The sequence below is a fragment of the Myxocyprinus asiaticus genome, chromosome 29 (genome assembly GCF_019703515.2).
Source record: "Myxocyprinus asiaticus isolate MX2 ecotype Aquarium Trade chromosome 29, UBuf_Myxa_2, whole genome shotgun sequence".
Taxonomy (NCBI): Eukaryota; Metazoa; Chordata; class Actinopteri; order Cypriniformes; family Catostomidae; genus Myxocyprinus; species Myxocyprinus asiaticus.
In genome coordinates this window covers 40,673,500-40,742,319 of record NC_059372.1, presented here as the reverse complement: position 1 = coordinate 40,742,319, position 68,820 = coordinate 40,673,500, and the positions used below count along the sequence as shown (strand labels likewise).

General features: G+C 38.3%; 1 protein-coding gene across 5 annotated transcripts; it reads left to right on the top strand.

Moving 5' to 3' along the window:
• The first annotated feature begins 21,075 nt into the window (after nt 1-21,075).
• LOC127420036 (protein NDNF-like) lies at nt 21,076-49,549 on the top strand. 5 transcript variants are annotated; one of them, XM_051661973.1, is made up of 5 exons: nt 32,175-32,242; nt 38,114-38,188; nt 38,585-38,773; nt 42,740-42,864; nt 46,782-49,549. In XM_051661973.1, exons 3-5 carry the CDS (start codon nt 38,586-38,588, stop codon nt 48,191-48,193), a joined length of 1,725 nt encoding a protein of 574 aa, XP_051517933.1. In that variant the 5' UTR covers nt 32,175-32,242; nt 38,114-38,188; nt 38,585; the 3' UTR covers nt 48,194-49,549. The 5 variants fall into 5 exon arrangements, with proteins under 5 accessions (XP_051517932.1, XP_051517930.1, XP_051517933.1 ...); XM_051661974.1 differs by having other exon boundaries at nt 32,183-32,242; nt 38,114-38,191; XM_051661972.1 differs by lacking the exons at nt 32,175-32,242; nt 38,114-38,188 and adding an exon at nt 21,076-21,373.
• Nucleotides 49,550-68,820: the final 19,271 nt, after the last annotated feature.

Sequence of the window (68,820 nt, the reverse complement as noted above, 5' to 3'; positions counted from 1 at the left end):
AACTTAGGGCAGTTGGTGGGACATTGTGTTGAGACAGTTTGCCACGGCAAGCACCACTCACATTTTCTTCAGGAAATGTACCTATCTAGTTATTATTACTATTATTATAATACTACTAATAATAGTAATAATAATAATGTAAATAATAATTAATTCATACTTATTTATTCAGTGGCTTATTAATAAAATTATTAACTACAGTTATACAATTGTTACTATAATAATATTCATAAATAATCATAATATAGTATGATATGGTAATACAATTATTAAGTAAAAGCAATCAGTTATTATTATTATTTGTAGTAGTAGTATTTTATTATTTTAACACTTATATAATCAGAGGCAATCCTGAGAAGGTAGAATAAGTCCATTTGGTGACAGGATTGTTATAATTAACTGGAGTGTGATGTCCTGCTCTGTGGAACAATGTCATCTGAGCAGTAACATTTAAACCCAACAGCCAGATGACATTATACTTCCACTTTAGTTCATGCTGTAGTTTTGGATAAAGTACTTTCATTGCACTGGGTCTGGAATGAGTGACAATAGCTATTGATTACTTGTGTGGGTGATTGGTGGTCTACAATTTATACATCAGTTTATATACTGTTATTATCCAACACAACAGAATAAATTGAATTTATCATGTTCTTCTAAATGAGATTAAAATACTAGTCATCTGTAATCTGACAATACAGTGGAATCTCTTGAAGATTACATTTATGGAAATAGTTACCATAACCATGATAGTAGAGTCACCATTGGAGGATAAATAGTGAGCTGGATGGAACTATGGCTGTTTAGAATAGCATTTAACTATACTATATAACTATACTTACTACTTCTGCAGTATATGGTATATATATATATATATATATATATATATATATATATATATATGTGTGTGTGTGTGTGTGTGTGTGTGTGTGTGTGTGTGTGTGTGTGTGTGTATACTAAGCATAGTATGTGATTTTCTGTATACATGGAATACCAGAATGAGCTTTTGCCAAACAGAGCACACTGAGCTGAATATCTATCCCATGGTGTAATGCTCTATCTATTGGGACATGTTGTCACAAAAAGTCAATGTGTGTTCATTGAACTCATTTTTTTTTCCTGGCCTATAATGGTGGCAACATTCAATAACTTTTTTTTTGTAACCAATACTTCATGTGTCTCTCAGAAACTGACTTTCAAAAGTAAACCTTTCAGCTCTGCCAATATCTCCGAGACATTCAAACAGGCTACTCATTTAGAGGCAAAGCTGCCCCATATCTTTATCCGAGGCATGTCCTTTCTCAATGTATAGCCAATGCTTCAGATGGAAAAATTTCACCTTTGTATTATTGGACTTTTGTCTCAAAAATGTATATTTTATTCAGATAAAGAGCCCTTGTAGCAACTTATCTGTGTGGCAAATAGCCCCGGCCCTCGGTATATGGAAAATAGTTCATTTTTTGTGGGTTTTTTTTTTAGTTTTTATAAAAAACAACAGTGGCATTATATAAACAAACTGGCATTTAAAGGGTTAAAATCCTGAAAATTAATGAATATTTGGTAGTTATGATCAGGACTGATGTTGGTTAAAAAAATTAACTCATTGAAAGTGGAAAATAATATTAATTTATAATATTATTATGGCAGTTTTTTGTCGCTGACATTTTTGTCCTCTAAGGACCTCTGAGTAACTTTTTTAAATTGAGTTTTTTCAGAATAATTGAATTTCTGCTCCGTTTAGCTTTTTAGATGCGTTTTTAGAGGTCAAATTGTGTGGCTGAAAAAGCTGTTACAGCCGTCAAAAAAAAAAAAAAAACAAAAAAAAAAACATAAGTGTTAATTAGAATAAAAATCACCTTCTGGGACATAAAAGAATCACTCAATGTCATTAGCCAACGTGCTTTTAAAGTAACGGTTACAATAAGGTTGTATTTGTTAGCACTGCATTTGTTTACATTTTTTTATACCATTCATTAATCTTGGTTATACCACGGGTCTGTTGAATGCTTGATTCTGATTGGTTGACGGACATTCTAAGGTGTGCAATTATTTTTCAAGTAAATGTACAGCTATGAAGAAATTCCAGGTCTTGACTGCATAACGGTTCCATATCACTTCGCCAAATTATTTCAGTTATTTCAAAAAGCCCTACAGGATAGCGCAACAAAATAACCAGTTAAAACAAAGATATTGGTTAAAGTAAATCGGTTAAGAATGTCAAAACAATGTCTAATATATCCTACATTTATTTCAATTTCGGTTAAAAAGCGCCCTCGCGCTTCATCATCTTCCCCGCACTTACACATGCTCACACACACACATACCCTCACACATACGCTCACACTCACATACGCTTGCACACACACACACACACACACACACACACACACACACATACACACTCGCACACACACACACACACACACACACACACACACACACACACACGCTCACACTCACATACGCTTGCACACACACACACACACACACACACACATACACACTCGCACACACACACACACACACACACACCCACATACGCTCGCACACATACGCTCGAACACACATACGCACACTCGCTCGCACTCACACACAGGCCCAGGAGGCCGCTACACACCTGGTAGAATGGGCTCGTAGCCCTACCGGGGGCAGCATGTTCTGGGCGTGATATGCCATAGTTATGGCGTCAATGAGCCAGTGGGCGATCCTCTGCTTGGAGACAGCGCTTCCTTTCCGCTGTGCACCAAAGCAGACAAAGAGCTGCTCAGAGATCCTAAAGCTCTGCTTGTGATCTAAATAGATGCATAAAGTGTGCACCGGACACAGCAATGACAGGGCTGGGTCTGCTTCCTCCTGGGGCAGCACTTGCAGGTTAACCACCTGGTCCCTAAAAGGGGTGGTGGGAACCTTGGGCACATAGCCCGGTCGGGGTCTCAGGATCACGTGAGAGTACTCCACCGAACTCCAGGCATGTTTCGCTGACAGAGAACGCTTGCAGGTCTCCTACCCTCTTGATGGAATTGAGCGCAGTCAGGAGGGCAGTCTTCAAGGAGAGTGCCTTTAGCTTGGCTGACTGCAAAGGCTCAAAGTGGGCTCTCTGTAGACCCTGAAGAACTACAGCATCTCAGAATGCACAACACGTCGAACCTTGAGGTGGATGGGCTACAACAGCAGAAGACCACGTTGGGTTCCACTTCTGTCAGCCAAGAACAGGAATCTGAGGCTGCCGTGGGCCTACCATTTATGTACCTCAGCAGAAATCCAGATTTGTCAGACCAGGCTATGTTTTTCCAATCATCTACTGTCTAGTTTTGGTGAACCTGTGCCCACTGCAGCCTAAGTTTCCTGTTCTAAGCTGAGAGTAGTGGTACCCGGAGGGGTCTTCTGCTGCTGTAGCCCATCCGACTCAATGTTCGATGTGTTGTATGTTCAGAAATGCTTTTCTGCATAGTACTGTTGTAACATGTGGTTATTTGGGTTACTGTCACCCTCCTGTCAGCTCAGACCAGTCTGGCCATTCTACTCTGACCTCTGTCATTAACAAGCCATTTTTGCCCACAGAACTGCTGCTCACTGGATGTTTTTTGTTTTTAGCACCATTCTTTTTACACTCTAGAGAGTTGCGCATGAAAATTCCATGAAATCAGCAGTTACAGAATACCAAACCTGCCCGTCTGGCACGGTTTATCATGCCACGGTTAATCATGCCACGGTCTAAATCACTGAGATCACATTTTTACCCATTCTGATGGTTGATGTGAACATTAACTGAAGCTCCTGACCCATATCTGCATGATTTTATACATTACACTGCTGCCACATGATTGGCTGATTGCAGTTGAAGTCATAAGTTTACATACACTTAGGTTTAAGTCATTAAGTCATTTTTTAACCACTCCACAGATTTCATATTAGCAAACTATAGTTTTGGCAAGTCATTTAGGACATCTACTTGTGCATGACATGAGTAATTTTTCCAAAAATTGTTTACAGACAGATTGTTTCACTTTTAATTGACTATATCACAATTCCAGTGGGTCAGAAGTTTACTCACACTAAGTTAACTCTGCCTTTAAGCAGCTTGAAAATTCCAGAAAATTATGTCAAGCCTTTAGACAATTAGCCAATTAGCTTCTGATAGGAGGTGTATTGAATTGGAGGTGTACCTGTGGATGTATTTTAAGACCTACCTTCAAACTCAGTGCCTCTTTGCTTGACATCATGGGAAAATCAAAAGAAATTAGCCAAGAACTCAGAATACAATTGTGGACCTCCACATATCTGGTTCATCCTTGGGAGCAATTTCCAAAAGCCTGAAGGTACCATGTTCATCTGTACAAACAATAGTATGCAAGTATAAACACCATGGGACCACGCAGCCATCATACTGCTGTGGAAGGGGATGCAATCTGTCTCCTAGAGATGAATGTAGTTTGGTGCGAAAAGTGCGAATCAATCCCAGAACAACAGCAAAGGACCTTGTGAAGATGCTGGAGAAACAGGTAGACAAGTATCTATATCCACAGTAAAACGAGTCCTATATCGACATAACCTGAAAGGCTGCTCAGCAAGGAAGAAACCACTGCTCCAAAACCGCCATAAAAAAGTCAGACTACAGTTTGTAATTGCACACGGGGACAAAGATCTTACTTTTTGGAAAAATATCCTCTGGTCTGATGAAACAAAAATTGAACTGTTTGGCTATAATGACCATCGTTATGTTTGGAGGAGAAAGGGTGAGGCTTGCAAGCCAAAGAACACCACCCCAACCGTGAAGCATGGGTTGGCAGCATCATATTGTGGGGGTGCTTTGCTGCAGGAGGGACTGGTGCACTTCACAAAATAGATGGCTTCGTGAGGAAGGAAAATTATGTGGATATATTGAAGCAACATTTCAAGACATCAGCCGGGAAGTTAAAGCTCGGACGCAAATGGGTCTTCCAAATGGACAATGACTCCAAGCATACCTCCAAAGTTGTGGCAAAATGGCTTAAGGACAGCAAAGTCAAGGCACTGGAGTGGCCATCACAAAGCCCTGACCTCAATCCGAAAGAAAATTTGTGGGCAGAACTGAAAAAGCATGTGCGAGAAAGGAGGCCTACAATCCTGACTCAGTTACACCAGTTCTGTCTAGAGGAATGTGCCAAAATTCCAGCAACTTATTGTGAGAAGCTTGTGGAAGGCTACCCAAAACATTTGACCCAAGTTAAACAATTCAAAGGCAATGCTACCAAATGCTAACAAATTGTATGTAAACGTCTGACCCACTGGGAATGTGATGAAAGAAATAAAAGCTGAAATAAATAATAATCTCTACTATTATTTTGACATTTCACATTCTTAAAATAGTGATCCTAACTGACCTAAGACAGGGAATGTTTTCTACGATTAAATGTCAGGAATTGTGAAAAACTGAGTTGAAATGTATTTGGCTAAGGTGTATGTAAACTTCTGACTTCAACTGTAGATAATCGCATGAATAAGTAGATGTACAGTGAGTGAGTGAGTGTATATATATGCGATAAAGTATATACAAAAATAACACTATAAAAAAATTAAAGCAATTAATCATGTCCCAGGACTGTAATAAGTAGTGGTCGACCGATATGGGTTTTTTAATGGCCGATGCCGATATCTACAGAGCATATATATCACACTATTTAATATAATAAATAACAAACACAAAATGTATAAAACATTTATAAACTCTTATTTAGCACTCTATTTACTCAATTTCACACAAAACTTTAACTAAAAAAGAATCTTTAAAAAATTAAATTGTATTTTAAATGGTAGATAGCAGTTTCTTCTGATTTCTGTTTAGTCATAACATTTTAGTAATTTATTTGCACATGAAGAAATTGTTAATATATTAGGTAGAAGGAAATAACAGTACACACAGTTGTCCAGCAACTATGGATGACATGTCCAAGTTAGCAATCGCATATTCTCAAAAAATACAGAATCAAACCAACTGCACATACAGTGCACAGTGAATATGACATTTACTCAAAGTGCACGTGAAGCACTTTTAATTTGAAATTGCACTCACACGCTCGTGTGGATCCAGCGACCAGCAATCTCCTGAAAGTTTAAACGGCCTGGATCGCCTGCTTGGATTGTTAAGGGTTGACCATCATGATTTGTGAATCAAAGGATCTTTTGATTCTGATCCTGATGTTTTGATTTTGGCTGATAGAATACGTGCTTCAGAGGAAGATATTATTAGATGAGCGTTCAAGGGTAAGAAAAGGCTTTTCGCAAGGTTCGTCAATTACATCTGTTTAAACGAGACATCTGCATACAGGATAATGTGATATTTGCCTTTTCATCATTAGACAAGAAAGTTAAAAGTCACTGGGAACTGTTGAAAAGAGGCTGATAGAATATGTGCTTTAGAGGAAGAAATATGAGAACTCCACAGGACGCTGGAGTTTCTCAAGTTTTTTGAGGTTTGTTTATTACATCGGTTTAAACAAGGTATTTGCATATTTGCAGATGGTATATGATATTAGTTTTATTGATATTTGCCTTTTTATCATTAGACAAGACAGTTAAAAGTTATAGGGAACTGTTGAGGAGGGAGAGGGAGAATGAAACAGGTGAGCACTTTAATATTATGAGCTCAAACGTCGCGGCTCTCATATGCGAACTGTTTAAATGAGGAGTTGTTGCACGCCGGTCTATTATTGTAGTAACACGATGGCACATAATAAAAGAACGCACTGTGATTGGTCGTTTACATGTCTCAAACGCTTCACATGCAAGTAGGTGATTATTGGCACCCTTGCATCCTGAAGAAACAAATCGGCAAACGGAAAAATGGAAATATTTTACGGCCAATGCCGATAATTAAAGAAATTCAGAATATTGGCTGATTTATCGGCCTCTGCGATATATCGGTCGACCACTTGTAATCAGTAATATTCCTTCATTTTTGTTTGTATAGTGCTTTTCACAACACACCGCTTCAAAGCAGCTTTACAGAAAATTATGCTGTAACAGAAAATGAAGCTGTAATGTCTCAAAGTTCTCATAGAGCAGTTTAAATTAAAAAATGTAATTAAAAATCATGCTTTAAAAATTATTTGTTTTCAGGCCCCCAGTGAGCAAGCCAAAGGCGAATGTGGCAAGGAACCCAAAACTTCATAAGGTGTTGGTAAATAGAGAAAAAAAAAACCTTGGGAGAAACCAGGCTCACTGTGGGGCGGGTTCCCCTCTGGCTTAACAGCATGAACAATACAGACAATGCATCTGTGTGCACTTGCACAGCTAATTCAGGATGGACATTAATCTTACAGTTCAGCCCCGTTCACACCGCAAACGACATTGTCATTTGGTTTCCCTAGACTCTGCGATCTGTGTCACTGGTGGACGTTCCTGCTGCTGTCACTTTAATGTTACTGGTGGACTGCACGTCTGGCCATAGTAGCTTTAGAAATTCTAATTACAGATTATACTGCCGGTAAAACTAACATTTCATTCTAGATTGACAAAGAAATCAGTTCTATTGCTTCTAAAAATGAAAATTTTGCAGGGGATAGAGTGTTTTTATATAACCTGCAGCAATGCTCATTGCATCATATCATGAACAAGATGAACAATCTATCAATGTATGAATCAAACTCACTCAGAATGCCGACATTCATCATATATCCATGCATGTGGTTACAGACAAATTATACAGAACAGTGAAGTCGCTCACAGAAACTTTTAACTTGCCTGCACTCGACTCCAGTCTCCCGCACACTCACTGCGATGGATGTCGTGAGCTCTGTTTTCACTGTCATTGGTAGTAGCTCCCGAATGTCACTTGTCATTTGCATGAAGTTAAACTTTTCTCATTTTTCTCATTGTCACTCGCCACAGCGACCTCTTTCGCCAAAGGTCAGTGTCGCTCCTGTCGCCGGAAGTCACACTGCTCTCATTGAAAATGAATGGGTTCGTGTTGCATTGTCGCTCGATGTCGCCAGCAGTGTGAACGGGGATTTAGTCATTAATCTTACAGTTCATACCCATACATATACATACATATATATATATATATATATATATATATATATATATATATATATATATATATATATATATATATATATATATATATATATATATATATATGGAGTGGTGGTGGCATAGTGGACTAAAGCACTGAACTGGTATAGTGGAAGGTTGTTGGTTCAATCCCCATAGCCACCACCATTGTGTCCTTAAGCAAAGCACTTAACTCCAGGTTGCTCCAGGGGGATTGTCCCTGTAGTCAGGGCACTGTAATTCGCTTTGGATAAAAGCATCTGCCAAATGCATAAATATATATATTTAATATTTTTAAGGCATAATCTACAATCAGGTTTTTATCAAAGTGTACAATGATGACTCTAAGACGTTACAGACATTACAGCTTCATTTTCTGTTACAGCATCATTTTCTGTAAAGCTGCTTTGAAACGATGTGTTGTGAAAAGCGTTATACAAATATTAATGACTTGACTGAACTGTAAGATTAATTATTAAGTGTCTTTGAAGTCCATCCCAAATTTGACTGTGGAAGTGCATATGGATGCAGTATCTTTTTTTATTTGGTTGATGAAGGCTATACACTGAGCAAAAATAAATAATTGGTTTAACTTAATGTAATTGTGGACATTAGTTCCACACAATGAAAATGAGTTTCTTTGATTTGAAATAAAAATGTTAGCTCTACTCAAATATTTTGTGTAATGAAAACATAAATGAATTGAGTTAAGCTAACTTAAAAAAATTCTGTTCAAATAACTCTATTGAATCTTGAAGCTTGTTGCTTGCTAGCACTAAAACATTAGCATATTTGTATTGTATAACAAGTATAGTGCTGGTGAGAGTTAAAAGATCCCCACTTAGTCATTATATTGATGATCCCTCAGTATTTGCTTTAAGAGAGAAGCAATACACACTGAATTTACAGTAAAACTGTACCCAACCTCGACCTAACCATTAGCTCCAATCTTCTCCACTGTGGTAACCTCCAAAAAATTAAACATAACAGAAACTCCTCTGAATCGCAATCATAACAGAACATTAAACATTGACACATCTCTTGCTTGTTTTATTTTGCATATAAATACATTAAAATAACACTTAATTAAAAAATGTACTCTCCCAATCCAGTCCCATGCAAAGCATTCTGGGAACTGGAAATACCCTGCCCGGTTTCAGCAATACAAATATTATTCACATAGTCCCAACACAATTGGATTAAGTGAACATAGATTAATTGTACACAATGAAATTAAATTGAGACCAAATGCTAAATAATTGTGTTGCATTTACTCATTTTAAATAAGTTAATTGAGCAAGCAGTAAAAATTGCATTGAGTGAATGCCATCTGTTAGAAGTCTGAATCCATTTGAACATTTCATAGCAATGAACTTGGACTTTATGCAATATAATTATGTTCTCATCTCAAACATTGAAACATAAATGTATTAAGTTGATTTCAAGTGTACTGTACTTTTTTTTTTTCAGTGTAGCTGGCATGAATTATTGTCAAAAGCTGTGTCTTGTTTCGAAGGCTGTGTGATCCAGAGCTCGCATTTGTTGGCAGCATACGTCACAGAGGCTCTCTCATTTCAGAAAAGCACATAGGACACTCCAAACGCAGTCTTCGAACATGACCTTCTTTCACAGGAATTCGGACAATGCAGGAGGTGTATCCTTAGTTTGCACTCACAACCCACAATTCTTACGTCAACGTAAACTAACATAATTTCTTTGAAAAAAGGATGTAGATTTACCCGAAAATATGTTCAAATGCAAGTAATGTTAATTCCCAAGTTAAAGTACCTCAGTAGACGTGTGTAAAATATGTAATATGTAAAGTACAGTCAAAAATATAAATGTTCTTTTATCTCTAGATCGTTATAACTCTCCTTCAAACACAGGAGCAAAATTCCGAATGCATGGATCTCAAGACGTTTTTTTTTCTACGTTTTAAACAATGTTTAATTTGACACAGCGACCCAAAATGCTGTGTTTATGAAGCAACACAATCAAAGTAAGACTAAAGGCATCCGTCAGATGCATGTGTACAGTTTTTGTCGTTTTTCACTATAAATCTCCACTTTCACTTCACATTCTTCTTTTATTTTTGGCCGTTTGCATAGTTTGTGCTTACCGCCACCTCCTGAGCAGGGAGGAGAATTTAGCAGGGAGGAGATCTGTTTCTCACCCACAACTATCATATCGCCACTGGAGTCATATGGATAAAGTTTTTGCTGCCTTTATGTGATTTGTGGAGCTTCAAATTTCTCGCCACCATTCACTTGCATTGTATGGACCTACAGAGCTGAAATATTCTTTTAAAAATCTTCATTTGTGTTAAGCAAAAGAAAGAAAGTCATACACATCTGGAATGGCATGAGGGTGAGTTAATGAGGAGAGAATTTTCATTTTTGGGTGAACTATCCCTTTAAGTATTCCACAGAGGCATGTAATAAGGCACATATACTGTAGGTCCTACTGTACAGATAATGTGTCTCATAAATTTCTACATTCCTAGTGAGTTCAGTAAAAAAAAAAAAAAAAAAAATAGACACAGCAATAAAACATTTTGAGAAAACTTGTGCGGTTTTTTTGATGGTCGGTGAGTCCATATGTTTGTTTGTCTCTATGTACAATCCATCCATTCATGCACATGTACCTACAGGCCTACCAAGCTCAGGCTGATTGAATCATTTTTATTATGTGCTGTTTCCTGAAGTGTCTATTTTAGGGGTGGATAAAAACACTTGCACCTAAAAAAACAGACATGATCCATGTTTGCATTAAGAATCCCTGACAACCACAAAACTAAAGCCTGAACATTTCTCTGGTCTTGTTGTCGGAGAGATCCATTGTCTGTGTGTATTTGTGGGTATAAGTTGTGGATTGTTGAGATTACGAGAGGAAAAGAATGATTAATACTTATTTACTCTTTGATTGTTTGTTTAAATTTAAATAGATCCTTATATTCTCAAAGGAATATTCAGGTTCAGTATGCACTTTCAGTAGTTACTGTAGCTCAGAAAATTAAATTGACTCATCGCATTTACAGTAATGCATTTACAGTGGAAGTCTATGGGGCAAGACATTGCACGGGACAAATGTTAAAATACACACTTTTTCTAAAGTATCGCCACAAGAAAAAAATATATATATATATGTTAACTATTGGGACCATAGACCTTATTCACACAGCACCTTCTTTGAATTTTTATTTTTTTATTTTCTCCCCTATTCTCCCCAAGTTGGAATGCCCAATTCCCAATGCGCTCTAAGTCCTCGTGGTGGCGTAGTGACTCGCCTCAATCCGGGTGGCGGAGGACGAATCTCAGTTGCCTTCGCGTCTGAGACCGTCAATCCATGCATCTTATCACGTAGCACGTGTGGAGGCTTCACACTATTCTCCACGGCATCCACGCACAACTCACCATGCGCCCCACCGAGAGTGAGAACCACATTATAGCGACCACGAGGAGGTTACCCCATTTGATTCTATCCTCCCTAGCAACGGGGCCAATTTGGTTGCTTAGGAGACCTGCCTGGAGTCACTCAGCATACCCTGGATTCGAACTCGCAGCTCGGGTGTTAGTCAGCGTCTTTACTCGCTGAGCTACACAGGCCGCCCCTTCTTTGATTTTTGACTGGAATGACAACGAGGCTGTGAGGGATAGACTTCCATCTCTTCAGTGGGTTGTACAGTTGTTTCAAGTGTTCCTCTGACGAAACTTCAAAGAAATTTCAGTAGACAAAAAACTCCAGAAAACATGAGTTGTGGAAAATAAGATGTGATTTAGGAGCTTAGTACAGCTTTATACAGTGCATTTCATTGAAGACTGTAAGACACCTCACAGCCTCGTTTTCATTCCTGTCAAAAATCAAAGATGGTGCTACTGTGAATAAATCGCTTACTAACCTTGTCTGTGCAATGTTATATCAAGTTTTTTTCAGCTCATGACAATGCAAAGTCAGTAAACGGGTAACTTTTGCAATGATAGCAGAAAGTTTGGTGCCTTGATCCTGCCACAGAGAAAAAAAAAAGGTAATTCTGAATTTATTTCTCACATCTTTCTGCACGCACATACACAGATTTTATCAATAACTTCCTGTGTGTGTGTGTGTGTGTATGTGTGTTTTCTGTTAATGTGTTACAGAGTCTGTGATCTTCATTCATGTATGAGTAGTCTCTGGAGAGATTAGAGACACAGAACTGTCTGGTTGGATAATGAGATGAAACTCCGCTCTGATTGGATAATGAGATAAAGACGCTGTTGTGGCATCTGGATCCAATCGAGGCTTCTTCCACTTTTATTCGGCTCTTCATGTTCTTGTTTTGTTTTTTCTTTTGTTGTTGGCTTTTGGCTTTTGAGAGAGAAGCTAATTTTAGAAATGCTCCATTTATATCAACAAAGAACAGAGTGTGTTTATCTATTTGTGTTTGTCCACATAATGTCTCTCTGCTTGTGAGTTGTACATGACACACACACACACACACACACAAACACACACATACACACGGTGAAAGACAAACAAATATCTTTCTACATTGTCTAGAGAAAATCTCGCTGCTACTTTGCTAGGGTGTTGTGGGTGGTTGCTAGGGGGTTTCTAGTGGGTTGCTATGGTATTCTGGATGGTTGTTAGTACATTGCTATGTGGTTTCTGAAATCAGTTTAAGTGGTGCTTGCCGGTGAAAAACTCGCTGACAAAATGCTAGGATGTTGCTTTTCAATTTTAGGGTGTTCTAGGTGGTTGCTACCCTGCTGTGCATTTGCTAAGGTGTTCTGTGTTCTTTTGGGCCATTAAGATTTTTTCAACTGTAACATTATTTTCATGAAAGTAATACACATTTTACCCCCCAAACTGTCATTACCGCAATGATATTCTATGATATTCTTATTACCACAACGTGAATTGTTTTTAATATTATTTAAATTATAAAGTATTAATACAACATAGCATTTCTCCCTTGGTACTGCCTTTCTTTTTTGCAGATTTTGAATTTAAAAAATCCTCATTCAAACAATAAAAAAATGTCTGTGTTACGGTAATGAGAATTATCATAGAAAACAATGGGAGTAGTAAAAATAAAACGTGTTTACGTGCTAAATGGTTCCTCATTTAATACAAATTGGTTTCCTTTATCTGAGCAGTAGAGGACTTGGTGACTTGTCCTCCATTTGTCATCTTAACATAATTTTTTTTTGTTTTTTTAAATTGGGCTTGATTCGTTGTCTAAGTGGTCGTAAAAAAAAAATAAAAAAAAAAGTGACACCTATATAATTCGCTGTCAGTATTACCGATCATTGAAAATGAATGGGAAAGACCAAGAAAAACAGCAATTTATTTTATTTTATTTTTTATCTGTCAAATACAATCAATAAATCAGCCACAATGCAGAAAAAAAAACAGACAGAGATTACCAGGGGTGTAAAGTAATTGAGTAAAAATACTAACTATTATACTTAAGTATTACTTTTTGGGATTTGTAATTTACTCTAGTGCATTTTAAACGAAATACTTGTTTTTTTACTTAGTTACATTTCCAAAGAAAATTTTTTACATTTTACTCCTTACAATTTTATTTAAACTTGAAAAGTACTCATTACATTTTTGCAGATAATTTTCTTTCATCTTACTGGTCTAAGGCCGCCCTATTACAGCATCCAAAAAATGACAGATGACAGACCAGAGTCACCGAACGGCGGATGTGTGGAGTTCCAACCATCTGCAGAAGCGGAATTTCAGATCTGATTTGAGCTTCGGATATGTTGAAATATTTGTGCTAGACCGTATGTGACCACCCGACTTGAATGTGATCTAAATAATTACATTTTTTTAATATTTTGTAATTTTTTTTATCTCCTTTTCTCCTAATTTGGAATGCCCAATTCCCACTACTTAGTAGGTCCTTGTGGTGGCGCGGTTACTCACTTCAATCCAGGTGGCGGAGGACAAGTCTCAGTTGCCTCCACTTCTGAGACAGTCAATCCGTGCATTTTATCACGTGGCTTGTTTTGCATGACATTGTGGAGACTCACAGCATGTGGAGACTCATTCTACTTTCCGCTATCCACACACAACTTACCACGCGCCCCATTGAGAGCGAGAACCACTAATCGCGACCACGAGGAGGTTACCCCATGTGATTCTATCCTCCCTAGCAACCGGGCCAATTTGGTTGCTTAGGAGACCTGGCTGGATTCACTCAGCACACCCTGGATTCAAACTCGCGACTCCAGGGGTGGTAGTCAAAGAAATCCATAATTAAAACTTTATTAACTTTAAAATAATTGCTTTATGCCAGCAGTCGACGCATTAGTGACATAAGCGCAATGGCGCGTACACGCAAGAAGTCAGAAGCACGTGCTTTGTATACAACAGAGGAACGAACGTCACGCGAGAGTTAGGTAATTTCAAACAGATAACGGAAACAACAATTTAAAGTTAAAAACTTTTTAATTAGCGATTTGTTTCTTACACAAACCTATTGATTTGCTTCAGAATCATTAATTGATCGACTGGAGTTGTGTGGATTACTTTAATGCTGCCTTAATATGACTTTTGGACTGTCAAACAGCCAGCAGACTGATGGCACCCATTTATTTGCATTGTACAGACTAAAAGAGCTGAAATTTGCTTATAAAAATGTTCAATTCTGCTGAAGAAGGGAAGTCATACACATCTGGGATGGCTTAAAGGTGAGTAAATCATGAGAGGATTTTCATTTTTGGATGAACTAACCATTTAAAGTTAATGCTTTATTGAGGTTTAAATCAACAAAACCGACCTCCTTACCTTAAACCTTAAACCTAAACCTAACCAATAGTGTCAGAAAAAGCAAACGTGAGATGAAAAACACAACCACGTCTTTTTTTGGTGCTTCTATGACACTTCTGGCTCACGTGATGACTCAAGTGTTCTTCAATACTCATACCCCAGACCTTTACATCAAAAGTGCAATGCTCTATCAGCTGAGCTACCACACAATTTGATCACACTCGAACAAGCTTGTAAAAGTAGTTGGTTATGTAATGCAAATGTTAAAATGAGTCATGCGCTATAGTAAAAGTGTCATAAGATCGCATTGTGTGAATTACAGAGTGAAAAGTAAGTGTTTATGAACTGATAATCTGCCATTTTACTCATGATTTGAGTGAAAGAGGATAAAAGTCATCGTTGTTTTAGCACCTCTAGTGTTCATTCCACCAGGAAAATGTAAATGTTACGTATAACAGGCCACATAAAAAACATTTTGTAAAAATTTAGTTATTGTAACATGATTCTAGGATCAGGTTGCGAATGCCACGGGGGGAGAAATATGACAGTCGTCAGAGACAGTAAAAAGGCGATTTAACAAACCAATCTAATTTAACAACATCCTCTCTCACATAATCTTCTCTACTGATTTCATTCTAGTCAGGAGAAAAGTTACTTTTTACTTTTTTAATACTTAAGTACAATTTTAATGTGAATAATTTTACTTTCACTCAAGTATAATTTTGGCTAGATACTTGGACTTTTAAATGAGATTTTAATTGAGTTTAATTGAGACTAAAACAGCAGGAGGCAGAACACAACAAAACACACATACACATTTGCAAAATAAATGTTTACTATAGAAAGTTTGAAATTGAAAAATATTTACTCTGATTCTACTGTTTTATACTCTAATTGAATTTTCTGAATTTTGCAGTTCATTTCTGTTTCTTGATGTTCATTTCTTGACATTATTATGCATTTACTTTGAGTTATTAAATTTGTATGTTTTAAATAAATTATTGGTAGAAAAATGCTTATTTTGTGTCTTCTCTTTGTAACACCATGGTCGGTTTTGTTTGCAATCATATTGACAATAACTGCAAAAACTGACACTTCAAATCAATTTTAAAATGCTAAACTTTGACAAATAATAGTTTGATAATGTCTAAATATATATCCAAATGTTTATCTTGTGATAAAATATAAAATTAGGTTACAAAAAGAGATCGGACTACACAATAGGTTGCTACATTCTACTGGCTGTTACTGGTATGACATGGTTTTCAAGTCATATTATTTATATTTTGTTCACCAGATGGCAGCAGTCTGCCTACAATTTATGTTTCAACTTACAGAAGCATAGGTTCAAACATTTTTTTTTTTTTTTTTAAATGTGCTTATTTGTATATGCAAATTAATGGTAAAATTGTGAAATTTACATGTAAATAAGATCAAAATGGCATAAAATCCCAAAAGAAATGCATAATTGTATTGTTCTTACTTCAGGGAAGAAGAAATGGTATCATTCTTCATCATCATCATCAAAAAAAAAAAAAAAAAAAAGAGAGGGGGTTACACATCTGGTCCTTCTGGTCAAAAATTAAGAAGGGTTAAGTGTTCTGATGTCACAATGCAAAAAAATATGAATGGTTTTACATTTTTGTTTTCATTATGCAAAATATGATTTCATGTTTTTTAATTGATTTGGGGTTAAATGTGCCCAGAACATTTTTTCAGAAGGTTTCATGAGAATCACCTGTATAGTTTCTGTAGAAACTGGATGTTATGTTCCGAATTTGAGATATTTGGATTTAGAGTTTGTTCACATCCTATGAGCCATAGTAATAGTGACTGTTTTGTGATTGCGAATTGCATTGGCATTTGCTTGTTTTCAAATTAAAATGTTGATTTAATAATAATAAGAAAAGTTGTAGTGTCAACATGATATTTCAAGTTACATATTTTGAGCTATTAAAAGAACTTGGGTCTCTCAGAAACCAGACACAACATGAGGGTTAACCTGTATCCCATTCATCTCCATGTAAAGGCATGTGTACATGTTAACTGGTGACAACCATTTAAACAAATCATTTTGTGTAGTTGGACTCTCAACCTTTCATGCCACAGTGGTTCTTCATGTGGGCTGTGATATCTCCTTGCTTTGGCTCATTGGGGATTTTTCTAATGTAGATATGAGGACATGTTGTTTCTCAACAGAATATGGAAGAAGCTTCTGACAGTGCAAAATCAATAACAGAGATGGCAGAGACGTAAGGCTGAGACATGTTGAAGAGAGTGTTATATCACACACACACACACACACACACACACACACACACACACACACACACACACACACACACACACACACACACACACACACAGTCTAATCATTAACCTCATAAACACTTTCACCATGACAACCAGCCCTTCTATAAACAGTTCAGGATGTTTACTGTTTCCTCTTCCTGTTCTTACTGACACACAGACACAATGCATGACCTTTGACCTCGGCCTCTCAAAGCTTTTACTTACCACCCGCATTGAGGTTTGAGCTATGAACATGAATGATACCTCAAATAATTCAGCTTGTTGAGAGGTGTGCTATTACTTTTGTAAGCGATCTGATTTATGATTTTCACCTGGTGGATGATAAAATGGGGGACTCATAGACTCACATTGAAGGAGGAGCCCGAGCCATGTCGAGAGGTTGACTTAAGTAACTATATTACAATATTAGAGCTTCTTTTTCTGTTAAAGCATAATTTTCTGTAAAGCTTCTTTGAGATGTGTGTGTTGTGAAAAGCTCTATACAAATAAAAATGACTTGACTAACTAAGTCAAACATAAAACGTGTTACTACAACAATCATCTTTCTTAAAAGTGAATGAACACTTTATGGTCAAACATCAAAAATGCAATTCACACAAAACACCTCTTCTATGATGAACATGTTTTTAATTATGGAGATTAAAGTAATTTTGATATTTTGTTGGGGGCTTAAAGTCACAAATGATCATATGGGGGAAACCGTCCAGAAACAGTAAACATAAATCAATACAAATAAAACAGAGAGGAGAGGACCTCTTTAGACCCCAATAAATGTGCGTTTAGTTTAAAATTAAATTATTTTGAGAATTTGTTTTTAAATGCACATTTTATTCAGGTCAGATGGAGTACCTCTCAGAAAACTTCTTAAAATTCTTGCCTCAAATATATATAAATATTTTTTTTACCTAGAAAAAATATGTTTTAAAACTTTTTGGAAATTAATGATTAAGCTTGTGTACACTTGATGGTTACACCACATGACATTTTTAAAGTCATTAAATCAATTTCTTTGGTTCAAAATGCAATAAATATTTTTCAAAAATCTATGAAACCAAATTGGACATAAGGATTCAATTTCTACAAACTTGGTTTGTGTGTTTTAAACTACATTTTAAAAAGTTTTCTCATTTTTGTCACCTCGGACAACCTTATTTGTCAATGACCCATCAGCCTACTGTGTTTTGATTAGGTCAGAGGAACATATGAATAAAATCTGAGAGGGAAACAGTAGGTTCATTTTGAATTGACTAGTATTGTTTTTATATGAATCACAGGGGTCTCTGAATACCCAAACATAAAGTCAAAAAACAAGAAGAGCCACCAAACCACTAGATGGCGATATTGTACTTGTGCTCACTTAACACTCGCCTGTGAGTAATCGTGAAACTGAGCTCCCACACTCATTTAAAGACATATATTGCATATAATCAATGCTAGCATTTGATTAAGTCACACTACTCGAGAATACAATAAGAATTACCGATAGAACTGAATGACTTGCCATACAGATGTGTGCGGGCCACTCAAACACAGTTTCAATGTTCTCAATCTGTCTGAATGAAGCCCTCAGACCCTCATTCAGTCATAAATGACCATTCATCAGTGACAGCATTTGTTCAAACTGCTGTTATCTTTCATAAATATTTACTTCCCCTGGTGAAAACCTCCTCTTCACACCTCCAGTAGATGTGGGTCATAGAAGAAGCAGAAGAGAAAATGGCCCGCTGTAAACAGCCCAACAAAAGGAAACAAACCATGCCTGTGCTCTTCAAACAAACCCCAGAATTGCGTGTGTGTTGGTAATCACAAGCTATTCAAGTATGCAAATACTGCAAGTACAAAAAGAGGGCTAGGAAGACAAGACGAGAGCATTGCGGGACCAGCTTTGCGGGACCTTATTTCTTTTTTTTTTCTTTTTTTTTGGTGTGACCTAGCTCTTTTGTTGAAGTCTTCAGGAGTTGTGTGACTACCTGCGGGATGAGAGACAAATTGTCATCTGGGTGGAGATCCACTTTACAGAAATAACAACATCAATACTGACTTAATCAGGCCTTTGTAGTCTATGGCTGGGTTTCAAAATCTAGTGAGTGGCCTACCTAGACAGCATCTGGCAACACAAGTGTGTTCAAATGTTTGGACACACACACACACACACACACACACACACACACACACACACAAAAGGAACGCTGATGAATTGGAACAATCCTAAAGAGCATAAGAATCCTTTAAGAATTAAATAAGATCCTACTGCATAAACTGATTTTAGATCGATCCAGAATAGGATCTTCTTTGATTCTAAGAGAGGATTCTTAAGTGTGTACTTTAGGATTGATTTCGCACTAAAATAGTAATTATATTAACGTTGATTTAGTATTTTGACCAGAAATATGATTCCCAAAACTGCTGTCTAGGAAGGCAGCTCACTAGGAGACATGAGACATGCTGTTTTTTGCATGGTTTTACTAGTGTTGCACAACAATTTCTACTGAAACTCTATAGGCCTATAGCTCATATCTGAATTTATGGTCAATAAACTATTCATTATAAAGTGAAAGTGTTTGTACTTATTGCCTTGTTAATCTTGTCTGTTATATATTCTGCACTTTGGTTCCCTCTGATAGTGTATTTTGTTTCTTTTACCACACAGGAGGGATATGACAATAAGTCACTTCGACTTGAACTCATGATCAACAAGCGGTAGACTAAAAGTAGTGAGCAAACCAAATCATAGCTTTTAAAATGGCAATATATATACACTTTATTACGCTTTTTTAACATTAGAACACTTCCCATTAATGTTCCCATTGTTAAAGCTTTATAAAGGGGTTTATTGATGCTTAAAATTTAATTTACAAATGCATTATAAATCATTTATATCCTATTATAACAACATGAATAAAAATGCAACTTTCTTGCTTGCCAAATAGTGAGTGTTTTAACTTACATGTTATACATGCTTAATAAATACACTTATTCATACTTTATTAAACATAAAGTGCCCTAATTCATGATTTATGACACAATGCAGCAAAAAATAGACTATTACAGTGAAATTTAAAGGAGGGATTATGTCATTTTGTGTTAATATTCATTACTGTTATGTCTCGACTCACTTGTGCTGTCACTTTCCTTGTCACGTTGATGTTAAAAGAATGGTGCTATTACGAATGGTGTCCTCTGTAAAAAAAATAAAAAATAAAAAAAATAAAATAAAATGTCATGTCTCATGCTCATCATACAACATATGTACAGGTTTCTAATGTTGGCAACCCCTTCATATGTGACCACTTTGCACAAAGGTACAATTTCATAGGTTACTAATGGTGAATAATGGTTATTAAGCATTAATAACATTTGAGGTACTGTAAAATGTCTCACTATTTGACAGGAATTACATGAAAGTCATGCATGTTGTTATAATTGTTTATTAATGATTTATATTGCATTTGTAAACGACTTATTAATCATTAACAAACCCTATAACCAAAGGAATATTAATATAAAGTGTTACCATTTTTTTTTTCATTCATCAAGCTCAGTCAGTTCACACACATGACTTAAAACAGTTAGCTTATTTTTATTGTGAGTTTGAGCATGAATATCTCTGTGTCTATAGATTTGCAACTGAGTATATTTGAATTTATAAGTGTATATTTAGAGAGAGAGAGAGAGAGAGAGAGAGAGAGAGAGAGATTTATAACTATAGCTTAGCCTAATTAGAATTATTCATATATAGGCCTATATACTCAATATTTATAACAATAGGCTATATATTCAGATTTTATGTATTGTTTTCTGCTTTGCCTGCCGTATGCATGTTATATATGTTTATTGGTGTTGTGGCATTGTAAAGCCTCTTGAATGTTGACATGAGTAGGACAGTGTTTTTTTCTGTGCTGTCTCAGATGAGTGGGCTGGTCTTCAGAGAGAGTGTTTCAGAGACACTCCACGCGCACACAGAGTTCACAGCAGTCTGACTCGCGACTCGGTCTCTATTGAGGAGAACAGCAGGAGAACAGCTCAGGATACCCGCTAAAGACAAGCAACTAACTTTGGTACCAGAGAAACTCCCTTAGAACTGAGAGTGCACAGACAGATTCATAGAAGACCTGACTCAAGGAATTTTATAAAGGAACAACTTTATCACACTTTTATTATACAGACAAGAACATTTTGCACTACTGGAAGACAACAAAATAACCATAACACTATTTCTATCAAGGCTGACTTTTTTCTGGAGGGATTTACCCAATAGAATAAGGTAAGGAACATTCACATCAAATGTTGTTGTTTTGTTGATTATTTGATTTCCACATACGAGCTTCAGGAGGAGATGCATTTAAAACCCTTCTTCTAAATGTCCCAAGGAGCATTTGCACTATTTCCAGACATTGCTCAGATGTACCTGCCTTTGCATTTCCGAAATGCATGCTTTCATGCCTCATAAAAGAGTTTGAAAACTTCTGCAGTCATGGGGAAAAAACTGAGGGACTCTCCAGAGAGACACAGGCACTCTTTGAACATCTTGCCAGAACATGAGGGACGGGTGTTTTGCGGTTGAAAAACTCCTGGAAGTTAAAGATTTCAAACAGCTTTCCATCAAGCCTGAGCTCGCAGGCGCTTTTAATGTTCTTCTGCAGATCATCTCGATCTCAGAGGAGGTACGTGGTGCTCTTAGGAGGTGTTTGGATGGGAGTTTGGGGCTTGAACATTGTGTTGGAGACGCAGTTCCCATGCGCTCCGATCCGCCAGACACAATTCATCAATATGCGTGCCCCCTCTCAATCATGCGTCTTTTTAGTTAGTCTAAATTGTGTTAAATGTTACTGCGTCCGCTCATCTGTCAAGAGAAAGACGTGGGGAGTTTTACTTTTAATTTCTGCTTTGCCACAAATTTCTCCAAACATTCTCTTTTAAATGCACCTGCAAGATGTGCAGTTTTGGCTCACATCTACACTGCTGTTATACTTTAAATTATCTTTTTTCTAGGGCTTGTCAAATGCAGTTTATTACATAATGTAAGTCTAGGTTTCTTGTTTTAGTTCCACTTAAAAGAGCAGTTTATATCTTGGTAGTAAACAAATAACATGAACTCTTTTTCAATATCAAGATGTTAGGTTACAAATTGATGTAAGGGAAAGTATATTTTAGATCAAAGTATTCAATTAAAGTTCAAAGAGGTCCAGTTTCTAAATTTCCTTCCCAGCAAAGGTACGAAAAAACAACTTACATTGTTTTGGGAATCAGTATGTCATATGGATATGAAATGTTATAAGCAATGTGCGTTTCAGAAATATTTCAGGTTGGCAGACATAATAAAAAAGACCTTGTAAAAGTAAGAAAATAGTCTTAATAGTATTCAATAGTCTCAAATATTCACATATAATCTGTGCCATGTTAAGAACTCGCTGTAAATATACTTAGCCAATGTTGCTTCATATGTGTATTTTGCTGTAAACAGGGTTTAGCTGTTTCGTTCGAAATGCATCAATTTATGAGACATATATCAAGATCCGGATGAACCTAATCGTGAGTTCGCATCTGTACTGTGGTTTTGCTAATTAGTGACCTCTCTTTTAGATGTTGAAGCTGATCACCATATCTTTTAATTATATATTTTTTTTACATAAATTGCCATGTGATGTGGTGTGAATCTCTTAGAGTAAAAATATTCTTTATAGTCTCTGTTTAGTATTGATATGAGGTCATAAAAACTGCATGTGTAAAATGTATACAACACACTCAGAAAAAAATAAAATACTGTTTAAGGTACAGCAGACATCACTGGGGTGGTGTCCTTGTTTTGGGGACATATTTGTACCCATAAGGAGACAAAAAGGCAAGTTTTGTTGTTCCCAGAGGAACCTTTAAAGGTACACAATATGTTCTCAGGGTACAATTATTTACCCAAAACGAGTTTTAAAATTTTAATTAGAGATACAGAAAAGGTGAGACTTCTAAGAGTTAAGAATTGTGAAGAAAATGTTGTTTAAAATAGTTTAAGAGAGCTGTACTGCTGTCACTGCTTGAAATTTCATGTAAGCTACCCATCTGCATGAGAGTTTAGTCCCATTTGCATCCTTTCCTTTGGAATATGTATAGAAATGTATAGAAATCTACTGTAGTAGTATAGTATGGTGAGGATTAGTCTACTATCAGACACACAACATACTAAAAAGTGGATTGTTGGCTACCTGATGTGGTTCCTGGAGAGAGTGATATTTTTCTCTGGGCTTGGGAGATGTAATGAAAAGCAGTCTCAGAATAAGGAAATTTGAATAACTGTATTTAGTGGCAAGGCCAAGCTGCACTGCCTCCCATCCTCTTTTGGAAAGAATGAAACAGGAACAAAAGTCTAAGAACGGGAAGGTCTGTGTTGCATAGCGTATCTAAACCCTTATTTGCATATGAAAACTCTGGCTGCGAAAGAATTCCGCCACTTTTTGCAACAGCCATTTGTGTGTACGCTGGAGTGACAGTTCGATGAGGCAATACAGTCATCCTCATGCTGGTCTTTGTGGGGTCTGACGTGACTGTGTGTCATGTCCTGTTAAGGAGAACCAGGGATTTAATTGCAGCTTTTCGAACTTTTTGTGACCCCCCATCCTTTAATTTCCATATGTGTTTATTCCCAAAGCAGCTGAGCTGAGATTCACTTTGAAACGGTTCATCCAGTGTTCCTATTGGAGATGCACACAATGATCTCAAAATACATTTTTGGGTGAACTTATTTTATGGTAATTTCTGTGCGTGGTGGGAATATGATACATTAACATTCCTAGAATGACTGTTTGTGCTCTTGCTCTCGATATGGAGATATGGGTGGTGCAAGAGGGACAAACTGTCCCATGAGTCCATGATTATCTGTGAGATCTCCCCTTCTTACAAAGACAGCAATGAAGTGAATATCAGTCAAAGCTGACCCCCACCCCCATTTCATTCAATTGTCTGTTTGTGTGGCACTTGGAGAAAGTGGCCCCTACACCCTCAGCTTAGCAACCAATGAACATTCCTGGATGTGGTACCAATTGGAAGTCTTGAGATAAGACCTTTTGAGAAGATACTTTGACGAGAGTGGGACATCTCAACCTGAACCCTCTAGAAGGAGCAGATAGGGTTTTATATGTTCTCCTGATTATGTAGAAGAGTGTTTTTTGCAACCCTTTTCCAGAAGGCCTTCCAACACAATACACTTCAGATGTCTTTCTAATCAAACACCCGATTTAACTTATCAGCTAATTAGTAGAGTGCTCCAAGACTTGAAATAGGTGTGCCCAGTAAGGGACACATCCAAAATGTGCATTTTTGGGGGGCCTTTAGGAATAGGGTTAGGAAACACTAGGTGCTTTTCCACCATTGGGCCGAATGCTTCTCATTGCGGAACCATGCCATTCAGTACTGATCCAGGCTTGTTGACATGGTACCAGTTCTTTTTTCATCATGGTGCTGCTAATATAGGTTTGGAGTGGACAGATTGAGCAAGGGACCAATCGTGAGTCATCATACACCTAAGGTGTTCCACCAGCACATTGAGTTCGATTAACTAACCCTTCCGAGAAATCCATGCCAGGAATGGTTTGTAATCGTATAGTGCCAAACTGTGCTCAAGTAGATATGCTAATGTAACTGTTACTCACCATTCTCAGAACCATTCAGCCTGATGGTGGAGAAGAGGTGTATTATGTGGAAGATCTAGATGTCATATTGAAATTGCATGGAGATGATACACACCAAAGGTATGCTGCTTATGAATAGTGTGCACATTCTCACACACTTCAAATGTACCCCAATCTCACAAATATCTTCAAAGATTTTACTCAATAAATGCTGTCCGGCATTCTTGCCAAAGTAAACAAGAAGCATGCAGCCAAGTGTCCACTTTGGAGTTCTGGACCTCAGCTCTCAAAACCGGTCGCTGCCAATTAGTCATTGTGCCATTTGGCTGTTCAGGAGCACCAGTGTAACTCAGATTTGGCACAAGCATGATGCCAAAGTACATGTCAAGCACCTCAACTTTAAAGTCCTACATCTATTACAACATAATGTAATGGTGAGATGGACACATTGGGGTATGAGGTCAAATCAGGGCAGACAAGTAAGGCTTTGTTCACAGTGCATCCAATTTTGATTTGCACTGTTTCTTTTATTTTGTATTTATTATTATTATTATTATTATTATTATTATTATTATTATTATTTATGCAATCTAATTAGTTTGTGCAGACAGTGTAGTCAATATCCGGTATATCTAAACCAGTTTCCATGGTAATGACTTGACTTGAAGAGACTAGAATAGCTGTCAGTGTGTAGAGAGTGAATGCACATGTCCATAATGACATCTTGCCACAGTGATGAACTCTCGAAGTGCATCAGACAATGTAAGTGTAAGCATATATTGTGTCAGAAACCGTTCATTGCTCAATCACCATTCAATACATGGTGATTGCTGCAAGTGAACATAATGAGCCAGCAGCTATATCAAGCAGAGCTAAGCCTAGTCAGTACCTGGATGGGAGACCTCCTGGGGAAAACTGTGGTTACTGCTGGAAGAGGATTAGGTAGGCCAGCAGGGGGTGCTCACCTTTTGGTCTGTGTGGGTCCTAATGCCCAAGTATAGTGATGGGGACAATATAATGTAAAAAAGCACCATATTTCGGATTAAGACGTTAAATAGAGGTCTTGACTCTCTGTGGTCATTAAAAATCCCTGGGCACTTCTTGTAATGAGTAGGGGTGTAACCCCAGTGTCCTGGCCAAATTCCCCCAATTGGCCCTTATCTATCATGGCCTCCTAATAATCCCCATCCCTGAAATGGCTTCATCACTCTCCTCTCCTCTCCACTAATAGCTGGTGTGTGGTGGGAGTTCTGGTGCACTATGGCTGCCGTCCCATCATCCAGGTGGATGCTGCACACTTGTGGTGGTTGAGGAGATTCCCCCTATACTATGCAGAGCGCTTTGAGTGTCTAGAAAAGTGCTATATAAATGTAAGGAATTATTATTATAATGAGTGAATTCAGACAAAGCTGTAAGCACTTCTGCACTTTGTGTATGATGTTGCTTATACATTGTGTCCCAATCTAACCATTCAGACTGAAATGCTTTTTCATAAATTCAATTTTAACAGAATTTTAAATATAATGTGGTTTGGGTTTGATTTGATGCATTCTTTTTTTGTTCAGACAACAAGCAACTAAACAGATTTGAGAAGGATTTGCTAAAAATCAGATTTTTGCTTCCTGTATGAAAGCGTCGAAGCAGCATGTTGAATGGTTTGAACGATGCCACATCAGCTTGGCTTATTAGTGCACAAGAACCACTGTTAGGATAGATGGGCTGACTGCTGACTTTAGGGCTGTGTTGAATAAAACATATTAGAAAAAACTTTTACCAAATCCAACATCATCCCTATCATATTCTGCTGTTGAAATTTGTTCCTCTTCTTCAGCTTTCCAAACTCTGGCTGTCTCCGTGTGTATGTGTGTGCAGAATAGTGCTATTAGGAGCCCAGGGGACTAAACCCACAGTACATTTCTGTTCAGAGGTTTCAGGAAACACTGACAGGAGCTGAGGCAAACTCAGCCATTCTCCAATTTCAGGTCATCCTGCCTCTGGTTAAGCAGAATCTGAAAAATCTTGCTTATCTCTGTGGAAATGAAACGTTTTTTAATGCTTTGCACCTCTGCTTTGATACAGGAAAGGGCAGAGGTGGGTAGAGTAGCCAAAAACTTTACTCAAGTAAAAGTACAATTACTTTAAAATAATTACTCAACTAAAATAATGTTAAAAATTACTTGAGTAAGAGTAAGAAAGTATTTAATAAAATAATACTTAAGTAGTGAGCAACTAGTTACTTTCACATATAACGTAATGGATGTTTGCTTTCCTATATTCCAGTACATTATACACATTTAACATGCATTACAGAATGATGATGATGATGATTATTATTATTATTAATAATAAAACTATTATTAATATTATTGTTAATAATGGAAATCATCATCATTCACCACCATGTTTTTCCAAACACATATGACTTCCTTCTTCCATGCATCAAAATAAAGGGAAAGTTCACCAAAACATAAAAAAAAAATAATAAAAAAAATAATAAAAAAATGCTCTCATTTTCTCACCCTCATGCCATCCCAGATGTGTTTCTTCTGCAGAACAGAAATGAAGATTTTAAGAAGAATATCTCAGCTCTGTTGGTCCATACAATGCAAATGAATGGTGACCAGAACTTTGAAGCTCCAAAAAGCACATAAAGGCAGCATAAAAGTAATTCATACGACTCCAGTGATTTTCAGAAGCAATATGATAGGTGTGGGTGAGAAACAGATAAATATGTATAACTTTTATAATATATAAAGTCCTTTTTTTTACAATGAATTTTCCTCCCTGCCCAGTAGGTGGCAATATGCACAAAGAATTGAATCACCAGAAACACAAGAAGAAGAATGTGAAAGTGGAGATTTATTAGTAAAAAAGGATTTAAATATTGTTCTGTTTCTCACCCACACTTATCAGATCCTTTCTAAATGCATAGATTGAACCAGTGTCATTTGAATTCCTTTAATGCTGCCTTTATGTCCTTTCTGAGCTTCAAAGTTTTGGTACCCATTCACTTGCATTGTATAAATCAACAGAGCTGAGATATTCTTCTACAAATCTTAATTTGTGTTCTGCAGAAGAAAAAAAAAATACACATCTGGGATGGAATTAGGGTAAATGTTGCGAGATTTTCAATTTTGGGAAAATTATTCCTTTAAGGATATGCATTCTGCTAGCCTTAATCATCATTTACTTTCACTGCATGTTTTTTCCCCCTCCATATTTTGAAAGGGAATGGTGACTGAGACTGTCAGTCCCTAACATTCTGTCTAACATCTTTTGGGTTCCACAGAATACAGAACATTTCACAGGGTTGGAGGACGGGGAAATGATGACAGAATATTAATTAAAGGCTGAACTATCACTTTAAGGATGCTTCTCAGATTTGGACGAATCTGTCAATTAGAAGAGAAGTTTGGAAACCTTTTTATAGTAAATATTATGGTGAAAAATGTGAACAATGTCACACAGTCCCAAATTATATATTATGTTTAATTATACACTAAAGCAAGATCATGCTTTATTCATGCCTTCTGATGTTATTTCACAGCTTTTTATGTCCTGCATCCTCATAATAGCCACAGTTACAGATTCACGCTGAAAATGAATGAGTATCACCATGACACAGACAAGCCCACATTGTCACAATCTTTAAAACTTACCTCACCGGATTTTCTTAAGTTGGAGCTGCGGTTTTAATCTTGAAAAATACCTTGTCTTGGTGTAAAATGAAGGCATTGTGTGGAGTGAAGAAATGTTTGTTTTGTGTGCTTGCTGCTGTAGTGTTGAACGCGACTCGAGTGACAGCGTGCAGCAGCTGTGAAGTTCCGCTGTAATAAGAGTCCCATTCAAAAATCTCAATAAATTATGCATTTACTAACAATTATTTAATTAAAATCAGTAGTGTATCAACAGGAATGCTACCCATTGTAACTTAAACATTTTTTATTGGAAATTTATTTAAGTAAGAGTGAAAAGTACCCCCACCATAAAACATACTCATAAAAGTACATTTTTTTCAAAAAGTTACTCAAGTAAATGTAATGGAGTAAATGTAGGGAGTTACAACCCACCTCTGGGAAAGGGTTCAAATGTCATACTGAGCTGTATAGAGAGGAGATGGTGTATGGAGGCAGTATGCGTGTGTGTGTGTGTAAGGAAACCTTCAGCCATACATGTTTAAAAAGCAAGTGAGAAAGACGTGACACCCCCACACACAAATTAGAGCAATAATGATGGCTCTCCGCTGTTTGTGGCAGGACTGCTGTAGTTTGATTGACAGGCAGTGGCTGCTCTGTTGTGATGGTCATGAAATTGGATGTATATTATGCTTGTGTAATCTAATGCTGTTTTGTAGAATTATTTAATGTAGTGACAGCCAACACAATGAGCTCTGCTCATTTTTATGCATTATTTAGTGGTAGGGGGAGGACGATGAGCCTGAATGATGTTTTGCACAAGAGAAGACGTTTTGATCACTCGGTTTGGCTTGGTTACACTTAATAATACTGTATAGCCCTGAGTGACTCCAGCCAGGTCTCCTAAGCAACCAAATTGGCCCGGATGCTAGGGAGGGTAGAGTCACATGGGGTAACCTCCTCGTGGTCGCTATAATGTGGTTCGCTCTTGGTGGGGCATGTGGTGAGATGTGCGTGGATGCCGTGGAGAATAATGTGAAGTCTCCACAGGCCACGTGATAAGATGCACGGATTGACGGTCTCAGATGCAGAGGCAACTGAGATTCGTCCTTCGCCACCTGGATTGAGGCGAGTCATTACACCACCACAAGGACCTAGAGCACATTGGGAATTGGGCATTCCAAATTCGGGAGAAAAAAAAAATTATAATAATGATACTGTATAGCCAGAAATATTTAATTATGCACAACCATTGAATAGCGATACCTCTTTGTTCAGACACCAGCCAAAACGTTTAAGTGTTGAGTACTTTCCTCATAAAAAAGGACGCAGTATGTTTACTCACCATCTTCATTTAATAGTATATAATAGGGTAGTTTTATTTTGTTTAAGGTTACAACTTGTAGTATACTGTAGTTTTAAATGATAAAACCCTATGTCTGCTTAATCTAAATAATTAAAATAATACATTTTGTTTTTGTATAATTTTAAATATTTTTATTATTTTATTATAAATAAATAATCGTTTTCCTACGAGCTGTCAAAAACACACTAGACTACAAATACATGCTAATTCTGTGCAATATCTGTTTTTTCAAGCCAGCTTATCTTCATGATGTCCATCAACAGTGCACTGGTGCCTTAACTGAGCATGAGCAACGCAGCAAAAAAGAGACTCGACGTCGACGCCATAACTCCCGCTGCACTGAGGTTTATACAGCACTCATGCATGGCTCCAACGTACAGCTGACACTTCCTATGTGAATGCACTAACCTGTTAACATGTGCACCAAAAAAATATGCGCTACTTACTCTCTGATTCCGAGTCCAGTGTGAAAGAGGCGTTAGTTTCGGTGCCGAGCCTATTTTTTGCCACGTGGCTCACGCTGAACTCAGCAGCTCTGGGTGCTATAGAAAACTAAAATAATCAGGAGATTTTTGAAAAGATGCAAAAACAAATAAACAATATTTAAACTGAACCAACTATACACTACAATTTATAGGTCTGCATCTTGACCAACCTTTTTGGAAATTTCAGTCTTTCCCCATTCAAGTAGATAGGAGCTGTACTTTTATGTTGCTTTTTTACAAAGAAAAAGCTGCCCAGCCTGCCCGAGGGCATTCCAAAGATGACCGCAGAGTGAACTGACTTGCCTTGAAAGGGCCTTTAAAATATTAACCAATCATGACCAAGTACGCTGATAAACAAGTGCACGTGACTGCCTGCCGTAGCCGTAAGAACCTAGAAAAAAGACACGGCCAATGTGAAAGCCCAAATGCAACGCGTTGCTCATGCCTCGCTCACGCCCCGCTTATGGAGTATGTGTGAATCTGGTGTTATTCTTGCTGAGCCTGTTTCTTACAGTCTCACCTTGGTAGTAGAGGCTGGTGAAAAAAATACCTTTAAAAGTATCACAGTATTTTACCTCACAATACAATATCAACATTCTAAAGCCAAAAATCAATGTTTTTTTGTTACATATTTTGTATTATATAGGTATTGTATTTTGTAGGGCTGTTGATTTAACACCTTAATTCAGTGCGATTAATTATATAAAATAAAGTGTTAAAAAAATTTACTGCAATAAATCATCTGAGCAATTCAAGCTTGAAGCCTGTTTTCAGCAGGGGGCAGAAAGCAAAACTCCATCTGTATAGGCAAAGCCCAGCTGTACACACAACAAATAACACTCAGGCATGTGTACATCGACATGTCATTAGAAAAACCTTCCCGAGTTCATGGCAAACTTGCCGCAAATTCGGCACTGATAATTTTCACATGCAAATGATATTTGCAGCAAACTTGTCGCAAAATTTTCATTGTTGCCAAAGGTAGTGGAGGTTCACTACTACCAGCGAAGAGCTGCAAACTTCTGGCAAACATTTGCGGCTAATTAAAAGCTCATTTGCATGTGAAAGTAACGAGCGGCAAATCTTTGGCTAGTTTAGATTTTTTGTAAGGGTTATAAAAAATCTATCTTGCACAGATTGATGAATTCAATTGCAAAATGGATTGCTGTGGAATGTAGGCCAGTTATAGGCTTATGTTCAGTTAAATTAACTTATTATAAATATATGGAATGTGGAATTAAACAATATATTGCTTTTGCACTTTTTGTAATGTCTTATCAATGCTTTACTTATCTGCCACAATAATTTAATGCATTTTAATTATCTGAAAAATAAAATATTATATATACAGTATACAGTATATATATATATATATATATATATATATATATATATATATATATGTATATATATATATATATGTATATATATAATTTTATTATATAATATTTGTGTTTATTTATATTTAACTTATTACATTTTTTTGTAATATTTTGGCAAAAAATTAGTCTATAGCTTTTTTCATTTGTTTCTGTTGCTCTATGATGAAGTAAAGGGGCGGTCACACTTTGCGTTCTATTCACTCCCATTCAGACGCATCCGAACGAGATATACCAGAAATACAAGCTCATGGGAAGAAATTTCGTACGACACCGCGTACCAAAGTTCACTGAACCATGAATCCATATGACGAGAGGACCCGTGACCAATAGAAGATTGAAACGTCACACCCTGACCTCTTGGCTCAATTTAAAGGATACATACAGTATATCAAAGCTGCCAGATTTATTGTTGCAGATAAGTGTCTTATATAGGCAATATATTTGAACATTTTAATCTAAAATAATTTTTTATTTGTGATGTATTTTGTACTTAAACCAAAAGCCCTCCCACGTGACATCATATCCTGGTTCGTTGCATTGCCTGAAAAAAAAATTGTGTGCTCAAAGCACAGTGTGACCAACACTTAAAGCAGGAAGTTCTGCATTTGTTGCACAAAACTCCAATGACGATGAATGGGGGAAAAAAGCAAGTAAAAGTTCTCAATATATCACTGTTTTGAATATACTTAACATAAAGAATTGCAATATTATTGTATCGCAACTCAGATATTGATATTATACACAGTAGTATCACCAAGACTATGCTAATTCCAACCCGTTCTTTGTGAATTGCGGAAGTTAACACTTCCTGTAGTGATTAGTCACTTCCTGTAATTTAATGACAGGGTGATGGAATTATGTGCTCCTAAATGTTTATTAATCAGTCAGACTTTGATGTTTCCTAAAACCTTTAAACTCCCAGTGGAGATGAATATTTATTTCATCTGATATGGATAAACACATTATAGAAGAGAATTACATTTCTCTCTCTAGGGAGAAAATTAGATGAATTGTAACAAAGAAATTGTGCTATCCAGAGTGGAATGCAGCAAAACATGTTTGTTTTGCACCTGTCACAATATTCTTATAATCCAATTGTGCTGAACAATTATTGTTAATGACCGTTAAGATAACGGAATGATACTCAGTGAGGTTAAAAATAGTTAAAGGACTTTAAAGTTAAGGAGTAAACTGTTTAAATAGCACCGCTGCGTTTAAATTAGTCAACATTTTACTTGCACGTTAGGTGATTAGAGGCATTTTGAGGATGGCTATTCAAACATTACAGCTTGTTGCGTTCAAAGGGTTTAAGCTGTTTAACATTATGAACTCATTATGACTCTACGACCTTCCCACAACAAACACACACAATACTCTCCCTCCGAAACCATAACAAGATCTAAATCATCACACATCTCAGTTTTGTACATGGTTCATAAGTGATCCATGACCCCAAATGAACCTGTTTCAGTCACAGAAATATTTGGAAAAAACAAATGAATACAGAAAAAAATATATATTAAAAAGCAGCAAAACAAAGTTGACATGATTGCGGCTAACTCTGCCTTCAAATTATCCTTCCCCAAATTCCGATCAGACATTCTCCCCAGCTCTAATTAAACATTAGCTTTTATTTGTTCCAGATGGGGCTTTGTTTTGAAGTTTTATTTTAGAAAGAGAATGCTTTCTGTGCTGGGAAATGCAATAGTATACACAAAACCTGACAAAGTTTTAGTGGAAAATCCATGTTCCTGTTTCCTTGCTTTAAACTAAGATTGAATGCGACCAATATTCTACAGACAGTTTCAAAAGGATACTAGAATTCTGTAACAAGTATCATCTGCTCATGATAATGTCATGATGTCCACATGTATTTCCTGTCCCAGGCAATGACCATCTACTTGTACACATTTAGCTCATTTGTTCTGCTAATTCAGTTCCAAGCTCTCCACTAAACACTAAGAATGAATTGTGCCCACATAGAGTGTTATTTTATCAGTCTTGCAGAACAGTACTCAGTGCAAGATTGTGGAGGATGCAGAAGACTACTGTGACCTGGCATATTTTGCTAAGACTATAAAACTATCACTCCACCACTGGACACCTGAATTGTCTATAATGCGTGCCTGGATATATGCCTAGTTCCATCATTAATAATATAATGCTCTTCTCCATTATTTGATCATTATTTCATTACTAGATCACGAGAAAATTTACACAAACGTCGCTATTAAACAAAATTATGATTACCACCAGCTTTCCATGGGTGGTAATAGAACAGGTTTAATTGCATCAGTCAAATAGCGCTGACTTTGGTGAATAAGGTGCATTCTATAATAAGCCTAATTTACAAATAACGGAGATGTGTTTGCACTGAATAGAATAACAATGACTTAATTTAAATATGTTTAGTTGGACCTCCCTGAACCACTATATTTTAACAGTATCAGGTATAAGGATATCCACTGTAAATCGACAGCCCCATATGCATATTGAGGGATAGTTGAGCCTTTAAAGCAATAGCATCTCCTTTTGTGTTTCAAGGAAGAAAGTGAAAGTGAGTAAATAATGACAGAATTTTCATTTTTGGTGGAACTGTCCCTTTAAGAGAGAGCTTCTCTTTTTGGTGTGAGAGTGTCCTGTTTCACAGTGTAAACACAGGAGAAATAAGCAGTACACTCTTGCTGTGGAAGATAGGTAAAAGGAAATGTTATGCATGATAAAGACCAGTGTCTTGTGTGCAAATGCAGTTAAGTGGATTTTGTGATTAGCCCAAATGTAGGGGGGCATGTGTAAGGGGAATGTGAAAGAAATAAAAAACAATGAATGAAAGTGAGGTAGAGAGAAAGAAAGAAGGATATGAGAGTGGCAAATAAAGAGTGAGTGAATGGGGTCAAGAAAAGAGGGAATAAAAGCTGATGGAGGAGGAAGGAAGACTGGAGAGGTCGATAAAAGGACAACCACTCACTCAATGTTAATGACAGTGGAGTATCACTCTAATCTGCCATCATTAGCAAGATTATATCAAGGGAGATTGGGCTTTGCCTTCAGATCCAATCAATGACACCAAATCAATAGAAAGAAGATATCATGTGACCCCCTATACAGCCAAATCCATTTTAGCACAGCCAGACTCTGCACAGCCCAGCTGAACCAAGTTTTAGCTCAGCCTCACCCATCCAGCACATTCTAATCCAGCAAAGCAGAACCATACTCAGTTCATTTTAGCCTCACCCGTCCAGCACATTCTAATCCAGCACAGCAAAAACAAACTCAGTTCAACTCATCCTAAAACACCCAGCAATCTAATCCAGTAAAGCACAACCAAACTCAGTTCAACTCAGTTTAACCAACCCAGCAAATTCTAATCCAGCACAGCCAAACTCAGTTCCATATAGACTAACCCACCCAGTACAAGTGGGAGTGGTGGTGGTGTAGTGGACTAAAGCACTGAACTGGTAAGCAAAACGTTGTTGTTTCAATCCCCACAGCCATCACCATTGTGTCCTTGAGCAAGGCACTTAACTCCAGGTTGCTCCAAGGGGATTGTCCCTGTAATAAGGGCGCTGTAAGTCGCTTTGGATAAAAGTGTCTTCCAAATGCATAAATGTAAATGTACAATCTAATTCAGAAAAGCACAGCCAAACTCTGTTTAGCTCAGCCTAACCCACCCCAGTACATTATAATTTAGAGCAGCACAGCTTAGCCCAGTTCAACACCATGTACATCAACCCAGTTCATTATAATCCACCCCAGCAGAACCAAGCCTAGTTCAACACAATTTAACCCACCTAAGCACATTCTAATGCAGCACAATGCACCAAACCCAGTTCAGCACAGTCTAATCCACCTCAGCACAGCCAAACCAAGTTCAGCGCAGTGTAACCCACCCCACCCCAGCACAGCCAAACCCAGTTCAGCACAGCATAACCCACCCCAACATAACCAAACCCAGTACAGCACATCTTAACTCACTCCAGAACAGCAAACACAGCCTAACCCAACCCAACACAGCCAAACACAGTTCAGCACAACCTAACCCACCCCAGAAAAGCCAAACGCAGTTCAACATAGCCTAACCTACCCAACAAAGCCAAACAATTCAGCACAACCTAAACCAGCCCAGAACAGCCAAACACAGTTCAGTACAGCCTATCCCCCCAACACAACCAAGCACAGTTCAGTACAACCTAACCCACCCCAGCACAACCAAACACAGTTTAGCACAGCCTACCCACCTCAGCACAGCCAACCCAGTTCAGCTCAGATGAATCCACCCAGTGCAGCCAAACCCAGCTCAGAACAGCATAATCCATCCCAGTTTAGCCACACCCAGTTCATCACCGTGTTAACCCACCATAGCGCAGCCAAACCCTGTTCAACACAGCTTAACCAACCCAATACAGCCAAACCCAGTTCAGCGCAGTCTAACACACCCCAGCACAGCCAAACCCAGTTCAGCAAAGCCTAATCCACCCAGCAAAGCCAAACTCAGTTCAGCACAGCCTAACTCACCCCGACACAGCCAAACCCAATTCAGCACAGTTTAACCCACCCCAGAACAGCCAAACACAGTTCAGCACAGCCTTACCCACCCTAACACAGCCAAACACAGTTCTGCACAACCTAACCTTCCCCTGAACAGCCAAACACAGTTCAGCACAGCCTAACCCATCCTAACACAGCCAAACACAGTTCAGTACAACCTAACCCATCCCAGCACAGTTTAGCACAGCCTACCCACTGCAGCACAGCCAACCCAGTTCAGCACAGCCTAATCCACCCAGTGCAGCCAAACCCAGTTCAGCACAACATAACCCACCCCAGCACAGCCACACCCAGTTCCGCACAGCCTAACCCACCACAGCACAGCCAAACCTAGTTCAACACAGCTTAAACCACCTAAACACAGCTAAACACAGTTCAGTACAACCTAACCCACCCCAGCACAACCAACACAGTTTAGCACAGCCTACCCACCCCAGCACAGCCAACCAGTTCAGCAGAGCCTAATCCTGCACAGCCACACCCAGTTCCACACAGCCTAACCCACCACAGCGCATCCAAACCTAGTTTAACACAGCTTAACCCACCCAAAACAGCCAAACCCAGCTTAGCGTAGTCTAAACCATTCCAGCATAGCCAAATCCAGTTCAGCACAGCATAACCCACCCCAGCACAGCCAAACAAATTTCAGCACAGCCTATTACACTCAGCACAGTCAAGCCCAGTTCAGCACAGCCGAATCCACCCAGCACCGCTAAACAGCACATCAATTGCCCTCCGGGGACAAACAAAGTTGAAAGTAAAGTAAAGTAAATCCAGTTCAGCACAGACTAATCCACCTAGCGTAGCCAAACCCAGTTCATCAAGGCCCAATCCACCCAGCACAGCCAAACCCAATTCAGAACAGCTTAATCCAGCCAGCACAGCCAAACCCAGTTCAGCACAACATAACCCACCCCAGCATGGCCTCACCCAGTTCCGCACAGCCTAACCCACCACAGCACAGCCAAACCTAGTTCAACACAGCTTAAACCACCCAAACACAGCCTAACCCACCCCAGCACAACCAAACACAGTTTAGCACAGCCTACCCACCCCAGCACAGCCAACTCAGTTCAGCAGAGCCTAATCCTGCACAGCTACACCCAGTTCCACACAGCCTAACCCACCACAGCGCATCCAAACCTAGTTTAACACAGCTTAACCCACCCAAAACAGCCAAACCCAGCTCAGCATAGTCTAACCCATTCCAGCATAGCCAAATCCAGTTCAGCACAGCATAACCCACCCCAGCACAGCCAAACAAATTTCAGCACAGCCTATTACACTCAGCACAGTCAAGCCCAGTTCAGCACAGCCGAATCCACCCAGCACAGCTAAACAGCACATCAATTGCCCTCCGGGGACAAACAAAGTTGAAAGTAAAGTAAACCCAGTTCAGCACAGACTAATCCACCTAGCGCAGCCAAACCCAGTTCATCAAGGCCCAATCCACCCAGCACAGCCAAACCCAATTCAGAACAGCCTAATCCAGCCAGCACAGCCAAACTGGGTTCAGCACATCCTAATCCACCCAGCGCAGCCAAACCTAGTTCAGCACAGCCTAATCCACCCAGCACAGCCAAATCCAGTTCAGCACAGCCTAATCCACCCAGCGCAGCCAAACCGGGTTCAGCAGAGCATAATACACCCCAGCACAGCCAAACACATTTCAGCACAGCATATGTAGATGAAGCAGATGAATCAGCTCACCAAGAAAGAGATGTTCTGTGAAAAATCACAAACAGGTGTTTAACACCAACTAGACATGGTTATTTTTTGTACTGTCAGTTTGAACACTATACACATGCATTCAAACAGTGATTAGCGAGAGAAAGTGTGAGTATGTGTGTGTATTCCCATCACAGAGCCAACTCAGACAGCAGATGTGTGCATCTGTGAGTGTCCATGTGTGTGTGTTTGTCTGTGCCTGGATGTTCTAATGAGTTACTTGAATGTTGTTTGTGTGCAGAATGAACCACCGCTTACCCGTATTTCACCCCAGCTGTGCCTCCTCTTGAGTTAAAAAAGCACCAAAACATCAAAGGTGGTCAGTGCATACATTCATTTGAACTCCTCGACCCAGATTTGCTGTAATTTGGTTTGATTATTATGTGGTGATGGTACCATCCAGTCATTTGTCTAAATGTTAAGAGAGATTGTTGCTTGGGGAAAAAAGAATGAGCTAATATTATGGAGTGATTTTAATAAGGTCTTTCATTAGTGTGTGTTTTTTTTTTTTTCTTCTTAAGTTTTTAAACATCTGTTGACCACTACTAATGGTTTAACAGTTTTTAACTGTTCGTATGCTGTTACTTTATTCTGCGGAACACAAAAGTAGTAATTTTTGAAATATCTTTACGCAGTACTTTCCATACAAGGACAGTTCATAGTGACATGTCAAGTGACCTGTCTCTTTCTCTCTCTCTCTCTCTCTCTGTAGGATGAAGCTGATATGTGGATGTTATTGTGTGATGTTGCTGGTTTTGGGGATAATGGGACAGAAGCTACCCACGCGTGATGAAGGCCTCTTTCAGATGCAGATCAGGGATAAAGCTCTGTTTCACGACTCCTCCGTCATGCCCGATGGAGCCGAGATCAGTGGATACCTGTTCAGGGACACACCCAAAAGGTGGGCTCACATCACACACATTTATAAGCAAACATACACACACAAATCTGTTGTACGACAACAAGTTATCATTCTTTACTACGTACAACAGGTAGTTCCTATTAATAAAAGCCTGTTAACACAAAGTACTGATTATTGTCCTGCAAGGATCTGGGGTACCAGCTTCTTTGGTGGCCCTCTCTCATTGTAATTGTGAGATGTAATATCCAAATAACAAGAAATTATATTGAAAATGCAGAAATAATATTGCAATTGCAAGAGAAAAAATTCAGCCTAGCCTGCGTAAATAAAATAAAATAAAAAGCCAGATCAACAAAATATTTCATACTCTGTGTGAAGGAGTTCATAGAGCATGGTTTCATTTAAAATCATGCAGTCCATGTGCCAAAAATTTGGAAAGGAGTGTATTGTGAAGATGTATTCTTATAGAAAAAATCAGTTGAATCTATATAATGAGGATCTATTCTATTTGATTTATGTTAGATGGTAGACATACATTTTTCATGTTTTTTTTATATATATATATATATATATATATATATATATATATATATATATATATATATATATATATATATTTTTTTTTTTTTCTTCACATGAACACATTTCATATTTGAACATCCTGGGATGGGTGCATTTGTATTATCATGTGCGTGTGTGGATATGTCTTTATGTGCGAGAAGAAGAAATATGGAAACTGTTATGGCCATACTGCATCAGATGAGGGTTAGATACTGTATGCATTATGAATGAGATGCTGGGAAATCAACAAGTGTGTGTTTGATGAAGCAGTGCTCTGAGTAGCAGGTGCACTAAAAGGGAGGTATACCCTCTGTTTTCACTACGTCCATCAAACTCTACCACATGCTATGTTTTTGCAAAAGGCTCTGAGGTTATTTTTGCCAAGGACTGTGGATGAATTAATCAGAACGTACATACCACAGATGGTCATATGGTCTTCGCAATTTAAAAACACTTTATAGTAAAAACTTACTCTGCTGTTTCTCATTTGATGTCCTTGCCAATAATTCCTTCAATGTTGTGTCCTGCTAATGAACTGCAGAGTGTGCTAATAGCGCTGATTACATGGCAACCTAGTATGCATCAATCATAATTATTGTGCAGAACATAGAGCTGTAAGGTGTCTTTGCTCAGAAAAGGAATCAAGAAAAGGTCATCGGCTATGTTCAAAATAGCAAACTACCATGCTACTCTTACCATTTTTGCAGCATATAGTATGTATAGTGTGCATTCTATTCAAATTTGATCTATGCATAGACAACATGGTGAAACACTGGCAAAACACTGGTGAAAATATGCAGTATTGTGAGCTCGACTTGACTTTCCATCTCCATGGATATGTTTGGAAAGGAATAACAGCTTACTGCTAACTGAATACTCTGCAGTATACACTGTATTCTGCCTACATAGTAATAAATAGTAAGTGAAGCAGTAGGCATTATTCCACAATAAAAATGTCAAAAACTAGTATGCTACATTGTTGTCACATGCCCTCATCACGTTGCATGTTTAATTCGACAGTGGCATCAAATGAGTGACATCCAGTATTATTTAATTTTCCATATTATTTCCAGTTCATTTGGAAATAAAAGGTCTTTTGTATACTGCACATTTTGGCATATGTAGTATCTGGTTATTCCTTGTATACAGATAATTTGCACACTGTGCACAGTAAATGGTACATACTATACTGTATACTGCAGAAACAGTAAGAGTAGTTGTGTAGTATGCTATTCCCAACACTGCCTTTATTGTTGCATAATGCATTCTGTTTCACAAACAGTACAATTTTATTAGAAGTTGGCAGTATTCAGTGTGATGTACTATGTGGTATGCAGTAAGTAGTAGGCTAGTTTTTGATTCCAAATATTTAAAGGTGCACTCAGTATTTTTTTTAAGTATGTCAAACTGGCTTACACTGACACCTAGTGTCTTGGATGCTGCATCACTCAAACGCAGTAATTTTCAATTACCAATGCCATTGTAGAAATTCATGATGCCCCCCCGTGTTGAAAAAGGCTTCATGTAATTCATGAATGAATGAGTGCTCATGATTTTATACATATGTTTCAAATTACTAGTCATTTCTTTAGAAGTAAAACTTTTTAAATGAGGAAAAAAAATTACAGAGTGAACCTTCATCTTGTGAAATGTACAGATAAAACACAGTAACCTATTCAATGTGTTTTTTTTATAAGACAACCCCCTTGTGTAACTTATGAGCATGCTCATATCATTAGCATGTTAAAACTATGCTAATCCAGTTGCAACACAGTGCTAAAACAATAATAAAAAAAAAGCTGCAGAGATGTGTTTAGACAGCAAAGATAAAGTAGTAGCATTGTGTTTAGGGAATATGGTACTAATTCTGTTGCGCTCTTTAAAAGACCAGCTAGTTCTAATTTCAGTACATTGTGTCTTGGGGCCGGTTTTAATATATCTCAAGTACTTTTACAGGCGAAACATGACTGCAATTAGATGGGCTAAATTAGCAACGGCATTATATGTAACCTCTTATACCTAGGGATTTGTCATTTTTTTCAAGTCCTAATACAGAAAATATTGTTACTAGTCTTTATGTTTTGTCTATACATTTTTATTTTTTATGTAATGTTTTATGTAACATTTTACATAATTCAGTGTTAATCTGGGTAGTTGATGTGAAATACTTTTGGTAAATTGACACCTTCTGCGGTGACATGCTCTGATCCATCTTAAACTATTTTAAACAGCTTTTTTCTCATTCTTATGCATTAAAGAAAAAGTTTACCCAAAAATGAAAAATCACCCTCATGCCATCCCAGATGTGTATGACTTTCTTTACTTTTTCAACACAAAAAAATATTTTAAGAAGAATATCTTAGCTCTGTAAGTCCATACAATGCGAGTGAATGGTGACCAGAACTTTGAAGCTCCAAAAAGCGCATAATGGCAGCATAAATGTATTCCGTAAGACTCCTGTGGTGAAATCTATATCTTCTGAAGCGATATGATAAGTGTGGGTAAGAAACAGATCAATATTTAAGTCCTTTTTTACTATAAATTCTCCTCCCTGTCCAGTAGGTGGTGATATACACAAATAATGTGAATCACCAAAAACAAAAGCAGAAGAATGTGAAAGTGAAAGTGGAGATTTCTAGTAAAAAGGACTTAAATATTGATCTGCACCTATATTCTGTTGAGCTACTGGGCAACTTAATCACACTTGAACAAGTGTGAAAATCTAGATGGTTATGTAATGCAAATAAGTCTTCCGCTGTTGTAAAAGTATTTAGATGTCATAAGATAGCATTGTGTGAGGAAAAGAGCAAAAAGTAAATGTTTATGAACTGATAATCTGCCTTTTTACTCGTGATTTGTGTGGAAAGTGAATTAAAGTAATTGTTGTTGTAGTGCCTCTAGTGTTCATTTCACCAGGAAAGTGTCGTGATACGTACAACGAGCCACGTAAAAATGTACGTATAGTTATGTGATACTATGAGACCAGGTTGATTTATTATCATGCATGCAGCTTATATGACCTCATATTAATTGAGTGAGTTCATGGAATATTTGTGCTTTTAAAAACTAATTTATCATGTTGCAGGACAGTTTAAAATGAACTAGTCAAGGCAAAAAGGTGAATAAAAATGGTAAACTTAAAAGAAGCATCACAGAAACTAAAATATACACGTTTCCTTATATGTTGATTTTAAAATAAGTTCATGGACTACCCATCTGTATTTATAAAATAGACCTACAAATTTAAATGGCTACAGATGGCTAGTTTTCACACAGGCATCAAAAGCAGTTTAGCCCAAACGAACAGCAACATCTGGTACACAATACACAATGAGTCATTTAATTTCCTGCATAATTTATGCTGTTTTTATGAGGCTATACTTGTGTACACACTGTCATTTTTTGAGCACAAACTAACTTTGCCTCAATTTCTCATTCCTGCAGGTACTATTTTGTAGTGGAGGAAGACAACACTCCTCTGTTAGTGACAGTGACACCATGCGATGCTCCCCTCGAGTGGAGACTGACATTGCAGGAGCTCCCAGAGGAACGCAGTGGAGAAGGATCAGGTATTCAAATTAAATCTCCCAATCAATGTTGCAACTCTGCAGTAATCTAAGACCTGTTTTCCATGTTCTAAACTATTATTAGAAAAACTGCTCTTAAATCTGTGGAACAAAGGAACATCTCCCATAACAATTCAATACAGTTTAAGGATTAAAGTAGACAGTGGTATCTCCATTTCCATTTCTCTCCACAGGATTAAACCTAATTAGAATTAGGAATCATTCTCATAGAGGATTTGGGATTCCTTTCAAGTTTAGACTGAGTTGTAAAATAACCTGAAAGGATAAAAAAAAAAATATATATGTAAATAGGAATAATTGTAACTGTGGTTATAATGTAGAAATTCCTGGTAAATCATTGGGCTCTGTTCCAAAACCTAGTGAGCTGCCTACACAGGCAGCATTTTATGGCTTCTTAGGCACATTTCAGGCACGAAGTCTGTTCCAAAAGGTAGGCTGCATAATTATACTGCCTTTTAAAATATCTCATTTTGGCCAAATTCACTGTACAGTATGTGTCTTTCACAGAGAAAGCAATCCCAGTAAAAAAATCAATTCAAGATGGCAGACAAAGTGATTAAGTGTTGATAAGAAATACAATAAAAGTAGTGATACAATGTTTAAAAAAAAAAAAAACTTAATTAAAATACACTATTTTACCCAATATGTATGTATGCTGTGTATTTTCATGCTTATTAGAGTGTCAAGTCATTAGCTAGGCAACATGCTAACAAAAAACTTGAATTTAATTGTGAGTCAAGTCTCCCATGCGCTTCTTGTGAGGAACACATTTTGTATACAGATATGCTTTGTAGGGCATTTCCAAATTGGTCACCTATGAGGTTCCATTTAAGTTAATATGCTGCTTTAGACAGCTGACTTTGTGGGAACAGAGCCTTGGAGCTCTCCTGAAGTTCTCAAAATGATTGAACTAAAAACATAGAGCAGTCAAAATGTATGTCCCACAGATGTCCCCATGGACAGTTTTATGCAAAAAATAGCTCTAATTTGAAAAAGCTGAAAAAATAAGCATGGCCACAGGTAAATAAGTGTTTTCTGTGAAGACGTGGAGCATGTCTAGTGCAGTTCAGTGCTTTCCAGTGTGGTCAATCATTCGCTCAGTCTGTGTGTGTTTGGGAGCATGTGTGAATTTGGGCTCAATGTGACTGCACCTGGCGAGCTAATGGACTGCATCTGATGTCTGCAGTCTAAAAAGCTAGGCATCAAGAACAAAAAAGAGAAAAATGGAGTGAAGCACCAAACCTGTCGAGAACATGTCCAGTTCACATTTATCCCAAAAGAAAAAAAAAATATTTACAATTTTTTTATCTTTATTTTATTTTTTATTTTTTTAAAGGGTAAAATCTGACCTGGACGTGTTTTCATGTGATTTGCCCATAGTGCTGTAGACTTCCTCCCACTGTTTTCGTCAACTCTGTGTATGTTTCAAGCAAAGAAGGTCGTGATCAGCGCTCGTCTTCAAAGCTTCGATTAGTTTTCTCTGTCAGCTGTGCTCTCCCCTTATTTCCTTCTCTGTCCTTTTATTTTTCTATTTTCTTCACTCTTCCCCATCACCTTCGCAATCTCTACAACTCTCATTTTCCATCTGGACAGTATTTAATACAATAAATCAATAAAGTTCCTTAAAACACCCTTGTATTTCACTCCAGACACATGCAGCAGTGTAGCGGTTACAGTTAAAGTGCATCTGACCACGTGTGTGAAACCAAATGTATAGAACAGAATAATTTGTGTCACAGCAGAACATGTCCATGTGCAAGCTCACATAAAGACATAAGGGTCTCCCTGCGAGACATCGAGGGTCTCTGATCATCTCTGACTTTCTGAGGGCTGTAATAACTCCCAGACATTGTGTTTCCCTCTTCCTCTCTGTCTGTGTCCCAGTACAGCTGTCTCACTGATGAAACACAGAGACCCCCATCATTCACTAATGCACCGTTGGGTTTTACTCAAAGGGTCCTGATTTGTTACAAAATACACCATGTAATGATGGCCGCTGTTCGGCTAACAATTTGACTTGGCTGCAATTTGAAATCCTGAAAGACAAATCAGTTATTGATAGATGATTGCCACCTTCAGGCTCATTTCTTCACTCATTCACAAGCACACACAAGAAATCACAAGACTTAGTTTAATATCATAATTTTTTTTGTACTAGACAGCAGTAAGAATAAATAGAGAGCAAATGGAGACTTTGCTGATGAAAAGACCAGCTTAGACTAGATAGTGCTTGTAAGTGCTGGTTTGATGCTTGTCTAGCTGGTGGTGTAGTATAATTTAGCTTGCCAGCAAGATTTAGTTGGAAAGGCTAGTTGACCAGCATGGTCTGGTGATGCTGGTTGACCAAGGAAGTCTTGCTAGTTAAACTAGTCAAAAAGCCTTGTTGGAACACCAGCACACCAGCATCCCATTCTTTTAACAAGATACCAAAGTCGTAAATCAAAAGTCAGATTTTAAAATGAAACATTTCACTTCTATTTCTCCCATGAAACCCAAACTGTGAAAGAAGAGGGATATGGAAGGGTAGTTTCTGTTGTTTTTTGAACTGTACAGTGGTGACAGTAAATATAGGCTGTACATACACACAAGTCTTTCCCTATGTTTTCTGAATATATCCACTGGAAGCCTGTCTTTGAGTGCAACACATGTTCATTTAGTTCTCTGGTTGACAAACATAATATTATGCTTTTGCACCCAGCTGAAAAGAGACGGCTTGGAGAGAAACTCTGGGACAGTGAAGCCACAAGGCGTCTCTGTTTAGCTTAGGGTTCCTGGGGAAAGCAGAGAGAAAGTCGCCCTCTGATGTACAAGGCTATTTGGATAGAAAACACTGCGGCTAGCGGGCGAGTGGCTATCTGTCCATGCGGAGCAGGTAGCTCAGAATGACCTCATTAGGATCAACACATTTTACGATGGTTTTTCCGTTAAGATGGAAATTGCTTCTTCTTTTTCCACTGGTGCTAATTGGGGTGTGGGGAGGAAGTGGAAAATAAACAACAAGATGAGAGGATTTTGAGTGGTGGGGGAAATGTGTCATTATGTGGCCGTTAATGTTAAATTTCAACGTCACTGATGTTCAGAGAGAGCTTTATATCCATTTGTTCAACAGTTTATGTGGCTTACGCTTGCATGTGGTTTAAACAACTCATCATTCAAAATGTGCATTTGTAAATAGCACCATGCAGTTGTACCCCTACAAAAGGGGCCTTGTTTTTTATGTTTGTGGTCTGTTCTGTGGGCACACACATTTCCTTTGGTCTTTTGATTTTCTGAGCTTGTTGCCCAAGTAGGGTTTGAAACCAACTGGCTCTTATTCAGAACGGGCTCCATTTAAAAAAAAAAACTGAAACTGAATGATTGCTATGACTTTCGGTTCTGTTAATGGTTCTTGAACATCATTTGCATTTCATATTACTAAATATTTCTTCCTCAAAAGTACAAAATAAGTGTTAATGGAATCATTAAGGGATCAGCATTGTTAATGGGGCTTCAACAACTCTTACGTCAGCTTTGCCGAATATATTCAACTCTATGGAGTGAAAAGTTATCTGTCAAGCATTGTAACACGGCGCTTAAAATGTCAAAATCTGACCCTGTTGCTACTGACCTTTCAAAGCACCAGCCAATAATTAATGGACAATTCAGATAACTTATCATTACTCGGGCGCTGCCAACAAAATTAAAATAAAATCAAAACAAGACGTTCTCTACAGCGCTTGCATGTGGAGGTCAAAGCACCGCTTGATGCTGGGGTTAAACAGTGTGTTGTTGCCCTAATGCAAATCATGTGGAAGCCCCTTAAGAGGAATCAGAATCTGAGCCAGAATCAAATCACTTATGGTTCCTTTCCCTATTCCCAAGGTCTAATTTGGTAAATCTTTGTGTTTTGTGTGACTCAGGTGAGCCAGAACCTCTGGAGCAGCAGAAACAGCAAGTCACAGTCAGTGAAGGTACCGAACTCTTCACCTACAAAGGAAATGACGTAGAGTCATTCATCGCCACCAGCTCTCCTTCGGGCTTGTACCAGCTAGAAATCCTCTCCACAGAAAAGGACAGCAACTTCAAGATCTATGCTACCACAACTCCTGAGTCCGACCAGCCCTACCCAGATCTGCCTTACGACCCCAGAGTTGACGTCACTGCGCTGGGTCGTACCACTGTCACGTTAGCTTGGAAACCCACCCCTACAGGCTCTATAATGGGCCAACCGATCCAGTACTGTGTGGTTATTAACAAGGAGCATAACTTCAAGAGTTTGTGTGCGGCAGAAGCCAAAATGAGCTTGGATGATCCCTTCATTACCATTCCAAAACCAGGCCGGGACTTTAGCCCCTTTGACTTTGCTCATTTTGGTTTCATCCCATCTGATAATGATTTTAGTAAGGATCACTCCCTTACCACCAACCGAGCTCTGAGCAATAAGATGAGTCGCACATACATCCCTAAGTCCAAGGTTTTAGACATTCAGAAGATCTGCATTGGCAATAAGAACATTTATACAGTGTCGGACCTAAAACCTGACACGCAATACTACTTTGATGTATTTGCCATGAACATGGGCACCAATATGAGCACTGCATATGTGGGTACCTTTGCCCGCACCACAGAGGAAGCCAAGCAAAAAACTGTGGAACTCAAGGATGGGAAAGTATTCAATGTCTTCATCAAAAGAAAGGCCAGTAAATTCCTTCGTTTTGCACCAGTGTCCTCTCATCAGCGCGTCACACTCTTCCTCCATGCCTGTCTGGATGCAGTTCAAGTTCAGGTGCGCCGTGATGGGAAGCTTGTTCTATCTCAGAACGTTGAGGGTGTTGGTCTGTTCCAACTCCGTGGCAAGCCCAAAGCCAAGTACCTGATTCGTCTGCGAGGGTCCCGCAAGGGTGCTTCCACTTTGAAAGTGCTTGCCAGCACCCGTGCCGGAGGCAAGCAACCTTTCCCCGCCCTACCTGAGGATACCCGCATAAAGGCTTTCGATAAGTTGCGTACCTGCTCCTCCGTCACAGTGGCTTGGCTTGGCAGTCAGGAGCGCAATAAGTACTGCGTTTACCGACGCGAAGTCTCCGAAAGTTATGGCGAAGAGCATCGACGCCGTGAACAGAACCAGTGCGCTGGACCGGAGAGCCGACGCAAGTCCGAGAAGGTGCTTTGCAAATACTTCCATAGCGCCAACCTGCAAAAGGCCGTCACCACGGAGACCATAACAGGCCTCGAAGCGGGAAAGAGCTACCTCCTGGATGTTTATGTGGTGGGACACAGTGGCCACTCAGTCAAATACCAGAGTAAATTGGTGAAAACAAGGAAGTACTGTTAAAAAACAGAGAGACTCCGAAGCATAGACTCTGCACAGAAGTAAATATATTATATATATAATGAGAAACAAAGAAGTTTATTTAACTCGAAGTGATATTCTACTAAGGAGAGTTTTGCAGACTGACTACTCGCGCACAATGCTAATGCTAACGACGCATGTGTCGCAATTTCTGAACTGCTTGTAGAGTGCGATATCAACCTCTGTATTTATGTTTACATTACCGAGTCTGGCGCTCTCAGACGACCTTAGGCACCTGAAGGTTTGTTCTCAGGGGGTGCCATCGCTGTTGCCATGGAAATGGGTGTTTCGAGAAGTCGCAGTTCTCTTTTGGCCACTGCATGCACCATTTGTCTGCCATATGTCTATGTTTTTCTGTTTGAACATTTTTGTTTTTACGCCAGCCATCGCAGAGGTAGCTCAGTGACTCTTTCTCTCCACTCTCCTGTCCTGTCTTCAACACACAGTTTAGAAGATTTTTTTTAAATTATTTTAATTTTTTATTTTTAACTGTTATTTTTGATTATTGACAGTAATTATTAGTGATAAAAAAGTGTTTTAAATCTATATGAATGTTGACATTGTTGAAGCGTTTCCCCACTGTCAGTTTGTGTGTGTATAACCTCAGTTTGTGAATCTGGTGTGTGTAAATGTGTTTCATCTCTGTGTCTCATGTACAGATTTTCTCTGCCAATATTCATGTACATAAAACACTAAATATAGACATCTGTAATCCCAGTTGTGCTGTGTTTCTCTGCCAGTATAATGTGCAATCTGGACAGTATCACATCCTTGAATGAATGACTGAAGGTGTGTGTTTTTGTGATGCAGTAGAGAAAAGATGTTTATACCATCAGAGTCATAGCCTAGTGGTTTGTGATCTGACACATTTAGCTGTGGTCATATGGGTGATGTGAGTTTGAGTCTGGCTTGCAACATTTACCAATTATACCCCTCAATCTTCTACCCATAATTTCCTGTCATATCTACACTATTACTATTAAAGGGTATTTCAGCACTGGTCATTCACACCTCAGTTTTGAAAAAGTTGTGGAAAATTGTGGAAATTTGGGAGCGATTTCATTGTGGAGCCACCTAAGGCTGTTCACTCTCAAAAATAATGTGAAGATGCATAGAGAAACAAATGTCATATCTGTTTCCTTTAAACCATTCACAACTCTGAAAACATCTATGTCACATTCAGTGATGTTCAACTTCAGTTTTAAACCTGGAAAAATTAAATAACTTCAAGTAAACTTTTCCTTTAAAAGTAAAAGTACCAACGACTTTCCCCTAAATATACAGTACTATATAAAAAAAAAATACATGCTATCATTGTCTTCATTGTATTTCATCATGTGCTACATGTACCTCTGTACATACATATATATGTTGAGTTATATAAAGAGAGTTATATAGTAATATTGTGTTCATTATCTTCTACAGTTTTATAAAAGTCAGGGATAACCTGATTCAAAATTATTCAGTACTTTTGCACCTGAAATCAGAGATGTTTTTTGTATTAAGCAAATTTGCTCAGAATGTACAAAAATGACCTTCTCACAAACATCTTGCTGTCAATCTAGTGTCTGTCATGAGGAGTTCTGTGTCTTCTCGACAGCCTGTCAATCACTACAGATATGGCAGAAGTTCACATGGCTTACATTAGTCTCATTGCTGCCCTATAATATGGGGAATAATGTGGAAGCGCATTGGGAACTGTGGGGATGGTTAGAGAATTCCATGGCTGGCCCTGTACAGAGAAGCTAATGAGAACAGTCAAGGGAGTGTGTGTGTGTGTGTGTGTGTGTGTTTGTGTGTACAGGTTTTACTGTATAGTAAAACCTGAGATCACCTACGTTGTGAGGACCAGCCAGCGGTCCTTACAAGGGAAATGGCATATTAAATTATGTTTTTTTGAAAATGTTAAAATGCAAAAAGGTTTCTCTGAGGGTTAGGTTTAGGGGTAGGGCTAGGGTTAGGGGATATAATCTATAGTTTGTACAGTATAAAAATCATTATGTCTATGGAGGGTCCTCATAAGGATAGCTAAACCAACATGTGTGTGTGTGTGTTTGTGTGTGTGTGTGCAGAGCTCATTTAAAGGTGGTCAGGTGGAGACTGAATGTGTTTTTAATAAAACTACAATTCCCTTGATCCTAAGTCAGTTATAAGCAGAGGTGGCCAATGTATTCAGAAGTATTTCTACATTTACATTTACATTTATTCATTTGGCAGACGCTTTTATCCAAAGCGACTTACAAAAGAGAAAGTGAATCATCTTAAGGAGACAGTGGAACGAAAAGTGCCATATTACAAAGTTTCACTAGCATCAGAATAGTAGTATTCAAAACAGAGTAAAGTGCAACAAGATTTTTTTTTTTTTTTTTTTTTTTGTGACTGGTTAAGTGCTCATGGAAAAGATGTGTTTTTAGCCGTTTTTTGAAGATAGAAAGTGAGTCAGCTTCACGGATGGAGTTGGGAAGGTCATTCCACCAACGTGATACGATGAAGCCGAAAGTCCGGGAAAGTGTTTTGGTGCCTCTTTGTGTTGGTACAACAAGGCGACGTTCCTTAGCCGACCACAGGCTTCTAGTGGGCGCGTAGCTCTGCATAAATTATTTTAGGTATGCTGGAGCAGACCCAGTGACTGTTCTGTATGCCAGCATCAGAGCCTTGAATTGTTTTATATAGTTTTATATATTGCCATCATTTTAATTTTATTACGTCATTCACAAAGCTCATTTGCATGTAAAAATAATCATTGGTGAATTTGTGCCAAATTTGCCATGAACTCTTGATTTTTTCAGATTAACATTTTTATCGGTTGCCACTCAAGCATGACACATAACAAAACAAAACATTAATGAACAGAGTCAACCATTATCCCCCTTAAACCCCATTATTCCCTCCCTCCCCCCAAATCCCCAACCCCACCCTGACTCATCCCCGTGGCCAAGCCCGAGTACACACGCAGATCAAAAAAATAAAAAATAAATAAATAAATATAAAATTAAAAAAAGAAAAAATAATAATAATAAACACATTTAAAACTATAAGTCCCTCTCCACTGCCCCTCTGCGAGAGCCCTCCAAAAATGCCAAATAGCTGCCCCACTTTTTTTCAAACAACTCCCGGTTGCCTAGCCTTCTATACGACACCTCCTCAAATGCCACCACCCTGCCCATCTCTGTGCACCACTCCTGAAATGAGGGCGATCCAGCCGACTTTCATCCCCTAAGGATGACCTGTCTGCCAATCATAACACTGGCTAGGACCCTATTTCTTATGTACTTATCCCCTATATTAATGACCGCCCCATCACCTAAAATACAGAGTCTGGGGTAAAATGAAATTTGAGTGCCCAATACGTCACACATAAAACTCTGAACCCTCAACCAAAATTCTTGGATCTTAACACACCTCCAAAATTCATGGGTTGTGTCCCCATCTTCTGATCGGCATCATGCATCCAGCATGTGGGTGTGTCTTTAAGACCAAGCCTATACAATCTAGAGGTGGTCCAATAGAATTGATGTAAAATCTTAAATTGCGTAAGGTGCACCCTTGCATCTCTAGATGTAGACTTGATGTTTTGAGAATCCTACCCCACACTCCCTCCTCCAATACCAAGTTTAAATCTTTCTCCCATAATCTCTTGAGAGAAGTTGAAGCTCTGTCCCCCAGACTCTGAATTAGCGGGGAGTAATACACTGATGCCTCATGACCTTATCCAAAAGCAGCATTCACCACTCCCAGAGTATCTGCTGCTTTAGGGGGTGTATGCTACTCCCAAAAATAGTACAAAGCAGGTGGCGCAGCTGTAAATACCTGAAGAATTGAGACCTGGGAATCCCAAAATGTTGAACCGTATTTTCAAAGGATCTCAACACTCCACTCTCATATAGGTCACTGAGCGTATTAACCTCCCTCACAATCCACTCTGTCCAGCAGAAAGGGGACTTATTAATACATAATTTTGGGTTCAGCCATATGCTTGAGGCAACATTTAAATAAAAGTCCGAATTAAACACTCTGGACACTTTTGTCCATACCGAGTGCAAATGCGAGATAACGGGGTGTAACTTAACTTCTCTGGTTAGTTTGATAGAAAGGCTTTACAATGGTGAAATAGGGGCAAAAACTGGTGAAAGCGACCAATGAGCCAAATGTCTGAGACCGAATGCATAATAATAAAACAAAATCTTGGGTTGGCCTAGCCCACCTTTGTCAATCGGCCTATGTAACATACTGAAATGTAAACTGGGACGTTTACCATTCCAAATGAAGGACTTCGCTATGCTATCAAATTGCTTGAAATAAGAGAGGGGGACACCTATAGGGAGAGACTGCAGCAGGTAGTTGAATTTTAATAACATTAACCTTCCCAATCATAGATAAATGTAATGAAGCCCACCTGCCCACATCGCTCAAAAACCTTTTTATTAAAGGGTCAAAACTCTAAATAAATCACACAAATTTGCTGGGAATAAAATACCCAAATACTTAATGCCCTGTTTAGGCCACTGGCAGGTGCCTGGCTGAAAAGCCATTACCAGGCAATACGCTGTCAGAGCCAAAGCTTTGGATTTAGACCAATTAACTCTGTATCCTGAGAACTTAGAAAAGGAATTAATAATTATGTGGAGGCAAGGCATAGATCTAGTAGGGTTGGAGACAAATAATAAAATATCATCTGCTTAAAGCAAAAGCTTATGTGCCACACCTCCTGCCACCATCCCTGGAAAATCATCCTCCTTTCTTATCACAGCTGCTAATGGTTCCATGGCAAGACAGAACAATAATGGGGAAAGAGGGCAACCCAGCCGGGTGCCCCTATCCAGAGTAAAATAATCTGAAATGAATCCATTTGTTTGTACCGCCGCTACCGGGTGTCTATAAAGTAACTTAATTCATCCAATAAAAGTATTCCCGAACCCGTACAATTCCAAAATCTTAAAAAGATAATTCCATTCTACCATATCAAACACCTTTTCGGCGTCAAGTGAGATGGCCGCGACCGGAGTCTGATCATTCCCTCATGAAACACTGACCACATGATATTGATGAAACGCCTAATGTTATCAGAAGAGCTACGACCCCAAATAAACCCCACCTGATCTATATGTATAAGAGATGTCATAACTTTACTTAATCGGTTAGCCAAAAATGTTGACAATATTTTAACATCTAGCTGGATCAGAGAAATTGTATGGTAACGCTTACACTCACTTGGAACTTTGTCCTTTTTAAGAATCAGACTGATCCGGGCTTGTGTCATGGTTGGCGGAAGCTTTCCATTCTTTAATGATTCTGTATAAACTTCTAGCAAAAGTGGAGCCAGTTTTGTAGCATAAGATATAAAAAATTCAGCAGCAAAGCCTGTAGGCAAGGCCTTAATTACCTCGCCAAGCTCCTCCAAGTTTATCTCAGAATCTATAGAATTTTTTTGCTCAGTCGTCAGTTTAGGAAGTTCTAATGGTTCCACAAAGTTTATAATATCTTCATCAGTAGAAGAAGATGTGGAACTATAGAGATCAAGATAGAATTCTTTAAAAGCATTATTAATATCAATGGCCAAGGTAAATATTTCACCACCAGCAGATTTCACTGAGGGAATGGTAGAAAAAGACTCTCTTTGTCCCCCTACTCAAAGTATGACTGTCTTGCCCTGAATAGCCAAAACTCTACCTTCCGTAACAAAATAGTATTATATCTGTATTTCAATCGGGTCAATTCTCTGAGGCCATTAAATGACATTCGGCACTTCAGCTCTGCCTCAGCACTTTTAATATTCCCTTCCAATTCCATGTGTTCTTGTGCTTTGGATTTTTTGGTGAATGAGGCATACTGTATGATCCGGCCCCTCAGAACCGCCTTAAGTGCCTCCCAAGCAAAGCCCACAGAGGATACTGAGGACCAGTTGGTCTCCATATAGACATTGATTTCAGCCTTTAGCATTTGTTGGAATTCGGGATTTTGCAAAAGGGATACATTAAAGCGCCAACTATATGATTTATTTTATGTGGCAACACCTCTAAACACACCAGGGAGTAATCTGAGACTAAAATGTTTCCAATTGAGAAATCAACAACAGATAAAATGAGGGACTTAGATATATATTAAAAAAAAAATCTATTCTAGAGTAATTCTTATGGACTGATGAAAAAAATGTATAGTCCCTACCAGATGGGTTCAAAAGTCTCCAAATATCTGTAAGACCAAGATTTTTACACATCCTGTGAAGCGTCACTGTTGCTCTAGGGGGCTTGCACACTTTTGCTTCACTATGATCAAGGAGTCCATCAATAGATTAAAGTGTACTCCCAATATTATATCATGAGGGGTGCCAGTGGCTTGCAACATCCCTTCAAGATCTATAAAAAAGCCCTGATCATCAAGGTTAGGTGCATAAATATTAGTCAAAATAAGACTTTGTCCCTGAATTTCAGCTAAAACAATAATGACTCTTCCTAATTTATCTTTACTCTATTTGAGACATTTGAATTGTAGATGTTTCCTTATCAGTGTAATTACTCCCCTGCTCTTACTCGAGCCAGCACTATAAAAAAAAATGCCCACCCTATATCTTTCCAAATTTTTCAGCTTCCTGCGGAGAAAGGTGCGTTTCTTGAAGAAACAATATATCATATTTCTTACGCTTAAGAAGAGAAATAACTTTTTATTAAAATTCCTTCTTTTTATGGGGTGCTCTAACCCATTCACATTCCACGTGGAGAGAGACAATCCACTCATATTAACATTTGAAGTTTTGACATATAAGAAAAAATAGATTGTGTTTCAAAGACAAGATTATAAAGACCACATTCCAACTTTAGTGCAACATTCAAACCTCAAACATCCCCTAGAACAAAAAAGTGTGCATTTACCCCACGTACGACAGCGCCAACTGGCATCCATCCCTCCAAACTCAAACAGTCCAAACACGCCTAAGAGAACCCCCGCGACAACCTTGCCATCGGATTGCTCAAGTCCGGTGTTTCAATAAAAATTTTGTGAGACAGAATTACACAGCAAAAGATAATCTATAAATAAACTCCAGCCAACAGGCAGAATAAACACAAAGAGCATGTATATTAATCCACAGTACTGTCCTTAAGGTGTGTTATTCTACAAAATAAACTCCAGCTGATAGGCGGAACCAGAACAAAGAGAGCGTGCAGATTCTTCAAACAGTCAAGGAAGGTTCAGTGAGCCAGTCCACTCGGCTGCAACATGAGTGCAAGTAAATGACTTACTGCAATGACTTTGTAAGAAATACTCCACAAAATAAACTTCAGCCGATAGGCGGCACCAGCACAAAAATAAACGCGCAGGTTGCTCAAACTATCAAGCGAATGTTCAGTGAGCCAGTCCACTCGGCTGCAACATGAGTGCAAGCAAATTACTTACTCACTCCAATGACTTTGCAAGAAATACTCCACAAAATAAACTGCAGCTGATAGGCGGACTAAGCACAAAGAGCATGTAGCTTCATCCACAAAACCATCCCGAAAGTGTGTTGCTCTACAAAATAAACTCCAGCCGCTAAGCAGAACCAGCACCAAAAGAGTGCGCAGATTCTTCAAACAGTCAAGCGAATGTTCAGTGTGTCAGTCCATTCGGCTGCAACTTGAGTACAACAAGATGACTTACTCACTCCATTGACTTTATGAAGGACATCGCTTGATGTGGGCATGTGAATGTTTTATGGCCATCCTTAGCATCTATTCTCAATTTGGCCGGGAATATCAGTGCAAAAGTGACCTTCTGGGAACAAGAAAATGCTGTGGTTCTTTCAAGAAAGCCTTCCTTTATTCCTCGCATAACACAAGATCTTTATGGGATGATCTCAGAGATTTGGCCAAAATTGATCGGGGCCTGTCTCCCTCCATGGATCGCCGAGCTAGAACCATGTGAGCTCGCTCAATTTACATCTTATGGCCTGCCATGTTGAGCAGACTCGGAAAGAGCCCATCCAGGAATTCCACCATATCCTGTCCCTCCACTCCCTCCGGGACTCCCATGATATGGACGCTATTCCGACAGCTACTGTTTTCCATGTCCTCAAACTTCTCCCAGACATGCTCCAAATCCACCTTGATTGCTAGCGGATTACCACATCACATCAGTGATAACCACATCAGTAAACTTTGCCTCCATGGCGGTGATCGATCGACCTATCACAGCAAGATCCTCCAAGTCAGCAACGATCTTCGTCAGCATTGCCGACATGTTCAGCATCTCCCGCCGCATTTCCCGCACCTCTGACCAAATCGACTTCCAGGCCTGTGGCCTGCTCAGGGGTGTCAGCTTGAGAACGTTAGCATCTTTTAATGTCTTCAGAGCCCGAGGATTTTGCATTTTTTTACATATTGTCCTCCTAGAACTGTTATGGAACAGAGTGTATCGAATCTTACCGGTTTATGTCATAAAAAGTATTAAAACTAGCAAAGTGCGCAGAGCTCGATGTTCTCACTTCCGATCCTTGCATGGCGTCCGATTATTCTGAACTCTTGATTTTTTAAAGGGTTCTTGGATTCAATTTTTCAAGCATTTCTACATTTGTTTAGCTTGTCTCAATACATTGTGGGTATTTCCTTATTCATGAAAGATGCATGTGATGCTTCCTCAGAATTTGGCCAAAAGTTTCTTAGAAATCAATATAATTACCGTTCAGTATAATGTAGCAGTTACAAGCACATCTTGCCTTAATGAAATATTTCACCTAAAAATAATAATCTGATTTTGTCACAAGTCGTGCAAGAACCAATGAGGTTTAATATTACTAACATCGACCTTACAAAAATCTAGAGCTCCAGCAAATTTGCCACTTATTATTTTCACATGCAAATGAGCTTGTGATTTGTCGCAAATGTTTGCCAGATGTTAGCAGCTCTTATCCTGTAGTGGTCAGCCTGCAGCAAACCTTTGTCAACAATAAAGAGTTTACTGCAATGCTCATTTGCATGTGAAAATAATGATGGCAAGTTTGTGGCAAGTTTTCCAGAACTCTGAATTTTTCTAAGTGTGGCGCCAGATTCAGTGATGTTTACATAGCTTATAGATTATTTAATTTTATTTAAAAGTGAAAAACAACTTAAATTACTGTCTGTTAATCATATAAAGAGATTGTATGCCTTCAGAAGACATAAGGCGACATCACTCTAGCTGATTTTCACAATGATTTTCAGGTGTGAGCTTCATTAATATAATCGCCAGCCAGGCGGAGGGAGACGAAGTGTGCATTAGCGTCTGCCAGCGGGAGGTCATTAATCACTAGACCATTGGGACTCTCTGCTGAGTTAATGGTTCCAGCAACAGATAAAAGGATCCAACATGTTAGAAAAAAATCGCTCTGTCATCGGGGTGGGCTCTTGTGTTCTCCTCAAGTAACCAATGAGCTTCTTCTTTTACTGACAAAACGTCAAGCTGATCTAAATATTTTCATCTGCAATCACACTCAGCTGTATATCATTACAAGTGCTGATTGTAATCCATAGTAATTCTGTCACCAAGCATTTTTTCCATGCATTTTTCCCTACAAAAATGACTAATGAAATCATAGAGTGGATGCACAACAGTTTGTTTTTATTGAACATATTTATTTATTTTTTTCTAAGAGAAAGCTGCATATGGACATATGAGTTATACAGCAAGCCTTGAGGGTATAAATACACATTCACACACTTTCATAAAATATGTTACTCCATGAACCGCTTCCAAAATCACCTTTTTACAATTGTTTATGCTCACATGGTACTGCTGTTGTTATTTCAGCGAGCTCTACGTGACAGGGAATCAGAGAGAGAGATTTGCAGTGAGTTGATATGTGTGTCACCCCTCCACCATTTTGTATCGGCAAGTGTGTCATACCTCCAACTAAGGAGAGCGAGATCTTAGCAAAACAGTCTGCATGTGACTGACTGATGCATGGACTATTTTTATTACACTTTTTAGGTGAACTATTCCTTGTTGACTAGATGTTGACTAGATACAGGGTAAGCGGCTCAATGTTTTGGAACAGAGTCATTTCCTCTCTCTCTATGTCTATCTCTCTCTCTCAAACACACACAGACACACAAGCACACACTCCATTTACCTCATTGTTTCCTTAATTTTGGAATTCTTATGAACCACAGTTGCTGTGGTCGGGCGCCAACACTCACTCAGAGTAAGATGATAACAGCACTATCAAAACAGGTCTTCTCCCTATAAAAGCAATTCACATTGGTGTCGTAAAAGAGGAAACTACTCAAATACACTGAATAAACAGACTCGTGCTGGGCGGCTGCTTTCCATGGACTATAAAAGGAGAGAGATATGTTTGTTAGAATGAAGAGTGAGCGATATACAGCCAGAGAAAACAGCAAGGGAAAAAAATATTGAGGGATAGAAGCCACATCTCAGACTGATGGGTTTCAGCTTTTAGTGGTGAACTTTGTACAGCTCTTATCTGATGTTTGCCATTTGTGTGTCTGTATGAATGTATGAATGTACACGCATGGCTTGTGTCCCAGTTCCTTAAAACTTTTGAAAATAGTTTGTGAAAAAATACTCTGAAATAACTCACTCACACACTCAGCATCAGCATACAAACTCAGTTTATGACACTTGTGTGTGATTGTGTTTGTACAAAGGCAAAAAGGCTGAAACCCTCAAAAGATTTCCTCACAAACCACAGTCCTGGCAGGTCCTCTGAGGTCAGACCATCTGTACCTAAAAATCTCCTCACATGGATCAAAAACCTCCTTTGAAAACCTACAAAAAGAGCGGTACAATGCACGTCATCATTATGACATGATAAATTCTGCTGGTTTGGTGGATTTCTCATAAAATACTTACCAAGGTCTTCTTCCCTGAGTGGAGGTAGTGTAATTCCAAATGACTTTTAAAGTAGACTTCCGAGCTAAAAAAGATAACAGCATTGCTAGTCTCCAGCAAATATTGTGTTTTGGATGCTGGTGTGATGGTGTTCCCACCAGACGGTTTATCTAGATTAACTAGCAAGACTTCCTTGGCCAACCTGCTTCACCAGAATGATCATGCTGGTTGACGTTATCATTTTTTGCAGGTGAAAAGCATGGTTTTTGCTCGCATCATTGTATGACAATGTGATGTTTAGCATATTAAATGGGTAAAAATAGCCAAAAATAGGGATGCGGCTCAATAGTGCTGATACTTAAGAGAGTTTCAATGACTGTTTTTTTACTATGCTTCACCCCTCAAAGTTGAAAGATTTTGTAAATACCGTGAAGCAATGGACCCAAGTTAGTTACACTAATATCATAAACAAATTCAAGTTGTTTTGACAGCCAACAAATGCACAAGTTGACCCTGAACCTATTTTTACTTTAACTAACACATAAATGGTTGTTGTTCTTCATCTGGAACAGTATTGCTAGTCTTTACATTACGTCTTATGGAGACCAAAACCAGAAAACAGTCCAGTGGCAATTGCCATGTAGAAGTGCAAAATGAGATTTATATTATGCCCCTTTTTACAAGATGTAATATAAGTCTCAGGTGTCCCCAGAATGTGTCTGTGAAGTTTCAGCTCAAAATACCCCACGGATAATTTATTATACCATGTTGTAAATGCCTCTTTTTGGGTGGAATCAAAAACACACTGTTTCTGTGTGTCTCTTTAAATGCAAATGAGCTGCTGCTCCCCGCCCCCTTTCCAGAACAGGGCTGTGCCTTTACAGCTGGTGCTTCGGATACTATAGCAACAACAAATCAGAACCAATATGACTGACACTGTAAATACCAGAGTGTTTTTCAGCCATTTAGCAACGATGGATGAGCAACATAAAAATATACTGTAATGACGTTAGCTATGCGCTATAACGAGACATGACATTTTAGGGGGTTGTCTTGCATCATGCAATTTGCAAACATTCACAAAATATAAAGTGCGATACTTCAGGATATAAAGCTGGAACACGAACAGTTGGTACTGATCCATGCTTGAGAATCAAATATTTAGAAAAGCCTGCTTTATATTGACCCTCATTCACAAAGCAGTCCGGTGCAAAATGATTTGCTCAAACATACACAGATTTTGGTATGTTTTGGGGAACACTTTCTTCAAAAACAAAACTTGTCCACTGCGTCTTCAGTGGCTCTGATGCTGGGAGTACATGAAGACTCTTATGTTCACTTTTACAGCCTACAACAGAACATGTATGACGCTTATGAAGCTGAGACATTATTCTTCTCAATGTAGCTGCTCCAGCGCAGAAAAAAATGCCGGACTGTGTGTCGATCACTCAGGGGAGGATCTATGATAATAGGGTGGAGTCCGTCACCAGTCGTGGGCGAGGCCTGCTCTAAAGTGACATCACTTCAGAGCGGATACCAAAACCAGTCATTTTGGGACACTGTTTTTGATTAATAGAAATATAAGAAAGAGGAGTGGGTGGACTTTTAACATTGTAGGGTGGTTGTGTACACACACTGCCGACTCACATTTATGTTCTAACAAAATGTAAAAGTGAATTTTGTATAATAGGTCCCCTTTAAGAGCTGCTATGGACTGGAACAACTTAAAATATAGCTGCAAGCAGCAATTACGAGGCCAAGCAGACCAGCGGCATGTAAGGAAGCATCACTGGACTTCACTGATTATGACTAAGAAAAGCAGCATAAAAACATATTAAGAATTGATAATATTACAAAAATAACTTTAACTTTTGATCAATAGGTGGCACTGTTACCAAATGTATGGGATGCTGTCAGGGTGTGGTCACAATAACACACAAAGTTTCATGTCAGCATGGCACAGTGTTGCCGAGACATAGCATCAGATCCTTATTGGCGTGTTGCCATTAAATTTGTTGATGCGTTACATGAGAACGATTTGGTTTATCAAAAAGCTTTTAAGTCATGTGTGTCCCTAGATGATACACTCATAATTTGTGCAAATCGGACTTAAGGCTTAGGAGGAGTTTGAAAAATTAGGTTTTCAATTAAATTAAAAAGGGCAGACAGGAAGTATGGCCGACAATGGAAAATCTGGTATTGTCATTCTTCGCATGACCCAAGGAATCTAAATACAGCAGTCACAGGATGATATGCCATATTAATCAATTGTTATAAACAATTTTAAACATTTTGTTATAACTTTTGACCACTAAGTGGCGCTGGCACCAATCTTTACAGGTACCCTTATGCCATGGTCTCAATGAGACATAACAAATTTCATAATGATACGACAATGCATTTGTAATATACAGGAATTTAAGGCAAAATTCAAAATGGCCGACACCCAATATAATATATGAAATAGGAAAATTGGGTATCATTCGATTTGGTATGCCCCAAGGAATCTAAAGAGACCAGTCTCATGATTTTATGCCATTTTTCATATTTCCGGACCACTAAGTGGCATTGTGCCGAATCTATCCAGGTCCCCTCAGGTCATGCTTGTGATGACATATAGTAAGTTCCGTGTCAATATGCTAAAGCATTGCAAAGATATAGCCTCACGTCCCTTTTGCCGTGGTCACCATCAAATTCGTTGATGCGGTATAAGAGAACAGTTTGGTCTATCATCATGAATTCCATACATTTTTGTCATGATACATGCAACATTTTGTGCAAATCGGATTTATGCCCTAGCAGGAGTTAGAAAAAGTAGGTTTTTGAGAACATTCTGTCAGGTGGAAAACCATGGGATGCATTCGACTCGACATGAGCCAAGGAATCAGATGAAAAAAGACATTTAATTCTAGGCTTTACGGTTCAAAAGTTATGAGCATAAACATAAGTGCAAATTTGAACTGTTGGTGGCATTAGAGGGTATGAGATAGAGACCCCAAATTTGGGTAATTTACAGTTCAGTGTGTCCTCTATCAGTGTGCCAGATTTCAGCATTTTCCTACTTACGGTTCTATGGGCAGCCATAGACTTCAATGGCGGAAAAAGAATAACAATAAGAACACTAACAGATACAATAGACGCTTTGCACCTTCGGTGCGACTACTCACACAAAGCTACAGTGGTAATGTTCCTTATTTTGACCGAAATGAAGATGTACTGGACACCTATTGTCCCATATTTTAATGCTTGAGGGGGAACACCTTTCCCAGTCATACGGCAAAACATCCCCTACTGAAGGCACCTTGTCACATATTGAAGCAGCAAAGTTCTCAGTTGGACGGTGTAATGCTCGAGGGGACACCTGCCTCAAGTTGGCAATCTTGGCTATCATATAACTTCGTTGAACTACATTTTTGATACTTTTATTAAAGTAGACTTGATGTATACACTTCATACATAGTCTATCAAGAAATGTCAGTGTTTTACATATTAAAAATAAAGGCTTCCGATTAGGACTAAACATGGTTTTACAGGGTATTCCCTAAAACCCTGTATTCCAAGGTATGTATTCTCTAGATATTAAGATAAACATTTATGTTCTGCTGTTTTAAAGAGCAAAAAACAATATGGCGATTTGAATAACCTATATTGTAAAAGGAACTTTTTTAATTATTAAAGAACCATACAGTCAACTCAAGAACCCCATTCAAAAATGGTTCTTGATAAGAAGAGAGTTCTTAACTGAACCATTGAAGAACCTTTTTAAAAGTTCATGCAAGGTATTATTGTCTCCTGAATAAAGAGAGTAAATATGAATAAAAAGTAGACAGTTAGTTGTGGCATGTCCTCACGAAGGGTGGTCTGGAGTCTCTGTTGTGCTTCATCAGATGTCTGTTGTTAGTGGCACTCATTTTCTCACGCTTTATCTTCTCTGTGATCTCTCTGTCTCTCAGGACTGTTTCTCTGCCCACACTCTTCAAACTCCCACTCTATCAACGTTTCCCATCCTGGTGGCCCTCAACAACCAGCGGGGGCTTGACAAAGTAAAACATAGTGTGTATAGTAACATCAACAAAGCAGGCCAGGCCAGAAACAGCATTCAAGGACTTCAGAGATGCTGAGGGTTGGTTTGGAATTAATTTTGGTTGATGGAAACACTTCAAGTTTGAGGAGATCTCGCAGTATCAAGTTTTTAGAGGTATTTCAAAAATATGGTAAAATGCTAGGGAAAATCCTCTATGAGGCTGCTGTATGTACTGCCAAAAATAGGGTTACTCTGTAGAGAAAATATTTGCGAAAAGAAACAGAGACCCAGAGGAGTGAGAAAGAAAGAGAACACGCTTAGCAGAACTCATCTGGTCTTGATAGCTTTTGTAAAGATCTGGTACCTGCCTCAATCTGTCTTGTTCTTTGTTCTAGAATCTGTGGGGCAAGTTCACTTACCCTTTGCAGCACTTTTTTTAATAATATTAAAAATAATATTAATATTAGCGTAGATGCCATTAAATTTTATGCAGAGTTATAGATCATGGTAGATGTTTCAGGTTCCATCAGACCTAACTAAAGCAGCCTAATTGTGAGTTGATGGATAAATTAGGATCTACCTCCTTTTGTGGATTTTGATATTCTTGGAATTATTAACAAGTCAGAATTTTGTGATTTTTATGAACGTGATGGAATATAGTGCGTCAGAAGGTAATTTAAGTACTGTGGAGCTAGACCATTCAAAGCTTTGTAAGTAGTTAACAGAATTTTCAAATTAATACGAAACTTAACAGGTAGCCAATGTAACAACGATAAAATTGGGCTAATATGATCATATTTCTTGGTTGTAGTCAGCACTCTGGCAGCTGTATTTTGAACCAATTGAAGTTTATTTATTGAACTTGCTGGACATCATCCCAGTAATGCATTACAATAATCTAGACTTGGGGTCATGAACGCATTACTTAGTTTTTCGGCATCAGCAACAGAGAGCATGTGTCGTAATTTAGCAATATTTCTCAGGTGGAAGAATGCTCTTCTACAAACACTGGAAATTAGATTTTCAAAGGACAGATTGGTATCAAATATAACACCTAAGTTCTTTGCAGAAGAAGACAATGTAACAGTACATCCATCGAGAGTTGAATTATATTTTAGCAGCTTATTTTTTGGTCCAATCATTAGTACCTCTGTTTTGTCAGAATTGAGTAGCAGGAAATTTCTAGCCATCCAGTCTTTGATTTCATTGATACACTCTGCTAATTTGGAGAATTATGAATTTTCATTGGGTTTAGAAGAAATATAAAGTTTGGTATTGTCGGCATAACAGTGGAAACTTATTTCATGATTCCTGATAATATCTCCCAGGAGAAGCATGTATAAGGAGAAAAGCAGAGGTCCTAAAACTGATCCTTGTGGCACTCCATACTTAACTTTTGTTTGATTTGACAATTCCTCATTTATACATACATAGAGGTCTGATAAATAGGACCTAAACCATGCTAATGAAAGTCCACTAATGGCAACATAATTCTCCAGCCTATTCAAGAGAATGTTGTGATCTATCCTTTCGACGGCAGCACTAAGATCTAAAAGCACTAGAAGAGAAATGCAGCTGCGATCAGATGATAAGATCAAGTCATTTGTAACTCTGATAAGAGCAATCTCTGTACTGTGATGGGGCCTAAATCCTGACTGAAATTGTTCATATATACTATTTCTCTGTAGAAATGAACATAGTTAGGAGGACACTATCTTTTCAAGTATTTTCGACATAAACGGGAGATTTGAAATCGGTTTGTAATTAGCCAAACCTCTAGGATCAAGCTGTGGCTTCTTAATAAGCATTTTGATAACTGTCATTTTAAAGTTTCGTGGGACATGTCCCAAGGACAGCTAGGAGTTAATAATATTAAGAAGAGGTTCTGAGATTACTGGGAATACCTCTTTTAAGAGCTTAATTGGTATTGGTGGTTTTGATTTTTTTTTTATAAGTTTTGTTAGCTCTTCATGACCTATGACAGCGAAGGATTGAAGTTGCTCCTGAGCAAAATTATGAGACACTGTTTTCTGAGGTGCTGTGACAGTTGATTGCACAGTTCCAATTTTATTTCTGATTATTTTAATTTTATCAGTAAAGAAATTCATGAAGTCATTACTATTGTGCTGCGACAGAATATCTGGTTCAGTCAATGATTTATTCCTAACCAATTTGGCCACAGTATTGAATAAACACCTAGGATTGTTGTGGTTATTTTCTATGAGTTTGCTAAAATATGCTGACCTGGCAGCTTTTAGTGCTTGTCTTAAGTGGCAAAAAGAAACAGGAGAACCCCAGGGCCGACTGTCCCTTATAACACCTATAGCTTGTTCCAGAATACTTTCACAACTTGTGTAAGTCTGGACTATTTTCACTTTTGTCAACTTAATATCAGGCATACAAGGTTTGGTGATAAAATAATGCTATAAATACTGTGGGGAAACAGTGTGGTGACTTTGTTCAGTTTTCTATTGTTATTTTAGTCAAACAAGTAGTAATTTGATTGTGTGCTTCACATAATTTGGGACATTCAGTATAGCTATCAATTAAAGCCAACAAATTATTTGCGAATGGCCAACAGTCATGAAATTTGGTATATCCTGTACATTCAGGGTGTCTAGAAGTTGTGTACAAAATTTTGTGACAATCAGACACAAGGTAGTGCTATAATAAGCTAATTCACGTTTTTACATATTTCTTCTTAATCTTTTAGAGCCCCTGATTAAAATGTTATATGGATTTCAATTTCCGCAACAAAAATATTCCATCTATTTGAATTTTCTGTACTTGTCTTAGTCAAACTGTTGCTCAAAGTATTTTGACTTATTAAAGGGGTCATGTAATGAGGAATCAAATTTTCCTTGGTATTTTGACCATTCTACTATAAAAACATACTGCAAATTTCAGAACTCAAAACGTAATCCCCAATGCAATAAAAGCATTTATTGAACCCAAACTGCAAAAATACCTCGTTCTCTACTTCCATGACTTCCCTACATCATTTGGGGGACAAATAATCCATGACCGCCTCTACAGCGAAAAAACATCAACACCTTTTGTTTTTGGCATCATCACATCCTTGGCCCAGTTCGTAAAGTGAGAGAGAGCAGGACAGGCAGGCCTATTGTGGCCTCACTATTCCTGAACTCCAAAGAGCACCCATCTGGACTATGTTGAATTATTTTTTGGTATATAAATATGAACTAGACAGATGTCTTTAACTGCTGTCATGTATCTTGCTGCTTTTAAAAGACACAGTGTCAAGTTACAACTCTTAAGAGGAGAAGACATTCTCTTTCATTCAGCTGCTCTGCCTCTTGCTATTTTAAGCACATACGCGTTATGGACATGTTCTTTCACTCATCTGCGCTATTTTTAATTGTTGGTGTATGTAAACATGCACTAGATGGATGTCTTTGACCATATTGATGCACTTCTAGTGATGTGATACTGTATTTATGTGCGTCTATTCGCCACGCTTTGGACTATGTATGTTTGGTTTATTCAGCTCATATCAGCGTGGATTGTGTGTTTTTTCGGCTCGTATCAGCGTGGATTGTGTGTTTTTTCGGCTCATATCAGCATGGATTGTTTGTGAACCAGTCATAATACAATTCAAGCTTTGCAAAGGAACTGTTATTGAAGGATGGGGCAATTAAAAATACTTGGACCCAATCCAAAATGTAAGTAAAAGGATTAGTTCATGAATATTTCAAATGTCATGACAGCTTCTTAATTTATGGTGCTGAGTGTCAACAGCTGAGCTTGAGATTAACAGTTTAATATATTCAGATGCAATGTGTTGGATGTGCATTATGTGTAAACCCTGCAATTTTGTTTTATAATATTGTGGACCCTGTTCATTCTCTTCTTATTGAGTTTCAAATATGGATCATGGCGGCAGTAATGACAGTTATAGCTGAACATTCAGACATGAGTTGTCAAGCCAACTTTTGGCTTCTTAAATTGGTGATTCAGGTGTCTGGATCACAGTGGTGGTGGGATGCTGTACAATAAAGTATGCCAGATCATGGTAGTGTGCAAAATCGGGAACTAGGCAGTGCAAAATGTGTTCAGCACTAAATCTTTGAACATGTTTGTGCTATCAGCTGATTTGTACAATTCCTTTAGTGGCACAATTCCTCAGGAAAACAACACAGATAAATAAACGCCACTTCCAGCTGGCGCAATTCATTATTAGTACATTCCACCCCAGACAGACATGCAGAATTACTACAATTGGATGACTCATTGTTACTAACAACAGTGTCATCTGGCTGAAGTTATGATGAGTTGCATTTGATCCTTTTTCAATAACTGAAGTACTTCAAAGTGATAATTCACCCAAAATAAAAATTCTGTCATCATTTACTTACCCCTCATGTCATTCCAAGCCTAAAGTTCTTTCTTACATGGAACACACAAAAGGAGAGGTTTTGCTCCCTTTTTCCCTGTAAGTAAGCATACAGTGACCAGTAGCTGTCAAGCTCCAAAAAGGAAAAAACAAAGAATCATAAAAGTAGTCCAGGCTACTGAATGTGCATCAGAGTGTGCATTAGTATTTGGAGTGACAGAAGTTGTGAGTGTGATCTCTGTGTGGCCAAATGTGTTTCCATCTTCTGACCCCTAGTGACCTTCGGGACCCCGATGACCCCTGCTGTTGGCACTGCTGCAGTGAGGACTCTGTGGATGTAAGGTTACGACGATTAGGACTTAGTGACCCTTGACCTACCCTAAACACACCCCCACACACTTGAGCATCAATTTTTACTCTTTCAGCTGGAGAGTCACTGATCACAGACGGATGCTGACCACACACACAAACCCCATCCAGACCAACACATTTCAACTAAATGACCACAAACACAGTTTTCTTTCCTACATTGATGCAAATCCTATTGAAATGTTTGGATATATTGAAGGCTTTGTCATTTTTTTAATTACCAAAAGCCTTTAGTTTATTTCACAGCCTTGAAGCATGATTTGCTTTTTGTTATTGCTATTCAGAGGCAGGTATTAGGAGGAGTGACAATCTCATCCTTGAGAGCTTTTATTAGAAAAAAAAAATTGTCTACCAGATAAAAAATTTTGGCCTCAAAGCTGACACACACAGACGAATAGCCATAAAACAATCATTTTGATTACATGATGTCTTTAAAGTCTTGTGTGCTGTTGACATGATAATTATTTTTTTTTAAATGGTAATAAATAATGGAAAAATGCTCCCAAAGGCCCTGCTCTTTTACATTAAACACTAAACATCTTTAACAGTTCCTTCCATTCAATGGACACATTTTTTTTTTTTTTTTTTTTAAATGACTAGAGGGTGATTTCATGTTTACACCAGTTTACCAAGTCTTAAATAAACAAGCACATCATTGAGTTTGCTAATGAAATTCAGATTATGAAGTCAGTAATGAGAGTCACATGACCCTGGCCTTGACCAATCAGAAAATACCCTTTTGAGATAAACAAGGGCAGCAGAATGTGTAAACAGCACACCACAATGTTGAAAACGCGGATTTCACTGAGACAAGAGATTTACTGTTGATGTGTGTACTTTTTTGGGTGTTAAAATACCACCCAAAAATTATCATTCTCTCATCATTTACTCACCCTCATGCCATCCCAGATGTGTATAACTTTCTTTCTTCTGCTCAACACAAATGACGATTTTTAGAAGAATTTTTCAGCTCTGTAGGTCCATACAATGCAAGTGAATGGTGACCAGAACTTTGAAGGTTGAAAAAGCACATAAAGACAGCATAACAGTAATCCATAC

Coding starts and splice junctions, on each gene's coding strand:
- LOC127420036 (XM_051661970.1), top strand. CDS start 32,220: ATGACGATGAATGGGGGAAAAAA. Junction 38,774..42,739: donor TTCAGGGACACACCCAAAAG/GTGGGCTCACAT, acceptor TCATTCCTGCAG/GTACTATTTTGTAGTGGAGG. Junction 42,865..46,781: donor ACGCAGTGGAGAAGGATCAG/GTATTCAAATTA, acceptor TGTGTGACTCAG/GTGAGCCAGAACCTCTGGAG.